At 36.6% G+C, this 72,089-nt stretch overlaps 1 pseudogene; it reads right to left on the bottom strand.

Moving 5' to 3' along the window:
* Positions 1-44,731: 44,731 nt before the first annotated feature.
* On the bottom strand, positions 44,732-44,904 carry LOC129082239 (uncharacterized; annotated as a pseudogene).
* Positions 44,905-72,089: the final 27,185 nt, after the last annotated feature.

Here is a 72,089-nt window from a genome sequence, read left to right as displayed (position 1 = left end):
TTTTGTCTTTATCTGGTTTTGGGATTATGATGATGCTGGCCACACAAAACATGGGAGCCTTCTTTCTTCCTGAAATTTTTGGAATAATCTTAAAATGATAGGGGTTAGGTCTTCCTTAATTATTTTTTTAAAATTCTCCTGTGAAACCATCCATCCAGGGCTTTGTGTGCCAGGAGTTTTTTGTTTGTTTGTTTGTTTTGTTTTGTTTTGTTTGTTTTTTATTACTGCTTCAATTTTACTAGGTGTTATCAGTTCAAGCTTTCTTCTCAATTCAGTTTTGGAAGATTGTATATTTTCACCTATAAGTGTAACTTAACGAACAAAACAAACAAAGGAACAAAATAGAAGGAGAGACATGGATATAAGAACAAACTGATAGTAACCAAAGCGGGAAGGAGGATATTGGGAAGAAAGAAGGGGAAAGGCCAAGTCAAGGAACACCTGTAAAGGATTCATGGACGGACAAGAATGTGGTGATAGACTGTGGGAGTGTGTGCAGGAAGGAGACTGGGGAGATAAATGGGGGAAAATTGGGACAACTGTGATAGAACAATAATAAAAATGTTAGTCTATTGTTTTTGATACATTATTTTTCTTTTGAAAATCTGGTTAGGGTTGAATTTGTTTCTGTGTGAATTAATTATTATTTTTCATAGTTTCAAATAAAGTATAAATAAAAAGAGAATGGACTGTATGAGGGAACATATTTGCCAATGAAATTTCAATTTCATACTTCTTTTTCTGATGGAGACTTCCAGTACATTAAGCTCTCCAGTTTCTCCTTATTCCCACTCTCTTTTCTTCACCTTGATTCATTTGCTCAATCTTCCCTCTCACAGACACTCAGCTGATGACTGATACTTCATACTTTATTGAATAAAGAGGCCTCTCACGTTACCACTACTGTTCCATATCACCCCATTAATTGTTGCCTCTTTCTCCTCCTGTATCATCAGTTTATCTCTTTTTACTGCATCATCTCATCAGCATACAAACATGCTCTGGTATTTCCTGTCTTCAAACAAACAACAAAAACAATTCTGATCGTATACCCCCTTCAAGTTACTGCCTTATTTCTTTAAAAAAATAATCTTGTGAGGATATGTTTATTGATTTTTAAGAGAGAGGAAGAGAGTAAGAGTGAGAGAGAGGTGTGTGTATGTGCGTGTGTGTGTATGTGTGTGTGTGTGAGAGAGAGAGAGAGAGAGAGAGAGAGAGAGAGAGATCAATGTGAGAGAGAAACTGAGATAATTGGTTATCTCCCATGTGTGCCCTGACTGGATATTGAACTTGAAACCTAGGTAGGTGCCCTGACCAAGGATCTAACCCACAGTCTTTTGGTGTACAGGACAATGCTCCAACCAACTGAGCCAACAGGCCAGGACTGCTACCGCTCCATTTCTAGGCTCTACTTTACATTAAAATGTCTTGAAAGAAAAGTGTAACTTCTGGAACACAGCTTCCTCATCTCACATTCACTCCTCAAGTCATCATGAACTGAATTCTGTGAAAATATATACTCTTGTCAAGGTCAATATTCATGACACCAATGTGACATTAATACTTTTCTCATTAAATTGAGTGAATTTGTGCATGCATGTGTGTGTGTACGTGTAATGGATGTCCAGTATCTCCACTTAGATGTTTACAGGGTATCTCTGTCTTAATGTACAAAATGGAACTTCAACCCTTAACGCCAAACCTGTTATTTCTCCAGTCTTTAATCTTCAAATCTTATTTCATGATCAAATTCATCACAAAATTACATATGAAAATATCTCCAATCTAATATATTTGTTTCTATATGAATCATCTTTAGTAGTGTCCTGCTTGCTCTCCCTACTGCCACTCTTGCCCTGCTATTATTCATTCTCCATCAAGGTGATAGAGGGGTTTGAAAATCATTCATACTCTCCCACCTTTTTTTTATTTGGTATAGACCAGAGGTTGCTAACTAATCTTCCTACCAGGGTCAAGAAGAAAAATGAGTGAAGAAAACCAGGTATAATTTTTTTCTGTAAGAAAAAAATAACCCTACCAGACAGAAGACTAAGTTAAAGTTTTTTTTAAACTTTTACTAAATTGTAAACTTTTTTTTACTTTTATTAAAGTATAAACATGTAATAACATGTGTGATATTGTAGATTTTATTTTAAAATTAAATAGTAAAAAGAGACAAAACGGTCAAGATTTAATTATTCAGCTTTGGTTTTCTCATCTTTTCTAGAATTGCCCATAGATTATTATCTCTACTATAAGAAAAACAGGGCAACAATGATGATAAATGGTGGTAAACATGCCTTTGGATTTAGGGCCCATTCATCTCCTGAAGGACATATTTGTTCCTTCCAAGTTTCGGCAGTTATGAACAAAATTGCTAGAAGCATCCATGTGCAGGTTTTCGTGTGGACATAAATTTCCAACTCACTTGGGTAAATACCCAGGGAGCATGATTGATGGATTATATTGTAGAAGTGTGTTTAGTTGTGTAAGAAATTATAAAACGGACTTCGAAAGTGACTGTAACATTTTGTATTCTCCCCAACAATGAAAGTGTCTCTTTGTTGATCCACATCCTCACTGGTGTTTGATTTTGGCACTGTTTGGGGTTTTAGACATTATAGTGGTATCTTATTTTTTCATTTAAATTCCATAATAGCTTCCATTTATTTGTGTCTTCCTTAATTTCCTTTTTCTTTCTTTTTTTTAAATTTATTTACTTTTTAAATACATTTGTCTCCGCCTCCCCCCCCCCCCACCTCTTTCCCTTGCCCAATCCTTCCTTCCCTCCCGCAGCTCTTCCCCTTTGGTTTTGTCCATGAGTCGTTGCTATATGTTCCTTGACTTTCCCCTTCCCTTCCCTTTCCCTGTCCCCCCTTCGCTCTTGTCTCTGTTGATTTCTTTTGCTTTCAGTGTTGCTGGTCATATTTTCCTTGCATTTTTGCATTCTTGGTTAGGTTCCGCTTATAGGTGAGATCATATGGTATTTGTCTCTCGCCCCCTGGTTTATTTCGCTTATCATGATGCTCTCCAGTTCCATCCATGCTGTCGCGAAGTTCAGTAGTCCTTTTTTTCTTTCTGCTGCTTAGTATTCCATTGTGTACATGTACCATTACTTTTTGATCCAATCATCTACTGATGGGCATTTAGGTTGCTTCCAACACTTGGCTATTGTCAATTGTGCTGCTATGAACATTGGGGTGCATAGGTTCTTTTGTATTGGCGTTTTGGTGTTCTAAGGGTATAGTCCCAGCAGGGGAATCACTGGATCAAAAGGCAGTTCCATTTTCAGTTTTCTGAGGAAATTCCACACTGCTTTCCATAGTGGCTGCACCAGTCTGCATTCCCACCAACAGTGGACTAGGGTTCCCTTTTGTCCACAGCCTCGCCAGCACCTGTTGTTTGTGGATCTGTTTATGATGGCCATTCTGACGGGTGTGATGTGGTACCTCGTGGTGGTTTTGATCTGCATTTCTCTGATGGCTAGTGATGCTGAGCATCCTTCCAAATGCCTCTGGACCCTCTGTATCTCCTCCTTAGAAAAGCATCTGCCCAGGTCTTTTGCCCATTTTTTGATTGGATCGTTTGTCTTCTTAGAGTAGAGTCGAGTGAGTTCTTTCTATATCTTAGAGATCAAACCCCTATCTGATGTATCATTAGCAAATATATTTTCCCATACGGTTGGCTCCCTTTTCATTTTGCTGATGTTTTCTTTAGCCATGCAGAAGCTTCTTATTTTGATGAGGTCCCACTTGTTTATTCTTTCCTTTATGTCCCTTGCTTTAGGAGACATATCAGTGAAAAAATTGCTGTGTGGGATATCTGAGAGTTTCCTGCCAATGTTCTCCTCGAGGACTTTGATGGTGTTGCGACTTATATTTAAGTGTTTTATCCATCTTGAGTTTATTTTTGTGTATGGTGTCAGTTGATGATCCAATTTCAATGTTTTGCATGTAGCCGTCCAGCTCTCCCAACACCATTTGTTGAAGAGGCTGTTATTGCTCCATTTTATGCTTCTGCCCTCTTTGTCGAATATTAGATGTCCATAGAGACCTGGGCTTCTTTCTGGGCTTTCTATTCTGTTCCACTGGTCTATGGGTCTGTTCTTGTGCCAGTACCAGATTGTTTTGAGTATGGTGGCTTTGTAGTAGAGTTTGATGTCCGGTATTGTGATCCCTCCTACTTTGTGTTTCTTTCTCAAAATTGCTGCGGCTATTCGGGGTCGTTTATGGTTCCATATAAATTTTTGAAATGTCTGTTCTATTTCTGTGAAATACGTCATTGGTATCTTAATAGGGATTGCGTTGAATCTATAAATTGTTTTGGGTAGTATGGACATTTTGAGGATATTAATTCTTCCAATCCATGAGCATGGTATATGCTTCCATTTATTTGTGTCTTCCTTAATTTCTTTTTTCAATGTTATATAGTTTTCTGCATACAGGTCTTTTGTGTCTTTGGTTAAATTTACCTCTAGGTACTTTATCATTTTTCATGCTATATCGAATGGTGTATTTTTTCTGATTTCTTCTACTTCTATTGCATTGCTGGTGTACAAAAACGCCTTTGGTTTCTGAATGTTGACTTTGTATCCTGGTGTTTTGCCAAATTCACTTATTAGGTTGAGGAGTTTTTTGGTAGAGTCTACAGGGTTCTCTATGTACACTATCATCTCATCTGCAAAAAATGATAATTTTATTCCCCCCTTTCCTATTTGGATGCCTTTTATCTCTTTCTCTTGTCTGACCGCTGTGGCTAGGACTTCCAATACGATGTTGAAAAGAAGCGGTGAAAGCGGACATCCTTGTCGTTTTCCCAATCTTAGTGGGAAAGCTTTCAGTTTTTGCCTGTTCAGTATGATATTAGCTGTAGATTTTTCATATATGGCCTTTATTACGTTGAGGATTGCCCCATTTATTCCCATTTTGCTGAGTGTTTTGATCATAAATGGGTGCTGTACCTTGTCAAATGCTTTTTCTACATCTATCGAGATGATCATGTGGTTTTTGTCTTTTCTTTTATTTATGTGATGTATCACGTTTACTGATTTGCATATATTGAACCATCCCTGCATCCCTGGGATGAATCCCACTTGATCGTGGTGGATAATCTTTTTAATGTATTGCTGGATGTGGTTTGCCAATATTTTGTTGAGGATTTTAGCATCTATGTTCATCAGCTAAATTGGCCTGTAGTTTTCTTTCTTTGTAGGGTCTTTATCTGGTTTTGGGATCAGGGTGATGCTGGCCTCATAGAAGGAGTCTGGGAGTCTTCCCTCCTCTTGGATTTTTTGGAATAGTCTGAGAAGGACAGGGGTTAGCTCTTCCTTAAATGTTTTGTAAAATTCTGCTGGGAAACTGTCCGGCCCTGGGCTTTTGTGTGCCGGGAGTTTCTTGATGAGGGCTGCAAATTCCCCAGCTGTTATCGATCTGTTCCAGCTTTTTCTTTCTTCCTCCTTCATTGTTGCAAGATTATACTTCTCTAAAACTTTGTCCATTTCATCAAGATTTTCAAATTTCTTGGCATATAATTGTTCATAATAGTTTCTGATGATCATTTCTATGTCTGTGGTATCCGTTGTTATTTCTCCTCTTCCATTTCTGATATTATTAATTTGGGTCCTCTCCCTTTTTTCTTGATGAGTCTCCTTAAAGGCTTGTCAATTTTATTTATGTTTTCAAAGAACCAGCTTCTGGATTGGCTGATCCTCTGAATTGTTCTTTTTGTCTCTATGTCATTCAGTTCTACTCTCATCTTGATTATTTCCTTCCTTCTACTTGCTCTGGGATTTATTTGTTGTTTCCGCAGTTCTTGAAGTTGTAGTGTTAAGTCTTTTATTTGAAATGTTTCTATCTTTTTTAGGTAAGCCTGTATTGCTATGAACTTCCCTCTCAGGACCGCCTTTGCTGTGTCCCATAAGTTTTGGACAGTTGTATGTACATTTTCATTTGTTTCCAGAAATTTTTTGATTTCTTCTCTTATCTCATTATTGACCCATTCATTGTTTAATAGTGTTCTGTTCAGTCTCCATGAGTTTGCAAGTTTTTGAAGTTTCTCTTTGAGGTTGATTTCGAGTTTCAAGGCCTTGTGGTCTGAGAAAAAGTTTGGTATTATTTCAGTTTTCCTGAATTTGCTGAGGCTTGCTTTGTGTCCTATCATGTGGTCTATCTTTGAAAAACTGCCATGAGCATTTGAAAAGAATGTGTATTTTACTTCTTTGGGATGTAAGGTTCTATATATGTCAGTTAAGTCTCTTTGATTCAGTGTGTCATTCAGTGCCACGATATGTTTATTGATGTTTTGATTGGAAGATCTGTCCATTTTTGAGAGTGGAGTGTTGAAATCCCCTACTATCAGTGTGTTGCTGTCTGTATCTTTTTTGAAGTCATCCAACCATTTCCTTATAAACTTGGGGGCTCCTATATTGGGAGCATATAAGTTTACAATGTTGATGTCTTCTTGATAGATTCTTCCTTTAAGTATGATAAAGTGCCCCTCTGGGTCTCTCTATATGGCTTTTGTTTTGAAATCTACTTTGTCTGATACAAGTATGGCAACGCCAGCCTTTTTCTCATGCCCATTTGCTTGGAACATATTTTTCCATTCCTTTACTTTCAACCTGTGTAGATCTTTTACTCTGAGATGGGTCTCCTGTAGGCAGCATATGTGTGGGTCATGTTTTCTTATCCATTCAGCTACCCTGTGTCTTTTGATTGGGGCATTTAGTCCATTCATATTGAGAGATATTACTGATAGAAACTTACTCATCTTTTCTCTTTGTACTTGTGTTCCTCTCTGTCTCATTCTTTTCCTTCATCTGCTTAAACCAGTCCCCTTAGCATATCTTGGAGTGCTGATTTGGTAGAGATGTATTCTTTTAGCCTTCTTTTGTCTGGGAAACTCTGTATTTCTCCTTCTATTTTAATGCAGAGCCTAGCTGGGTAGAGTAGCCTTGGCTGTAGGCCCTTGCTTTTCATGGCTTGGAATATTTGTTGCCATTCCCTTCTGGCTTGTAGTGTTTCTGTTGAGAAGTCAGCTCCTAGACGTATCGGGGCCCCCTTGTATGTGACTTTCTCCTTCTCCCTTGCTGCCTTGAGAATTCTCTCTTTGCCATTGACATTTGCCATTTTAATGATGATGTGTCTTGGAGTGGAACTCCTTGAGTCCTTCATGAGTGCGGTCCTCTGCGCCTCCTGGATCCATGAGAGCCTTTCTCTCCTCAAATTAGGGAAATTTTCCATCATTACTTTTTCGATGAGGTTCTCTATTCCTTCCTCCTCTTCTTCTCCTTCTGGTATCCCTATTATACTGATATTATTGCATTTCAGGTTGTCCTGCATTTCCCTAAATGCCTCTTCATTCTTTTTGAGCCGTTTTTCCATTTCTTGTTCTTTCTGGGAGTTTGTTTCTACCTTGTCCTCCATCACACTGATTCGATCCTCAGCTTCATCCAGCCTGCTTTGGATTCCTTCTACTGTGTTCTTCAGTTCAGAAATGGTATTCTTCATATCCTCTTGTGTCTTCTTGATCGTTTCTATGTCCTTTTCCAGGCTGATATGGTTTGCTATAAGATCCTGATAGTTTCTCTGCAGTTTCTGATAGTTATCTTTGAGCTGACTGAGCTCATTGAGCTTCCTTAGAACCATTGTTTTGCATTCAACATCTGATAGTTCCCTTGCCTCTATTTCATTTAACTCTCTCTGTGGGGAGTCCCCTTTTCCACTCATTTGAGGGGAACTTCTTTTTCTTCCCATTTTCGTGAGAGTCTGTTAAGTATTTTTGTCCTTTACTTTTCTTTCTGGGCTTGCCTCTGATGACGTCAGTTGCTGACCCTATAGGGCTTTGGGTTTTTTGTTTGAGCCTTTCAGTAATCTAATGCCTGTGTCTGACTCCTGCTTAGAGCATCTCTGTGGCCCCTTCGGTCAGGGCTGGGCTATTTTTTGGGATCTCTCTGAACTCTCACTTGGGCTCCTTGAGCGCATTCCCAGCGTGGCAGGTTCCCCACCTTCCTGGGCTCGCATGTCCTTGCCCCAGACCAGGGGGCTTATTTGAGACCTCGCGTACTCATCTGCCCCCCCCGTCACGCGAGCTTCGTGGCACTGGTCAGTTTAGGGTCTTCTATTGTGTATTTTCCCAGCTTTTGGCTCTTTGGGTGCGTTGCTTGTCCTCGCGAAATGGGGACTACGGAAATGGGAGGAAATCAGCTCTAGGACTCTCCGGTTAATCCTGTTTCTGGTCTCTCCTCCAGGGACTCTGGGCAGCTTTACTTATTTTGTGGGCCGCTCCGCAATCGCGGCTGGCAGGAAAGTGGGGGGGGGGGGTAGGCAGAGACAAATGTATTTGAAAAAATAAATTAAAATAAAATTTAAGAAAAAGAAAATTAAATTAAAATGTAATTTAAAAAATTAATAAATTCCATAATAGCATATGATGTTGAACTCATTTTACTATGCTTATTTTCCATTGTTCTTTGGTGAGGTGTGTGTTCAGATATTTTGCTTATTTTTTAGTTAATTATTCATTTTCTTATTCTTGAAGTTTTATTTTTTGGGGTGATAGGGATACTTGTTCTTTATCAAATATGTGTTTTCATAAGATTTTTCTCTCAGTCTGTGGCTTATCATTTCATTCTCTTACTAGTGTCTTTAGACAAACAGAAGTTTTTAATGAAGTCCAACTTACCAATTTTCTTTTATGGATTGTGCTTCTGATATTATCTACAATGTTATCACCAAATCCAAGATCACCTAGATTTTTTATATTGTTACTATTTCAAACTTTCTTAATGGCTTACATATTTCTTTTTTTAAGACTTTATTTATTTATTTTTAGAGAGGGGAAGAGAAGGAGAAAGAGAGGGAGAGAAACATCAATGTGTGGATGCATTTCACGCGGCCCCTGCTGGGGACCTGGTCTGCAACCCAGGCAAGTGCTCCACTCTGGGAACTGAGCCAGTAATCTTTTGGTTCGCAGGCCGGTGCTCAGTCCACTGAGCCACACCAACTAAAGCTCACCTAGATTTTTTTTTCTATGTGATCTTTTAGGAGTTTTATAGTTTTGCTTTTCATGCTTAGATCTATAGATTCACCTTGAGTTAATTTTTCCAAAAGGTGTAAGGCCTGTGTCTAAATTCTTTTTTTCTGAGGGGGGGGTGTGGATACCCATTTCTTCCAGCACCATTTGTTGTAAAGACTATCTTTTCTCAATTGAATTGTTTTTGTGCTTTTGTCAAAGCTCAACTGACTATATCTGGGTGGACCCATTTATGGGTTCTCTATTTTGTTCCATTTATCTATGTGTCTACTCTTGTACAAATATCACCATATCTTGTTTACTCTAGCTCTATAGTAAGTCTTGAAGCCAGATAGTGTCAATTGTCCAACATTGTTCTCCTTCTTCAGTATTGTGTTGGTTATTCTGAGTCTCTCGCCCTTCCAAATTAACCTTAGAATCAGTTTCTCATTATCCACAGAATAACTTGCTGGGATTTGGATTGGAAATGCATAAATGTATAGATCCATTTGGGGAAACCCTGACACCTTAGAAGTAGTGTCTTCCTATCTATGAATGTGGATTATTCTACATTTTTTTAATTTTCTTTATCAGAGTTTTGCAGTTTCTCCATTATATTTCTTGGATATATTTTTTGAGGTGTATTTAATTATTTTTTTGTGTCAATATTGGTTTAATATTTGTAGAAAATGTATCACACTAAGTAAGTTAAGATATTAGTGATACAGATAACTGTGTAGAGGATGAGTTGGTTTAGAGGGAGAAATAATGGGAATAATGAGTGCATTTAAAGCTTACATTTTATAGGGATATTTTTAAAGATTAAGACCCCAATAACATACAATTTGCTATATGGTAAATAAATAATTATATGAATTTTTATGATTGCCTTGTAAGATCAGCATTACTCTCTGTATTTATAGAAGAGGAAACTTAATGGACTATGATTTATACTTGTGTAATTAATAGGTTTAGGAGTGCTACCTATTTTGTGAAGGAGCACATGAACAGGTTGTCACTTACAGTGGCTCATAAAAAAAAAAAAAACTCAAAGAAGGAATCAATACTGTAGTCTCGCTGACAGGCAAGAGGGCCCTGAGGCTGGAGCTGAACAAGGAGAACTTGGGAAAATAGGCCACTGAGGAGACAAAACCTGTCCCCCCGGCAAGAGCACAGCCCCTGCCTACCGCATATCACCCTGCCTGGACCCAGAGGATGGCTGGTTAGTCAATGATGGGTAAGATCCCTCAATGTTAGGGACAATCTAAGACAGGCACAGTCTCATGGGGACCATGAGGGAAGTAATCGGGGGGCACAGAGTAGGGGCAAAATGCCCTCATCCTCCAGCTTTGTCATGGCCGGAATCCTCATTCTATCTGAAAGAAATGTCCTCATCTCTAGCCTGCTCTTCCAGCAAGCTTGAAACAATGCTAGAGGCAGGTACCACCCTAAACTGGATCAGGCAGTTCCTGGGGGCAGATAGGCCTTTAAAAGGAATGCATTAAATCTTATGAAACCTGCTTTTCTAAAAATGCCCTAGAGTTAATGAGTACTGGTATTTGAGGTCCAACCTTAGGATGAGTTTATTTTCCCAGGTTTTAGGGATGAATGAGGGTCACTCTGTCTACCAGACCATGACTCAGAAAGACTCTTATAATCCCTTTACTGTTATCCTTAAACCATATTTTCTTTCTTTAACCATTACTGTTTAACATTGATTGATGAGCTTTACACACATGCTGTGTATCCTTCTAGGAGCTAAACTCAATAAAGGTGCTTGGGGCTCTTCTTCCCTGAGAGATTAGCCAGCATTTCCTCTCCAAGCAGATCTTGCATTGGGAATTTTCATTTCATCCACAATGCTGGGGGACACTGTGGGACAGAGCTCCCCTTCACAGCACTATGAAAAAAGTACTCATTTTAAGGTGGCCAAGCAGGATGACATTATGCTGAAACTTAGTATTTTAAAATTTTCAACATTATTTTTAAGTTAATGATCACTTACTGTGAATGGAAGGATTTGCTACTGTGTCAGATCAGATTCCTGTTTGATGAATAAACAACACATGAAACAGATAAGTTTAACCCACTAGAAATGGTAGATAACAATAATTTTTTTTCTTGTTGAAGGTTGGCAGTGTCTACTGAAGGGGGATGGTCTACTTTACATGAGAACTCTGTCCTTCTATTCCGTACTCTGTTCCTAAAGACAAGGACACAGTCTTGATTAAAAAACTACAATTTGCTTTCTGTACATTTTGACTACTGAATTAGTATTTTCTCTATTATTTTATTTTTCTATGTTTATCATCAAAGGTATGTATGTGAAATATGTTCACAAATACCATGTGTGTATAATATATACTGTATATTATATATTATATACTATTTTTACACAACTTTGTTTTATCAACCAAAGCATACCATTATCATTATACATTTGGTTGATGGAATAAGTGATTTTGTTTTTGCTTGTTAACAACAGCAACAACAAATTTTTTTTATACCTTATTTTCTTGAAGAATTTTAAAGTGTTTATTTTACCATCATAGAATTTAAGAAAATTTTATAAATTTTTATATGTAAGTGTTACATGTAGGAAATACATCTTTAATTCAGATAACTTTAAAATTAACAGTAAGTGGTTTTCTCTTAATGACAACTATCATAATTTAAATAAGCATCATAGTTAAAATAAAAATACCTATGTAGTAAACAGCAATACTTGAACTTAACATGGCTTGACACATCAATCATCATGCTATAGAATCTTAGAACTGACAGCAACATCAGGGATGGCCTAGTTTACCTGTTTTATTTTACATTACTGGAAAGGGAACGTTACAGGTAATAAGTGGCTTAAGGGTCCCAACATCCAGTTAGTGCCATAATCAAGACCAAAAGTCAGGATCTATTGGTCCAGAAGGAGTTTAGTCCATAAGATCTTAGTTTTTGAAGTCAGATAGGCACATCTTTTTTTTTTTTTTTTTTTTGGTTTGTTCGTTTTATATTGTGAAAACTTTTATTTATTTTTATTGTTGTTCCATTACAGTGGTCCCCATTTTTCCGTGTTGCTCTCCCCCACCCCGCCCACCCCCAATCCCACAGTCAATTCCCACCCTGTTGTTCATGTCCATGGGTCTTTTATACATGTTCTTTGACTATATCCTTTCCCCTTTTTGCCCCCATTATCACTCCCTGCCCTCTTGCCACTCTCAGTTTGTGCCTTATTTCCATATCTCTGGTTCTATTTTCCACATTTGTTTGTTTCGTTCATTAGGTTCCTCTTATAGGTGAGATCATATGGTACTTGCCTTTCACCACCTGGCTTATTTTTCTTAGCATAATACTCTCCAGTTCCATCCATGCTGTCGTGATGGAAAGGAGCTCCTTCTTTCTTTCTGCTACATAGAACTCCATTGTGTAAGTGTACCACAGTTTTTTGATCCACTCATTTACTTATGGGCACTTAGGCTGTTTACAGGACTTGGCTACTGTAAATAACGCTACTATGAACATTGGGGTGAATAGGTTCTTTTGCATTGCTGTTCAGGAATCATAGTGTATAATCCTAGCAGTAGAATCACTGGATCAATAGACAGTTCTGTTTTTAGTTTTTTGAGGTAATTCCCTACTGTTTTCTACAGTGGCTGCATCAGTCTGCATTCTAGACTGGTACTAGAATGCAGACTGGTGCATTCCAGTACCAAAAATGTACTAGAGTTCCCTTTTCTCCACATCCTCACCAGCACTTGTTGTTTGTTGATTTGTTAATTATGGCCATTCTGATAGGTGTGAGGAGAATCTTATTGTGGTTTTAATCTGTATCTCTCTGATGGCTAGTGATGTTGAGCTTTCATGCATAAGAAAGGAAAAAAAAATTCTTTTATTTCCTAAGTAGGAAAATCTCTTAACCTACTTGGACATCATTTTCCTCAGCTGTAAATTAAGTTATTCATTCTTTATAGTATATTTTATGTCCCAGAAATAGCAAGAACAGAACTGTTGTTAAGATCTGAAAATTTGTAGTTGTCTACATGGGCTATTAATGCTCACTTACTATTAATGCTCCTTTTTTTTATTTCTTACTTCACATGAGATAGTTTCATATAATCCCAATAGACTTGAGAAAAGTAGGACAAGGTATACATTATCCTCATTTTGTGGAGAGGAAATTTATCAAAAATCAAAAAACTCATCTATGATCAGGGCAAATGAAAAACAAAAACAGTCTTTAGTAATGTTTCAAAACCCTAGCTGCACATGAATCAACAGAGAAGCTTTTCTATTTTTCTTTAAAAACTTAAAAAATGGTTAATAAAATTTATAGGTTTCAAATATACAGTTATATAATACATTATCTGTATATTGCATTGTGTGTTTTTCTGTTTCCTTTCATTTTTAAAAGTATGGATGCCTAAACCTCATAACTGGAGGTTCTAACTTAACTGTTGGTAGTGTGTGGGCAGGGAAAGGACATCAAATTTATGAAAAGCTTGCAGATGCTTCTAATGGACAAATGAGATGGAGATCCTGTGGGCCAGACAGAGCAGCCTGGATTTTCAGCAGGTAGCATCAGTTGACTTAGTTTTCTGTGGGTTACATGTCTGTGTAATGTGAATAGGCTGAAGCCTTCAGCAGGGAAGCTCCCCTGCAGCCCGTGCAGTTCCATTAATATTTTCCCAAGCTCATCTGTGATCTTAATGAGTTTTAGCTGAATCTATTCATTTTTACTTCATTTTATTCTATGCATGATAGCAGTTACAGTTGGGTGGAGGTGGCATGAAATTCAGAAAAAAAGGTACTTGTCAAACTGAATATGGTGTCTTCCAATTCCCAGAATGTTTTGAGTTTGCTTTTGGGAATGACACCCACCTTGGGATATCTGAAGAACACTATGATGAGTTGAAGTCTGAGTGTGTTAGAGCTTTGTATCTTTTTTCTTCAAATATTTTCTTGGAAATGATTTAACCTAGGATTATCTCTTTTTTTTTCCCCCTTAATTAATGTGCGAGGTAGATGGGACTCTGATAGGTTCATCAGAAACCTACTCTGGCTCCTTTTGCTATGTTTTCACTATGTTATGCCCAGGGGATATCTAATAGGAATATTAATGTAAATATTGGTCAGACAGTTCTGAGTACTGGGGGAGAGGCGATAGAAAGTAGAACAAGCAGAACAAAGAGGGTGGTGTATCAGGATACGTTATTGCAGTTGTGGAGTTGTCAACCTGGCTTTGTTTCTTTGTATTTACCAGGTACCTCACCACCAGCAATAGTGCGTGCGTGCACGCGTGCCCGCGCGCGCGCACGCACACACACACACACGCACACACTCGCACACTCATTCCCTGGTTTCCCCAGTATTCTTAGACCCATCACAGGTCTTATAAAGTTCTGATAATAAATGAGTTTATAAATCTTAGCCTTCATCTCCCCATTTGCTCTATCCACAAACTGTTGGAATAAAGATGGTTTCCCAAAAATATGGTTAAGTATCCAAACAGCAGTGGATTCTTGTCTTCTCTCCCACCTCCTTGTATTACCCATTGAATCCAAGGAAATTTGGGCCAGGGGAAGCAACCAAGCTATGCACCCTGTCCTCCATGGCTTTGTCCTATTAGGAATTGATCTGGTTTTTGACACTCCCTTTCCTCAAAAACAGATCCTGCCTTCCACACTCTGGCCTTTTGGCTGATATACTGCTGTATGTAAACAGGTCTCTAGATAATACTGCCCCTGCATTGTGGGATGTCTGCACATAAACTGCTTTATGAATCCTTTGCTTTTTTATCCCCACTGCTCTACCTGAATGCAAACTGCAGAATTGGCTAATGACTGTTAAAACAGCAGTTTTGACACAGTTTGGTGCAATCTAATCAAACAGAGGAGCCAGCCCCTGGCTTCTTTTTGTCTCACTTATCTCTACCTCTATTTCTGCCTGTTATCTGCCTTTCCTGACTTTTCCAGCTGTATTGGTGCCATTAAACATGAGTCTTTTTTAGCTCTCTACATGATACCAGGGAAGGACTACATGGCTTGATTTACTTGGGATAAACTCTGTTACTCAGCACTCCACAAGCTTACCAGTCTGGAGCTCACAACACTCATTTGGACTTCAGGAAAACTTGTGTTACAAGGTTTGACATTTTAGACCTTTGGTTTTCTATTTAGTTTTGATCCTTTGAATTACCAATCTCTCCAGTACTTGCAGAACTGGACACTGAAGAGGAAGCTTATTATCTTACAGACAAAATGGAACCTGTGTCTCTTTGTTACCAGCCACTATCAATGACCACCAAATCAATGTGATTTTTTTCCTGGGTCTTGAATATAGAAATGTTGACATTAATATATGAATATATAAATCTATCCTCAGTTATTTTCCCCTTGATCCATGTAGTTTTTAATCTTAAACCATTTTCCTCATAAGACCCATAGATTGTAATATGTTTTTATGTCCATTTATATTTTAGCAAAACACTAAAATACATTTAGCTTCTGGGTGCTATATAAGGAAAACATAATATTATGGCTGCTTAATTTTTATTTTCTTCTTGCTAAAGCGATTTTTTCCTTTAGAGACTGACAGCAAGGGTAAGCAGCTAGAGAAGGAGGAAATCTGCTGCTGGTAAAGAATATTCTCAAGACTTTTCTAATGCTATATATTTTATTTAAAATAAATCTGCAATTAAAAAAAGATAAAATAAAATACATCTACAAATCAGTTGTATTTAAATAATGGACAAAGGATAGAAATCCATCTGCTATCCACTGAACCTGTTATTTTTCCAAATTCATAAAAATAGTTAGGAGTGAGCCTAAGATGACACCTAAAGGAGGAGAGTACTTTATCAAAGAAGTTGGTATGTAAAAGTTAATTCTGAACCATGAGAGATTTAAGAACAAAGAAAAAAAAAACAGAGAGAAAAGTAAATGAGAAGTGAAACCTTAATGTAGTATTTGTGTAATTATGTTAACTCCAGAGGAAAGAGTTGAGTCAGTGCTATCCAATGCAAATTTCTGCAGTTGTGTGAATGTTTTATGTCTGTGCTGTGCAGTATGGTAGCTACTGGCTGCATGTGGCTACTGAGCACTTGAACCCTGGCTGCTGTGACTGAGGGACTAATTTTTATTGTAATTTATATAGCTACATGTGACTAGTGTCTGTGGTATTGGTCAGCTAAGAATTCAAGAATAAGACTTTAAAGTGAGCAGCTCATTGATTGCAATGTTGAGCTGCTCACAGTCTTTTCATACACACACTTCAAGGCTGGAGATTTTCTTCACAACCAACCTCTCCTATTGCTACTGCCTCTGGGTTTATTAGTTTATTTCCTTTACCTCTCATAGATTCCTATTTACCATATTTGTTCAACAAATATGTCCCAATGCATAAAGTGTTGTAACATCTGTTGTTTTTAAAGAAATGGAACTTTTCATTCAGAATGATATTTACATAGAATTTTTTTCTTTTTTTATTGTTCAATTACAGTTGTCCCTATTATCCCCTAATTACATAGATTTGATTAAATACCCTTAACTTCCTCCTACTAAGTAATTTGTCTAGTGTGAGCAAATAATTATCATGTCACTGAGAATACAGACTTGAAGAAGAGATGTAAACAGAGGGAGGAGATAGTTTTAGTTTACCAAGTTCTGACAAACAGTGTTTCATTTATTACTTTTTAAAAAAAAAATGACTACTCAGGTAAGAAAGATTTAAAAAATCTGAGGTCTTCAATAGGTGATGGAGACATCTAGTACATCCTCCAATCGAATTATTTTCTCTTTTCCATCACCTTAATCACTTTTTACCCTGCTATTGTATACTCAGCCTCTTCTGGAAGTATCAGTGACAGGAACTACTTCTTACTTCCTGAGGGTATATATTCCACTGTTGGGAGAAGAAGAGAGTTTCTTCTCTTGGTGTGACAAAATTGATTTTCAGCTATGGTTTTTCACTTGATGGATAACACAAGTACATGTAATTCTATTTCCATATATCAATGCCAAGTCTTTGAAAATAAAACTCTTTTTACATAGAATTTTCTGGATGAATTTCTAGTTAATTTATACATAGAAGACTTTCAAATCTCTTTTATGTCCTGTCCTGGTTATTTTGATCTAGAAATATGCCAGTTTGTCAATAATCCACTCGAGGTAACCTAAACTGAAATTGACACTTCAGGTTTGATTTTTTCAGTAACCAAGTTGAGCAGGAAGTTCACTCCCTAGTTCTGGATGTTACATCTTTATGATAGATCCTAAAATTACTTTATCTCTTTTTATTTTTCTTTTTTAAAGCTGAGACACACCGATACTTATATTAATCTTACAGTTAGATAAAGCACTATTTTTTTTCACAAGTTTTCCTTTCATGTCTCCCCTGTATGGTCCAGTTGTATTTGGGTGATGAAGTTCAGTACTTTATATTAACCCTTGATAACTTTGGTGCATATGGTGGACACTGATGCATTGCTAGATCTTTCTTCAGAAATGAAGAACTTAATTATTCTGCTCTTGGGAATGCTGTTGTCAGTAACTCTCAGTTTTCAGCAATTTTTGGACCTTGCCTCAGTGAAGGAAAACTCCCTCGCCACCAAGGTCACACTAACTTTTGGGGGCATCCTATATCTCTGACTGATCAACTCAGGGGTATAAAGCTCCTCCCACATTTTAGTACAGCTTTTCAGGGCAACATCAGGTTTAGTGTGGAGTAAGCTGGGCCTTAATTGGGACTGCATATTAAATCAATCTCTTCCTCTACTTCTTTCAGCTTTTTTTCCCCTTCCTTTAACAGGTGTTGACTCTAAGAGCCCTCCCTGTATGCTAATTTCGAGCCCAAAGTCTTCTTCACAGAGAACCTCATTTGTACTAAAGTATTAATCCAGTCTGGGCAGCAAGTTCATCTTGAATACTGTATCTGTCATCAAAGTCATCAGCTCTGTTAATTTTTATACATGATTCTTTTCCTTAAATACACAACCATACTTTAAACTTTTTACTGGATATTTCTACTTCAGTGTGTCATAGGCATTTCAAATTCAACACATATACAACTGCACTCAGTCCCACTATATTCCCCCCTAAACCCACTCTTCTTACTATATCAACTCAGTTATACATACTTGAAATCTTATTCTCCTCTCCCTCAGCCTAAACATTCAAAGCTTTCCTCTCTCCTTTCTACTGGCATTCCCCTAATTAAAGCCCTTACCATGTAACATTTACATTATTGTTATACCCTTCTCCCTGACCTTCTATACCGTCAGTCTTTCCTTATGGCATTCCACCTTTCCTCATATGACCACCGGAGAATCTTTCCAAAACATAGGTTTGATTATATTATCTTCTGATTTAAAAACATCAATGTCCTTCTATCTACCCCATTGCTTAAAGGATCAAGTTAACACTTCCTAGGCTGGGCTTAATGCCTTTCACCCAACTGTTCTCTTTCCTGTTTTATCTGCTATTTCTCTTTCCATACTGTACTCTATAGCAATACTAATCTTCAAACATAAACACTCTCTGATATGCATGCCTCTGAAGAACTTTTCTCTTCACCCTCTTTCATGCCTGAAGAGTTGTCCCTGTCTCCCAGTAGATTATGAGTTTCTTGGAGTCAGGGAGTGTATACTTGCTTTCAGGATTGCTCTCCAACACATAATGCAGTGCCTAACACAGTATAATCTTACTGCATCTCCAGTATGGTACACATACTAGAGTGTATGTCTCTTCAATAGAGTTGAACATGAGATTCAAAGTTAGAAGCTGAAAAAAATGAAATAAAAGTATTGAAAATTTATGACCAGGTAAGACACAAGTATGGGTTTATAGCCTTACTTTTAAAATGGTTTGATGTTATACTTCTTTTCTTATAATTAGTGAATCTGAGAAGTTTGAAATTTTTATGTATTTTTAGTGATTAAACTGGTGTGCTCCAAACTAAGACCTCATAGTATATTAAAAGTGAGTTTCTGTATAGAATGTGGTTTTAGGATTCTTAGAATTGATGAGGGAAAAAAAGTAACAATAAACAATTTGCACAGATTGTTTAATGAAATGTTAAACATATTTTCCTTACAAAAAGACACATTTATCCAAATTTTTCTCTGAGAAGGCAAATGTCAGGTTTAGACAATGTTTGTGTGTGTGTGTGTGTGTGTGTGTGTGTGTGTGTGTGTGTTGGATTTAGCATCAGGTATGAGTTAAAAGATAGTGAAAAGTCAAAACCCTCTAATATGACCCAAATGGGAAGGCTGGGCTGAAATCAGCAAGAAAAAACTTCTAAAAAATAATTGTTTCATACTGAATTTAATTTTTAAAATGTTATCACAAGATAAAGGAGACCTGGCCTAATAATACTTTATGTAAAAAAGAATTGTATGTTTTTGTAAGCCAACAGTTTGATGTGACTGTTAAAAAGGGATGTAATACCAGTAATACAATGTTTGCACCACAGAATAAATAGGTAATCAATGTTGTATTAATTCAGACATGTCAGGAATATCATATTCAAATGTAAAGAGAACAGTGGCAGCCCTGGCTGGTGTGGTTCAGTGGATTGAGTGCCATCCTGTGGATCAAAAGGTTGCCAGTTGGATTCCCAGTCTAGGACACAAGCCTGGGTTTCAGGCTGGGTCCCTAGTTGGAGGCATGCAAGAGACAGCCATGCATTGATGTTTCTCTCTCTCTTTCTCCCCCCATTCCACTCTCCAAACATAAAAAAATAAATAAAATCTTTTAAAAAATAAAGAGAACAGTGTTAAATTAGGGTGCCTCCAAAGGAGGGAAAGCTGGAATGGGGAAGGTACTGCTTTCAGCTAGGAAAGGTTGAAACAACAAAATACTACACTGGAAAAAAGGTGACTAATAGGTGAGGAGGGCTATTGCATTTGAAGCATAGTCATGCAGAAGGGTCAAGTATTGCATAATATCAATTAGCAATATCAATGTGTAAAAGTTAAAAGAATGACAATTTTGGTTCACTATAAGACTTTATGTTTTAATGCATCTAAAGATACCTAAAAGTAAAATGTCCTGCTTTTGGTAGTAATGAATTTCATGTATTTAGGAGCAAGCAAATTAAGGCTTTATGGCATTTAAGAAGACTATTGAAAATATCATATAGCAGGTGAGACCAGATGTCTACCAAGGGCCATTTTGGGTTTCAGTTTAAGGTGGATATGAACTCAACTCGTATCAAAATGTATCATTATGTACTGATACATTTTTGATGAAGGCCAATTTGGATTTTCAGCTTTTCTTTTTTAAACCAGGGACTACTAAATTATGTTATGCGGTATCTCTTTTCATTTTTAAACATTTAGAGTTATATTTTAAAAAGCAGAAAGATTGTGTATAGTATGGCATAGAAGTTAAGAGTAGGATATTTGTTCTTGTCTTAGTTCCACCACTTGTTAGCGATGTGACCTTGGGTAAGTCACTTTGTTTCTCAGAACATTTGTTGTGGTTGTTGTTTTGTTTTTTTAATATCCCTTCATTGTTATATATGACTAATAATAGTACCTAAGTTTTGGGTAGTTGTAAAGATAAAATTAAACATGTAAAGCCTCAGGTCAGTGCCTCACATATAGTAAGTATTCAGTAAGTGGTTGTTATTATTATTACTTGCTTCTCTGTATTTTTGAAGGTTAAACTGAAAGTGTTCCCTCACTACAGAAATAATGCAGACATTTCTGTGCTCACAAAATAGCAAGGCTCCTCTTGTGATTACATTCTGTAATTATCTGATGTTATCCTTCTTAAATCTATGGGCAGTTTCAAACATTAATACTTTCACTTTTATTTACAAAATATAGAAACAACACAATTTATGAGGCAAAAGATAAAAATTATCAATTTTTGAATAATAACATCAATTGAAAATTGATTTAAGATATAATTTCTTCTGGAAATGACGTTATGAGCAATGACAGAATTTAGTGGAAGAATGGAAAATAAAGTAACTGCACAAAGCATTTGATTTCTTACCATGACTTCAAGTGAAAGAGTCAGATATTAACCTTTTTTGCAGAATGTGGTCACTGATATTTGTAAAGAGCAATGTTCTATCTGTAGTCATATATTTAAAGTATGGTTAGAGCATGTTCATGTTGGTGGAGTTAGGAGTCAAATGCAAATTACACTTTTCTCAAATGAAAACATAACCTAATATGATAATTGTTCTTATTTGCTTAAACCAATCTTACTAATTGTGAAAATATTATCATCTATAAAGTCATGATACTTACTTCATGTGATAATAGTGATATAAAGACAGTGTATGTGACATAAAAAGCTTTATACACTAAGAAACTTTAAACATATTTTTTTAAAAATTATGTTTATTCTATTTCAGTTGTCTCAATTTTTCCCCCTTTGCATGCCTCCACCCATTCCACCCTCAAACCTCCACTTCCAAAGGCAATTCCCACTCTGTTGTCCATGTCCATGGGTCATTCATTCATGTTCTTTGAATAGTCCCATACCATTTTCTCCACCATTGTGCTATTCCCCCCTCTGCTCTGGTCACTGTCAGGCTGCTCCATGTTTCCATGCTTGTGATTGATTTTCTTTGTTAGTTTATTTTGTTGAATAGAGTCCACTTATAGGTGAGATCATATGGTACCTGCCTTTCATTAAATGGCTCATTTCACTTAGTTTAATATTCTCCAATTCCATCCATGTTATCACAAAAGGTAGGAGTTCCATCTCTCTCTCTTTTTCTTTCTTAACTACAGATTGATTTTATCTATTTTTAAATGTCAAAATTAATTATAAAATATTAAAAAAATTTAAAACCATTAAAAAGTCTCAGCAATTAAACCAACATGACACCATAACAGAAATAATCAAGTAGATCAATGAAATATGCTGAGGATTCTAGAGACAAACGTATATATCTAACAATGTGATATATGATTAAGTTGATACTTCAAATCAATGGTTAAAATAAGGCTTATTCAACAAATAAAGGGCATCGACCACTATTACTTGAAATAAAATAAATATAGAGCCCTATTTCATACATTATACAAGAAATACTCAGGTGATTTTAAAATCAATTTGTAGATCTAAGGAGTTTTCGGTAGAAAATACAAAATTATATTTTTCTTACTCTGAAGTAAAATATTCAAACCCGAAAGCTATAAAGTAAAATTTGACAATATGACCACATTAAACATTTAAGATTGTACAGTAATATATGTATAAAAAACTTAAAGGACAAGTAATAGAATAGGAAAGTATTTGCAACACAACTAAAAAAGGTTAATGGTTTGTGTGTTTTTATTTGGGAAAAAATTCCACAAACATTTAAACAAAAAATGGATAAAGAATACTGAATATACAATTAAAGCTTCTTAAAAATAATAGAAATAGGCAATAAATACACAAAAACAGGTTTAGTTTCAACAAATAATAAAGGAACAATTAAAAGAACATATCATTGTCACAATCAGATTAATATGTATTAAAATATTGGTAATATTAAGTATTGGCAACTGTGAAAGGAACTGGGTATTCATAGACTCTTTTTCTTCATCTTCTTTAAAGAGTCTTTTTAGCATATTTTGCAGTGCTGGTTTGGTGGAGATGTAGTCTTTAAGCCTTTCTTTGTCTGGGAAACTCCTTATTTCACCTTCTATTTTAACTGAGAGCCTTGCATGGTAGAGCAGTCTTGGTTGCAGGCCTTTGCTTTTCATGACTTGGAATACTTCTTGCCATTCCCTTCTGGCTTTTAGTGTTTCTGTTGAGAAGTCAGCACTAGCCATATGGGGGCTCCCTTATATGCTACTATTTATTTCACCCTTGCTTCTGTTTTTCTTTGATATTTGCATCTTTCATTATGATGTGTCATGGAGTGGGTCTCATTGGGTTTCTCTTGAATAAGACCCTCTGTGCTTCCTGGACTTTTGTGGCTTTTTATCTCCTCCAATTAGGGAAGTTTTTTATCATGACTTTTTCAAACAGGTTCTCTATCGCTTTCTCATCCTCCACTCTTTCTGATATACCTATTATATGGTTATTATTTTGTTTCAGGTTGTACTGCATTTCCCTCAACACCTCTCCATTCTTTCTGGATCCTTTTTCATTTTCTTGCTCTTTCTCAGAGTTTTTTCTACCTTGTCCTCCAGCTCGCTGATTCGATCCTCGGCTTCATCTAGCCTGCTTGTGATTCCTTCTACTGTGTTCTTCAACTCAGAAATGGTATTCTTCATTTCCTCTTGTCTCTTACTGATAGTTTCTATGTGCTTTTTCATGCAGATATATTTTGCAGTAAGATCCTTGTACTTTTCCTGTAGATTTTGGTAATTCTCTCTGACCTCACTAAGCTCAATAAGCTTCCTTAGAACCATTGTTTGTCACTCAATATCTGAGAGTTTACTTGCCTCTATTTCATTTAGTTGTCTTTCTGGGGATTGCTCCTTTCCCTTCAAGTGGGGCATATTTCTTTGTTTTCCCATTATTTGTAAGATCCTTCTCTTTTGCTTCTGCTTCTGAAGTTGATCTGTCTTGCTTTCCTGACTTTGTGGTGTGGACTTCTATGGTAGGAGACCACCGTTTTTACTTTCTGGATCTGCTTCTGCTGATGTCAGATGTCGTCCGTGTCTGACCTTAGGCAGTCTGTTTGAGACTTCCAGGAATCTACTCTCTGTGGATGTCTCTTTCAGTTGTTAGTCTATTCACTCTGCACTCAGCAGGCCAGCTTAGAAAACTCAGGATGGGGCCGAGTCCTTCCTTGGGGTCGGGTTGTTTTGTTTTCTGAAGGTGCTGTTGCTCTGGGGGAGTGGTCTCTGCCCCAGCATGTTGGCTGCTACCATATGAGGAAATAGTCAGCACTGAGATCCGGCCAGCTACTCTGTCAGCTCTGTCCCCAAAGCCTTCTTCTCCAGCCTCTTCTCAGGTGTCGCCAGCCCACACTGTCCCCACCTTTATGCTGGAGACCCTACACTGGAGATCAGAGTAAGTGGCTGCAAATAAATATTTATTTGTTTACTTTGTAAACGATTCTATGTGTCTTCAGTCTCCTGTCTGTGGCAGAGAACAACACTGCCACTATTTGCAGCTGGCTGTTTTTTGTGTACTTTTTGGGCTCTGGTGCTATAGGCTGGAGATTCCCACTTTTGCTTTAGACCCCACTCTTCTCAGGGGGATCCAACTGGCCCTTACAATATCCTTCTGGCGCTGCCACCTGTGGGTGCCCCGCTTGCCTTCTTGAGTCTCTACCAATATCCTTATCACTGAGGTTGCATTAAAGCAGATTCTTCTGTCTCTGAGGTTATAGGGCTCCTCTCTCGCTATTGTTCAGTTGTTTGTTCCAGGGGATTTTTCTGCAACTTAGTTTTAATTCCAGATTGGTCCTGGGAGGAGGTCAGTGAGACTCTTCAGCGATCTTGATTCCCCATTCTCTTTAAATAGTTTTAAACATGTATTTACTTCAGGACTAGTTGAATCATCAAATACAATAACATATACTGGGAAACTCTAAGAGAAGAATTGTGTTTGGCATTTTCCAAACTCTCTTGATCATGGTGCCATTTGTAAAAAAAAGAATATCTTAGTTATCTATTTTTGGAGAGTGGGGAAGGAGGGACAAAGAAAGAGAGAGAAACATTGAGGTGTGATGAGGTGCTGATGGATCAGTTGTCTTTCATGCACCCCAATTGGGACCTGGCCTGCAACCTAAGCATGTGCCTTGACTAGAAATCAGAGCTGTAATCTTTCGTTCTGTAGGAAGTGCTCAATCCACTGAGCTACATCAACCAGGGTGTTGCATTTTTTATTTTGGTTTCCTGAATCATCTAGTTCTGTGGATGGCTTGGTCCAAGACCCCAATTTTGTAGAAAGGGATGTACACTTTTCCAAGATTACATAGCAATTTAGTGGTAGAAATATAATTAGAATGCAAATATTTCCCATTCATAGTTCAGTGTTCTTTCCTCTCTAAAGTGTTAGATGCTTACTTTAACTATTTTGTTGGAAATGACTGGTTGCCAATGAATTCATCTTTATTTCTTTATTAAATGTATATCCGAATCTTAATCCATAAAACAAAGGCCAGGGCCTTCTTTGAGGCAAGAAGCATCAATGACTTAAACTTTGAGGTTTAACATGTCTCCTTTGTGAAGGTTTTACCTTCCTGAGCATTTCCTACAGTTGTCTTTGGCCTTACTTTGCTGACAAAACAATAACCTGGTTCATTTTGAAACAGATATTAGTAAATATAATTACATAAGTTAATATATGCATTTATGAAGCTGGATGTAATTTCACAAATTAAGATCATAATATACTGGGTGTTTTTAATAATATACATTAAATTGTTTTCCATTTGATTTAACAGAGAAAAAAGAAACAGCATAACTGAAAAAATCCTTAAACTTAAAAAAATATTGTTTTTCCAAGAGACATTAGATCATGCACTTCTAAAGATAATGAAAATATTATTAAAAACAATAAGGGATTAGCGTTCTGATTTATAAAACTACATTTGTTGGGGGGCTTCCCCTAAGATGGCCCCCAAGGTTTTATATTTACATTGTCAAAATTTTTATATTTTTACATTTTACATTTTTACATTTTTTATCATTTTAATTCTGTTCTGTAACAATTCCCTCAAATGTCTTGTACCAGAAGAGTTTTATTTGTTACTTTTTTATGCTTCTTTTGACCTGGTATCCTATTATTCCAGAGGGTACAGTAAGACCATACCTCTCAAAACCAAAACACATGTGGGATTGCTTACAGAGATAGAAAACAAAAATTATGTAATAGGGAAGACCCTAATCTTTTATTTAGCTGTCTTAGAGAACAGAAACACACAAAACCAGGTAAGTGAATGGTAACTCTGAATTGGAAGGGAGATCAATTAGAATACCTGACACTCCACAGTAAGGAAGTAGACATGGAAGTGACAGGTTGATGTGTTGCATAGCTAGTAGATGGTAGAATTGGGCTTAGAACCAAGGTAGTTTACACTTCATTTTAATTCTGTTACCTTAACCACCATTTTCTACTGCCTTGTGAGGGAATGAGAATGCTGCAAATGGCCATCGGCATTATGACTATTACTTTGGCTTTGCAATGCAAAAAGGGGAATTGGCTTGACTCAGGGTGAATGTTTAATAGTAGAGGAAATGTCTGCCCATTCCTTTCCATTTCAGGAAATATCAGAAGTGTAGCTTGGTAACTAGGTCTTGTTACAAAGTAGCAGTTGACAGAAGGGAAATAAGCTACTTGCTAAGAGTAAATTTACCAAGGACTCTCATTCTAAATAAAGCACTTTTCATGGTTCCTCTTCCTTTCACACTTGAAGTACTACCTAGTCTCACTGTGGGTACTAAAGATTTAATGTTTTAAGACATTTTAGAGGCTATATGGGTAGCTAATATGCACTGTTCTTTTCCTAGTTACTCTCTAAGCTTTGGTCCCCTTGATTTCTCATACTTAAGAAGCACAAATATCCTTTTGCACAAGCTAGATGTCTGTGCAGCATGTAGCTCCTGGGATCCAGGTAGATTGAGTACTGCTGAGGGTAGATTTACCTCCCTGCTGTCTCATGGACTTACCCATCACAAAGTAGATGTCTAACTTTAAGTCAAATTTAATTAATACCAATATAAGACTTTGGTTGGGCTTTTTGTATTTAATAAAATGGAGCCACCTTGAACTCAATTGAAATTAGACACTCAAGATGGAAAGAAACAAGCAACGTGTTGAAGATTTTAGTCACCTTAAGAATTAGAGAATCGGATCAAGATGGTGGAGGAGTGAGTAGAAGTTGCACTGACCTCCTCCCATGATCAATCTGGAATTAAAACTAAAGTGTGGAGAAATCACCTGGAACAAACAACAGAACAATAGTGAGAGAGAAGCCTTATAACCAAGGACAAACAGAAGAATCAGCTATAGCACAACCTAACTGGTAAGGAGTGTGGTAGAGAGTCAAGAATGTGGGCAGAGAACCCACAGGTGGCAGCACCAGAAGGATATTGTAAGGGCCAGTTGGATCCCCCTGAGAAGAGTGGGGTCTAAAGCAAAAGTGGGGATCTCCAGCCTATAGCACCAGAGCCCAAAAAGTACACAGATAACAACCAGTTGCGAAAAGCGGCAGGGGTGCTCTCTGGCAGAAATAGGTGGCTTGAGGCACAAAGAGCCATTTAAAGGGAAAATCCATATATTTTTAGTTGCAGCCACTTAACCTGGTCTTCGACAAAAATGAGGGCAGGGTGGGCTAGAGACACCTGAAGAGAGACTGAGGAAGGAGGTTTTGGGGAGAGAACTGAAAGAGTAGCCGGAGGGGAGAGAACTGAAAGAGTAGACAGAGGGATCTCGATGCTGACTTTATCCCCACACAGAGTGCTCAGGGAGACCACTCCCCTGAGAGGCAACAGCATGAAAGGACCCAATAAACCCACCCTCAGGAGGGTCTCGTCCATACCGAATACAGATTGAGAGCCACAGGTAGATATCCCTGGCTAAAAGAGGGACAGAGTGGTCTAGAGACCTTTGAGGAGAGACTGGAGACAGAGACATTGAGGGACAACTGAGGGAATAGCTGGGGGGAACTCAGAGCTGACTCCTCACCTTTATGACCACAGCCATCTGGCTCTGGCAGACATCTCCCCTGAGTGGCAGCAGTGTGAGAGGACCCAGTAACCCCACCACCAGGAGGGACTCTGCCCCTCCCTGAGCTGTCTAAGCTGACCTGCTGAGTGCACAGTGACTAGATTAATAACTGAAGGCGACAGCCACAGACAGTAAATTCCTGGAAGTCTCGAACAGACTGCCTAAGGTTAGATAGGGACAACATCTGACATCATCAGAGGCCAATTCAGAAATAAAAGAAAAAAGAAAACAGTGGTCTCCTACCATAGAAATTCATACCACGAAGTCAGGAAATCAAGACAGATCAATTTAAGAAGCAGAAGCAAAAAAGAAGTTGACTCACAAATTATGGGAAGACAAAGAAATACCCCCCCATTGGAAGGCAAAGAAGGATTCCTCAGAAAGAGAACTAAATGAAATAGTGCCAAGTAAACTATCAGATACTGAGTTCCAAAGAACAGTTGTAAGGAAGCTCAATGAGCTCAGTGGTCTCAGAGAGAACTACAAAAACTACAGGTAAACCTCAAGGAACTTGCAGCAAACCAGAACAACATGAAAAAGGACATGGAAACTATCAAAAAGAGACAAGAGAAAATTAAAAATACCATTTCTGAGTTGAAGAACACAGTAGAAGGAATCACAAGCAGGCTAGATGAAACCGAGGATCAAATCAGCGAGCTGAAGGACAACGTAGAACAAAGCTCTGAGAAAGAGCAAGAAAATGAAAAAAAGATTCACAAAGCTTGAAGAGATGTTGAGGGAAATGCTGCACAACCTGAAACATAATAATATCTGCATGATAGGGATACCATAAAGAGAATAAGAGGAGTAAGGGATAGAGAACTTGTTTGAAAAAGAAATGATCAGAAATTTCCTTAATTTGAGGAGAGAAAATGTCACATAAGTTCAGGAAGCACAGAGAATCCTATTCAAGAGGATCCCAATGAAGCCTACTCCAAGACACGTTTTAATTAAAATGGTAAATATCAAAGACAAACAGAGTCCTAAAAGCAGCAAGGGAGAAAGAGGAAGTCACATATAAGGGAGTCCCGTTACGGCTAGTAGCTGACTTCTCAATAGAAACACTACAAGCCAGAAAGGAATGGCAAGAAATATTCCAAGTCATAAAAAGCAAAGGCCTGCAACCAAGAGTGCTCTATCCAGCAAAGCTCTCAACTAAAATGGCAGGCCAAATAAGGAATCACCCAGACAAAAGAATAAAAGTGTACACTTCCACCAAACCATCACAAGATATGTTAAAGGGACTGCTTTAAGAAGATGAAGAAAATGAGTCTATGAATACCCAGTTCCTTTCACAGTCACCAATATTTGATATTACCAATATTTTTAATGCTTCCTACTCTGACTGTGACAATGATGTTATTTTAATTACTTTATTATTTGTTGAAACTAAACCTGTTTTTGTATATTTCTTGCCTATTTCTATTATTTTTAAAAAATGTTAAATGGCTTTTCGGTATTTTTTATCCATTTTTTTATTAAATATTTGTAGAACTTTTTCCTTAAAAAAGAAAACACTATTAACCCTTTTCTAGATGTGTTGCAATTACCCTCCTATTTTTCTTGTCCTTTTTTAAAAATATGTATATTACTACATAGTCTTAAATGTTTAATATGGTCATATTGTCAATATCTTACTCTAGAGCTTATCGGTTTGAGTATATTACTTCTGGGTAAGAAGACTATTATTTGTTTTTTTTTCCTAAAACTCCTTAGATTTTACATATTGATTTTTAACTCACCTGAATATTTTTTGTATAATATGTTAAATAGGGCTCTATATTTGTTTTATTTCGAGGAATAGTGGTCCATGAACCTTCTTTGGTCCATGCACCATGAATAAGCCTAATTTTCCCCATTGATTAGAAATATCAATTGAATCATATCTTACATTAGAAGATATATTCTTTTGTTTCTACAATGCTCATTTTATTTCATTGATCTACTTGATTATTTCTGTGCTGGTGTCATGTTGTTTTAATTGCTAAGACTTTATAATGGACTTAATTTTTTAATATTTTATAATGGATCTTGATATTTAAAAATAAATAAAATCAATCTAAACTTAAAGAAAAAAAGAAAGAAACAAAGAAGCAAAGAAAGAAACAAAGAATGAAAGAGAGAAAGAACTCCTAGCTTTTGTTACAACATGGATGGAACTGGTGAATGTTGTGCTATGTGAAGTAAGCCAGTTGGTGAAAGACAAATAGCATATGATCTCACCTATAAGTGGAATCTATTCAATGACATACACTAACAAACAAAATAAACCTCAGACAAGGAAACATGGAGCATACTGAAAGTGACCATACGGGATGGGAAAAGAGGACAATGGTGGAAAGAAGTGGAATAGAATAAACAGAGAACATGTATGAATGACCCATGGACATGGACAATAAAGTGGGAGTTGACTGTGGGAGAGTGGGGTGTGGTGGGATAGGTGGGGAGGGGAAAGTGGGAAAACTGGAGACAATTGAAATAGAATAAACATGAAAAAAATCTTGTGATGAAAACAAACAAACAAAAAAAAGAATTATAGAGTCCATCTGGCCATTAATGTACAGTAGGTAAAAGTGGCTTCATACAGTAATATAAACAGGATGGTTCTAAATGGAAGTATAGCTCTATTTTTAAAAATTCTGACACAGAAGCTTCTTCTCACATACATATATAAACTTTTTCTTAGATTTTGAAATTTTAAAGAAGATTATTTTATATATTTGAGTACTTGTTTTTTTCTATATCATAAATGAATTTTTGAATATGAATCATAACCTGTTTATTTATGATGTCATTTTGTGTTTGTTTCTTACTTTCAATGTTGCTTTGGAAACTACTGGAATTCAATGATTATAAGAAAAATTTTAGGTAGTGTGGCTTGAGTTACATGTCATTTCTTGGATCATAACCTGCTCTCAGGGAGAGACAGGATTGTGACTAAGCTGGCCTATGTTAGATAGGCACATATGTAGTCAAGGCACCAAACTCTGTAACTGGAAGCTGAACTACAGAGAAGAGAAAACTATAGCAACCCCAGAGGTTAAATAACAACTCAAAATATTCTAATTCTTGATACCATGCTTCTTCCCACTATGCCATATTGTTGTATGTTGCCTTTGTTCTCCAGAATGTTTTAACTTAGAAAGAATTCTGTTCAGAAGTACACAAAATTCCCATTAACTTAATTTTTTTAATTTTAATTTTGAAATGGCTATGGATTCTCAGGAAATTGTAAAAGTAATGCATATGAGTCCTATATATCTCCCATTCAACTTCTCCCAATGTTAACACCTTGCCATAATGATAGTATAATATCAAAACCAAGAAATTGACATTAATATATTCCAAAGAGCTTATTCATATTTTAAGTTTTATATGCATCCTCTTGTGTGTATGTAGTTTTATGCAATTATATCACATGTGTAGATTCATGCAACTACCACCACAGTCAAGATATAGAACCATAACATCATCACAAATATTTTCCCTATATTAACTCTTTATATTCACACCATATCCCTCCACCCCATCACTAATGATTGGTAAACCCTAATGTTTTCTCCATATCTATATTTTTGTCATTTTGAGAATGGAATATAAATGGAAATCATACAGTATATGGACTTTGAGAATGGCTTTGGCACCCTTTGAGGTGAATCCATGTTTTGAGTGCATCAATAATCTGTTACTTCTTGTGGCTCAGTAGTAATCTATGGTGTGGATGTACCACATTTTGTTTAACCATTCATCTACTGAAGGACATCTGAGCCTTGTTTCTAGTTTATAGTCCTTAAAAATATTTGCATATACATTTTTATGTAGGCATGAATTGTTACTTCTCTGGGGCAATTGCCCAGGACTGCAATTGCTGGATCAATTGGTAAGTACATGGTTAATTTTCTAAGAGACTGCTAAACTGTTTTCCAGAGTGACTGTGGCATTTTTCATTCTCACCAGCAATGGGTGAGTGATCTCATGTATTTATATCCTTGCCAGCATTTGTTGGTTGTTGTCACTATTTTTTTTTTAATTTTAATCATTCTGAAGCTGTGTAGTGACATCTCATTGTGGTTTTAATTTGCATTTTCCTGATGTTGAACATCTTTTAATGGGCTTATTTGTCATATCTATGTCCTCTTCAATGAAGTGTTGGTTCCTGTCTTGTGTCCATTTTCTACATCTTTTGTTGAGTTTTGAGTTCTTTATATACTCCAAAAAAAAATTACATCTAGGTATGCGATTTATAAATATTTTCCCAGTCTTTAACCTTGTATTTCATCTCTTTAACAATGTTTTCTATAGAGCAGAAAATTTTAACTTTGATGAAGTTTAATTTATCCATTTTTTTATTTTAGGTATCACGTCTTTGATGCCATATCTTAAAACTCTTTATGTAGCCATAAGTACTGAAAATTTTTTCTCCTATTGTGTTTTATTTTTTAAAATATTTTATTTATTTATTTTTAGAGAAAGGAGAAGCGAGAAAGAAAGAGGGGGAGGGGAACATCAATGTGTCGTTTCCTCTCAAGCACCCCCTACTGGGGACCTGGCCCACAACCCAGGCATATGTCCTGACTGGTAATTGAACTGGTGACGCTTTGCTTCGGAGGCCAGTGCTCAATCCACTGAACCACACCAGCCAGGACTCCTACTGTGTTTATCAGTGTTGTATAATTTTGCACCTTCATTTAGGTCTATGATCCATAGTGAGTTAATTTTGTGTAAAGTGTAATGTTGGGTAGAGGATTTATTCCTATGTATTTCTATTAACTTGTAATTCAAAAAGAATGATGTTCAGCCATAGTTTATAAATTTATACTATTGGCGATTTTTCAGAAATTATTTATACAAATATAATTTTTGATGATTTCAGTATCTTGGTGGTGCTCCAAACAGTGCTGGACTGAGGGTTGAAGCTCAGTAAATATTTGGTTAAGGAGACAGAAAGTTCTGGCTTCAAATTCCCCATTCACTTAAGGAACTTTGAACTAGTCACTTAGAGCTTCTACTTTCTCATATATAAAATCAGATAACAATACCTGAGTTATCTCTCTCGGTCAAGTGAAATGATGTGTGTAAAAGTTGCTTTAAACAATTAATATATTTTTAAATTGTGAAGTAGTTAAACATCTCTAAGATGAGAAGGGCCTAATTAGTAAGCATAATAGAATACTGATGTGAATTAGAAGTTTGTAGCTATCTTCCTAGCAGCCCCTTGTTTTCAAAGGGGCACCATTCCCTGGTCTACAGAAACAAACAGAAGGTTTGGTATTACTCTTTTGCTTGCCTACCTCTTGTGTCTTTCTGAGATGGCTGTTTGACAATCACCACCTGCAACTCTAACCTGCCATTCCCTTGTCCACTCAATACTGGGACCTGCCCCACTGCAACCTGAAAGTCGATTGTGTCGAACAGTCTCACTTTTCATTGTCCACACTATTCCTTTTATCTGACTTCAAAACTAATGTACAGGCTTATATACAGGTTTGGAAGTCCAGGATGCTACCACTGAAATTTTATTATTAATTGAGCAAGTTTTTCATAATGTCCAGCATTCCCTTTAATTTTCAATGCAGAGTCCATCTTAAATGAATATTTGAGAACTTACTTCCCCTTTCCCATGGTCCTCTTGTCTTTTTGTCACTCTCCCTTTTCCCATGAGTCTTCACTTTATCCAGAAGGAGAAAGCACCAAATCCTGGAAGTCCTCTGAGAACTGTCAATTACCAAATGAACCTTCTTGAACAGCCTATCCTTGAGCAATGCACTAAACACTTTCTATTCTTTCTTTTTTCCCCTAATCATTGGTCACTGTTTGAAGATACATACATACCTGTTCTCTGTCTGCTCTATTATAAGATCAGCATAGTGAAAAAGAATGACTTAATCAGCCTTTTTTCACAGCCAAATCCCCAGAACTTTGACTATAGAATATGCTAAACAAATATTTTTAATTCATAAATGAATTTTTCAGAGTGTACTCTCTAAGATAAATATTTGATCATCTTTTATAACATAATCATAGCTCGTGATTTAACTGGATTGGTTAATATGCTAACAAAGTTCCTGTCTCTTTTATTTACCTTAAATCCCCCTTTTCTTGCTAAGGGTGTGGGGAATAGAAAGGAACAGGTGAGGAGGAAGGAAAATCTTATCCTGCCAAAATACATTTTTGGAGGAAGTAAAATGGAAGGCAAGGGCACTGTGAACTGGAAACTGGAGAACTGTAATGAGATAATAAATTTCTACCCTTGCTAGGCAAGACAGCTATAGGCATAATAAAGAAATATAAGACTATTCAGCAGAAAATGATTATAAGTAATTAGTGGTGAATGGTCTATTAGAGAAAAGGACAAATGAAAATGAGGTTTCAGGCTATTGTCAGGGAAGATAAGATACCAGCTCTGCCTGGTGAGGCTCAGTGGATTGATCTCTGGCCTGCAAACCCAATGGCCCCTGGTTCAATTGCCAGTCAGAGCACATGCCTGGGTTGTGGACCAGGTCCCTGTTTGGGGGTATGCGAGAGGCAACCAATCACACACTGATGTTTCTCTCCTTCTCTTTCTCTCTCTATCCCTCCTCCCTTTCTAAAAATAAATAAATAAAATCTTTTAAAAAGATACCAAGTCTGTGGCTTTTGTGGTCAGGGTTTAGAACCTGTCATAGAGGAAGGGGCAGGTTTATGAAAGGAAAACTGAGCTCCCTTCATAAAAATGCATTACTGTTTCTCATAAATGCCTTCATTATATTACAATGCTACCAATAACAATAATGATCACAGAATCTCACTTTGACTGAGCATTTATTATGTGCCAGTCACTGTGTTATGTACTTCATGTACATTATCTGGTTTAATCCTCAAAACAAACCTATGAGGAAAGTGCTACTATAATTTCTATTTTACAGTTGAGTAAACTTAGGCAAAATGACTTGCAAGAGATAATAATAAGCCTCCTTCCAGCCAATTAGGTACATTGTACTTTATTTTAGTTAGAAGGATAGACTGTATTTTTGACATTTAGAAGGATATGATTATGACTTTAATGCATAAAATAAATTCTTCTAAGTCAACAGAGCTGCTATAACTGAAAGATAATAGGACACATTTTTTTTTCCCAGGGACCTAGGATCTCCAGTCATGAAGTAGGTATATCTGGATGGGCATCAAAATTTTAAGACCACTAAGGAGCTTTGTAGACACAGACTACTCCTTCTTATTTTTATAGTGAAACATCACAGCTTTAATTCTTGCCTTTTTATTTGTTGGCTACCTTGCCATTATCAACACAACACCCACTATTTATTTTAAAGTGGGGTCAGTAACAAAGCAAGCCCAACTAAGGTGTTATTGCAACAGTGATTGTGAGTCAAACCTTTGTGGAAAGGTTTTGTTTCTTTCATTCATGCAATAAATATTTACTGAGTAATTATTATGTGTTAGGCACTCTTATAGGTGTTAGGGATATATCAGTGAACCAGGTTGTCAAGGCTCCACCTCTCATCGAACTTAGGTTTTAATGAAGAGAGAGAAAAAGAAGACATTCTTTAGATAAAGTGTAAGAAATGCTTTTCCGAGTTAATTATATGTAAACTTAACTCCAAAGGATGAGAAAGCCGAAGAGTTGGAGAAAAAGTGTTCCAGGAAGGAGAATTATCTAACACAGCTGTTTGAAATATTGTTTTTTTTTTTATTTGTTTGCTTTGTTTTGTTGTTGTTTTTTGGGGAGGGGTTTGCAGTCTTTTATTTTTATTTATTTTTTAAATTAATTAATTAATTAATTTTTTCAAATACATTTTTCTCTGCCTAAACCCAACAATTTCCTTTGCCCCCTCCCTCTCTCCCTCCCTCCTTGAACTCTTCCCCTTTGGTTTTGTCCATGAGTCCTTGCTATATGTTCCTTGACTTTCCCCTTCCCTTCCCTTTCCCTGCCCGCCCCTCCCTCCTTCCCTCTTGTCTCTGTTGATTTCTTTTCCTTTCACTGTTGCTGGTCATATTTTCCTTGCATCTTTGCATTGTTGGTTAGGTTCCACTAATAGGTGAGATCATATGGTATTTGTCTTTCGCCCCCTGGCTTATTTCGCTTAGCATAATGCTCTCCAGTTCCATCCATGCTGTTGAGAAATTTAGTAGTTCTTTTTTCCTTTCTGCTGTGTAGTATTCCATTGTGTATATGTACTATAATTTTTTGATTCAATTATCTACTGATGGACACTTAGGTTTCTTCCAACATTTAGCTATTGTAAATTGTGCTGCTACGAACATTGAGGTGCATAGGTTATTTTATATTAGCGTTTTGGTGTTCTTAGGATATAGTCCCAGGAGGGGAATTACTGGAACAAAAGGCAGTTCCATTTTCAGCTTTTTGAGGAAACTCCACACCACCTTCCACAGTGGCTGCACCAGTCTGCATTCCCACCAACAGTGTATTAGGGTTCCCTTTTGTCCACAGCCTCGCCAGCACCTGTTGTTTGTGGATCTGTTTATGATGGCCATTCTGACCGGTGGGAGGTGGTACCTCATGGTGGTTTTGATCTGCATTTCTCTGATGGCTAGTGATGCTGAGCATCCTTTCAAATGCCTCTGGGCCCTCTGTATCTCCTCCTTAGAAAAGCATCTGCCCAGTTCCTTTGCCCATGTTTTGATTGGACATTTCTCTTTTTGGAGTGGAGTCGAGTGAGTTCTTTATATATCTTGGAGATCAAACCTCTATCTGATGTATCATTAGCGAATATATTTTCCCATATGGTTGGCTCCCTTTTCATTTTGGTGATGTTTTCTTTTGCCGTGCAGAAGCTTCTTATTTTGATAAGGTCCCACTTGTTTATTCTTTCCTTTATGTCCCTTGTTTTAGGAGACATATCAGTGAAAAAATTGCTGTGTGGGATATCTGAGAGTTTCCTGACAATGTTCTCCTCTAGGACTAGGATGGTGCTGTGACTTATATTTAAGTCTTTTATCCATCTTGAGTTTATTTTTGTGTATGGTGTCAGCTGATGATCCAATTTCAATGTTTTGCATGTAGCCGTCCAGCTCTCCCAACACCATTTGTTGAATAGGCTATTATGGCTCCATTTTATGCTTCTGCCCTCTTTGTCAAATATTAGATGTCCATAGAGACCTGGGCTTATTTCTGGGCTTTCTATTCTGTTCCACAGGTCTATGGGTCTGTTCTTGTGCCAGAACCAAATTGTTTTGAGTATAGTGGCTTTGTAGTAGAGTTTGATGTCCGGTATTGTGATCCCTCCTACTTTTTTTTCTTTCTCAAAATTGCTGTGGCTATTTAGGGTCATTTATGGTTCCATATAAATTTTTGAAATTGCTGTTCTATTTCTGTGAAATACGTCATTGGTATCTTACTAGGGATTGCGTTGAATCTATAAATTGCTTTGGGTAGTATGGACATTTTGATGATATTAATTCTTCCAATCCATGAGCACGGTATATGCTTCCATTGATTTGTGTCTTCCTTAATTTCTTTTTACAATGTTGTATAGTTTTCTGCATACAGGTCTTTTACATCTTTGGTTAAATTTATGCCTAGGTACTTTATTTTTCTTCTTGCTATATCGAATGGTATTTTTTCTCTGATTTCTTCTTCTTCTGTTGCATTGCTGGTGTACAAAAATGCCTTTGATTTCTGAATGTTGACTTTGTATCCTCCTGTTTTGTCAAATTCACTTATTAGGTTGAGGAGTTTTTTGGTAGAGTCTACAGGGTTCTCTATGTAGACTCTCATGTCATCTGCAAACAATGATAGCTTTACTTCCTCTTTTCCTATTTGGATGCTTTTTATCTCTTTCTCTTGTCTGACCGCTGTGGCTAGGACTTCCCATACGATGTTGAATAGAAGCGGTGAGAACCGACATCCTTGGCGTGTTCCCGATCTTAGTGGGAAAGCTTTCAGTTTTTGCCCGTTGAGTATGATATTGGCTGTAGGTTTTCCATATATAGCCTTTATTATGCTGAGGAATGCCCCATTTATTCCCATTTTGCTGAGTGTTTTGATCATAAATGGGTGCTGTACCTTATCAAATGCTTTTTCTGCATCTATCGAGATGATCATGTGGTTTTTGTCTTTTCTTTGATTTATGTGATGTATCACGTTTACTGATTTGCGTATATTGAACCATCTCTGCATCCCTGGGATGAATCCCACTTGATTGTGGTGGATAATCTTTTGAATGTATTACTGGATGCGGTTTGCCAATATTTTGTTGAGGATTTTAGCTTCTATGTTCATCAGCGAAATTGACCTGTAGTTTTCTTTCTTTGTAGGGTCTTTATCTGGTTTTGGGATCAGGGTGATGCTGGCTTCATAGAAAGAGTCTGGGAGTCTTCCCTCCTCTTTGATTTTTGGAATAGTCTGAGAAGGACAGGGGTTAGCTCTTCCTTAAATGTTTTGTAAGATTCTCCTCCGAAACTGTCTGGCCCTGGGCTTTCGTGTGCTGGGAGTTTCTTGATTAGTGCTTCAATTTCCCCAGCTGTTATCGGTTTGTTCAAGCTTTCTGTTTCTTCCTCCTTCAGGGTTGGAAGATTATACTTTTCTAAAAATTTGTCCATTTCATCAAGATTTTCAAATTTCTTGGCATATAATTGTTCATAATAGTTTCTGATGATCATTTGTATTTCTGTGGTATCAGTTGTTATTTCTCCTCTTCCATTTCTGATATTATTAATTTGGATCCTCTCCCTTTTTTTTGTGATGAGTCTCCTTAAAGGCTTGTCAATTTTATTTATCTTTCCAAAGAGCCAGCTTCTGGATTGGTTGATCCTCTGAATTGTTCTTTTTGTCTCTATGTCATTCAGTTCTGCTCTAATGTTGACTATTTCCTTCCTTCTACTTACTCTGGGATTTATTTGTTGTTGTTTATCCAGTTCTTGAAATTATAGTGTTAGGTCCTTTATTAGAAATGTTTCTATCTTTTTTATGTAATCCTGTATTGCTATGAACTTCCCTCTCAGGGCTGCCTTTGCTGTGTCCCATAGGTTTTGGACTGTTGTATTTTCATTTGTTTCCAGAATTTTTTTTTTATTTCTTCTCTTATCTTATCATTTACCCATTCATTGTTCAATAATGTGCTATTCTGTCTCCATGAGTCTGCAGGTTTTTGAAGTTTCTCTTTGAGGTTGATTTCCAGTTTCCAGCCCTTGTGGTCCAAGAAAATGTTTGGTATTATTTCAATTTTCCTGAATTTGCTGAGGTTTCCTTTGTGTCCTATCATGTGGTCTATCTTTGAAAAACTGTCATGATCATTTGAAAGAATGGGTATTTTTCTTCTTTGGGATGTAAGGTTCTGTATATGTCAGTTAAGTCTATTTCATTCAGTGCATCATTCAGCTCCACAATATCTTTATTAATGTTTTGTTTGGAAGATCTGTCCATTTTTGACTATGGGGTGTTGAAATCCTCTACTATCAGTCTGCTGCTGTCTATATCTTTTTTGAAGTTGTCCTACAATTTCCTTATATATTTGGGAGCTCCTATATTAGGCGCATAAAAGTTTACAATGTTCATATCTTCTTGATGGATTCACCTTTAATTATTATAAAGTGCCCCTCTGGGTCTCGTTTTATGGCCTTTGTTGTGAAATCTCCTTTTCTGATACAAGTGTGGCAACCCCAGCCTTTGCTTATGCCCATTTGCTTGGAACATTTTTTTCCATTCCTTTACTTTCAATCTGTGTAGATCTTTTACTCTGAGATGGGTCTCCTGTAGGCAACATATGTGTGGGTCATGTTTTCTTATCCATTCAGTTATCTTGTGTCTTTTGATTGTGGCATTTAGTCTATTTACATTGAGAGTTATTACTGATAGAAACTTGTTCATTTTTTCTCTTTGTACCTATGTTTTTCTCTTTCTCACTCTTTTCCTTCATCTTCTTAAACCAGTCCCTTTAGCATATCTTGGAGTGCTGGTTTGGTAGAGATGTATTCTTTTAGCCCTCTTTTTTCTGGGAAACCCCTTATTTCCCCTTCTGTTTTAATTGAGAGCCTTGCTGAGTAGCGCGGCCTTGGTTGTAGGCCCTTGCTTTTCATGACTTGGAATATTTGTTGCCATTCCCTTCTGGCTTGTAGTGTTTCTGTTGAGAAGTCAGCTCCTAGGCGTATCGGGGCCTCCTTGTATGTTTCTTTCTCCTCCCTTGCTGCCTTGAGGAGTCTCTCTTTGTCTTTGATAGTTGCCATTTTAATGATGATATGTCTTGTAGTGGACCTCTTTGAGTCCCTCTTGAGTAGGGTCCTCTGTGCTTCTTGGATACATGAGAGCCTTTCTCTCCTCAAATTAGGGAAATTTCCATCATTACTTTTTCGAGGAGGTTCTCTATGTCTTGCTCCTCTTCTTCTCCTTCTGGTTTCCCTAGTATGCGGATATTATTACGTTTCATGTTGTCCTACATTTCCCTAAATGCCTCTTCATTCTTTTTGAGCCGTTTTTCCATTTCCTGTTCTTTCTGGGAGCTTCTTTCTACCTTGTCCTCCATCTCACTGATTCGATCCTCGGCTTCATCCAGCCTGCTTTGGATTCCTTCTTCTGTGTTCTTCAAATCAGAAATGGTATTCTTCCTATCCTCTTGTGTCTTCTTGATAGTTTCTATGTCCTTTTCCAGGCTGATATAGTTTGCTGTAAGATCCTGATAGTTTCTCTGCAGTTTCTCATAGTTATCTTTGAGCTAGCTGAGCTCATTGAGCTTCCTTAGAACGATTGTTTTGCATTCAATATCTGATAGTTCCCTTGCCTCTATTTCACTTAGCTTTCTCGGTGGGGAGTCCCCTTTTCCACTCGTTGGGGGGAACTTCTTTTTCTTCCCATTTTTATGATAGTCGGCTAAGTTATTTATTTATTTATTTATTTATTTATTTATTTATTTATTTTTATTTATGCATTTCCTTTTATTGGGCCATCTTGATTTCCTGACTTTGTGGATTAAACTTCTATGGTAGTATGTGGGTCTTTTACTTATTTATTTATTTTTCCTTTACTTTTGTTTCTTGGCCTGCCTCTGTTGATGTCAGTTGTTGCCCTTATATGACATTGGGTCGTTTGAGTCTTCCATGAATCTACTGTTTTGTCTGACTCCTGCTTTGGGCAGCTCTGTGAACTCTTTGGCCAGGGATCCACTATTTCTGCTGACCGCTCTGCACTAGCGGGCTCACGAGGGTCAATTTACACCTGCCCTGGCCGATCTGCCCACTTCTTCGCAGGCCCCATTTGTGCCAATCTGTGGGAGGCCTCGCCAGCCTGCGCGGGTCCACACACACGCTTGTCAACCCTCGCCGGCCACTCGGCGCAAGTGTGTGAGCCTGCACTGGGTGGTTTTGGTCTGTCAATTGTGTGCTTTTCAGATTTTGGCTCTTTGGGCATGTGGCCTCTTCCAGCTCAGTGGAGACTACGGAACGGAGAAGGAGTCGGGACTTCCTGGTTCCTCTTCCCGTTCTTTCCCCAACATCTCTGTCTCCGGTCTTTCCTCAGGGGTCTCTGTGCAGTTCTTTGACCCCTTGTGCCAAGGATCGACTATTTGTGCAGACTGCATTTCAAGCACAGCAGTCTGATTCATGCGTGCCCAGCTTCTGCCTCTTTTGGCACACGTCTGCCTCCCAGAAATTGAGACTATGGAATGGGGAGTCGGGACACCCCGGTTCCTCCTCCCATTTATTCCCCAACACCTCTGTCTCCAGTCTCTCCTCAAGGCTCTCAATACAGCTGTGTGACATCTTTGGCCAGGGATCTTCTATTTCTTCCAGCCAGTCTGCACTTATCCCCCCAGCTGAAAAGTGCATAAGCTATGTGCGGAGCACACAAAAGGCAGGTTAATTGATTTCCTTATGCCTGAGCAAGATGGTAGCTGCAGAGTGGGAGGTGCGTCATTACCATTGCTCCACTGGCCGCCCTCTCAGTTCTCTTCACAAAGTTTCCTCACCAATCTTTTCTCAGGCACCAGCCCACTCTGCTGTTGCCTCTGCCCAGAGATCAAGGAGGGTGGCTGCCACTGCAATTTTTGCTTTGGCCCTTTAAATGTCTCTTTGCAACCCCAGCCGCCTTTCTCTGGCATAGAGTGCCCCTAAGCTTTTCGGGGTTGCGTTTTGTCTGTATTTTCCTGGTTTTACCTGCTGTAGTTTAGAGGTCCCTATTTATGATTCAGACCCTGTTCTCCTTGGGGGGGGGGAGCTAACTGGCCACTTCAATGTCCTTCTGGTGCTGGTGCCTATGGTCACCCAGCCCAACCTCTCGAGCCTCCACCACACTTCTTACCCTTTGGGATGTGTGAGAGTTGAATCCAGTGTCCGTCCACGTCTCCAAGGCTCCTCTTCCACTATCGTTCCATTGTTTTCCCGGTGATTACTCCACTATTTAGTTGCAATTCCAGTTTGGTGTTGGGAGGAGGAGGTCAGCGTGACTCACATTCACTCCTCCGCCATCTTTCCTCCTCTGTTTGAAACATTGTGATGGTGTCACCCCAATAGGATCAGTTTAAATTCCTTAAAGTGAAACACAAATGTCTTTATGATGAAACAAGGCTCCTACATGTACAGCCTAATCTCCAATCATCTGCATGATACTTTACACCTCCTTGCCATTGCACATGTTGTATCCACAGTCCTTAATTACTTTCCCAAATTTGTTTTCTGATAAACTACTATTGATTCCTCAAGATCTAGATCAAGCTTCAGCTTCTCTTACTTCCTCCATAGGACTGATCACATCTTGTTTTTTGACACCTATATTTAATAGCTAGAACTACTTTAGCACTTGGTACAGTGTAGTGAGTTTATCTATTATCATACCAGCTTTGTGTTCAAAACCTGGCTTTACCACTTGACCTTGGAGATCATCAACTTCCTCAGCCGTATACCTGAAATGGTAGTCATTACAATTACTAATATTGACAATCTGTTACAAGTCTCCAAACCTCTGCTTTATATACCCATGGAACGTAGGAGCTGAATTAGCTTAGATTTCTTCAATTATAAACCAGAATATAATTCTATAAAGCTGGAAGGAGCCTTGTTAATGGTTTTCAAACTGTACTTACAGAAGTTTTAGTAGTCTCTCAAATATATTTCTGGAGCTAAGTTGTTATCACTAAGATTCAGCTTATGTTCAAGGCATTATAAGTAAATGCAATTGTGATCTTCATTTCGCCCATCTCATCTGGATTGTATTCTTTCATGGCCCTGTGTTTAAACCATGATGTCTATGTCTACTGTCCTTAAAGTATTAAAGACCTATGTTAATATGCATACATATTATATATATATATATATATCATATATATCAAAATTATCATACTACTATGTCTACATTATTAGTTTTGCATATTTGGGTCATGTCATAAATAATTCATGGTATCATGATTCATTCATTTAATATTCCATTGTGAACCTTTTCCCATGTCATGTAATTTTATAATATAATTTAAGTGATTGTAGATTATTCCATCTTAATTTTTGTACCACATTTTATTCGACTTCTCCTTTATAACAACAGGACATGAAGACTGTTTTTAATTTGTAATTCTTATAAGTAATGTGAAGGAAAACCTAGTAAATATAGATGTTTGTATAACTAGATCTCCTATTTACTTAGCCTAGATTCTTGCAAATATAATTCCTGGGTGAAATGGCATGAACGTTTTTCAAGCTCTTGATATTAATTTATTCATTCATTTTTCAACACTTATTTATTGAGGATCTGTTATGTGCCAGGTTATTTTGAAGGCATTGGATATATAACAGTGGATAAAAGAAAACTCCCTGCCCTCATGAAGCTGACATTTATTGAGAGAAGACAAACAAGTAAAAAAAGAAAATATGTAATATGTCAGGTGCTTCTGTGTGATATAATGTAAAACGATGCAGGGTAATGGGATGAGGACTTATGGAGTTAAGCATAGGGTAGGACTGTTTCTGTGAAGTGGCCAGAGAATACCTCCCTACTAAGCTGATATGTGAAGGAAAACTTGAAAGAGGGGAAGGGAGAGAGGGAGTCAATTACAAATCCAGAAAAGAGTCTTCCAGACAGAGAGAATGCAAATGTGTAAAGTTACTGAGCCAAGTACACGTCTAAGGTATTGGGGGAATCTCATAGAAGTCTGTATGGCTGGAGCAGGGATAATGGTGAGAGAGCGGTAACCTATATGTCCAGAACAGTGAAGTGATAGGGAGATGACAAATTACGTAGAATCTTGTAGGCCTTTTTAGACTTTGGCTTGACTCTGATAGAGATAGGTTATTGGAAGGTCTTGAGCAGGGAAAATATCTGACTTATGCATTAAAACTTGGACACTTTTCCCTGGTTAGGTGGCTTAGGTGGTTTGAAGATTGTCTCATGCACCAAAAGATTATGGGTTTGATCCCTGGTCAGGGTATGTATGGGAAGAAACTGATCGCTGTATCTCTCTCTCTTTATCTCTCTCTAAAATCAATACACATATCCTCAGGTGACGATTGAAAAATTACAAAATAAAGAAAATAAATTAAATACGTACAATTTGTCCTCCAAAATGACAGTAATATATGAGGTTTTGATTAACATCAGATTTTTTTATAAAAATAATAAAACAAAGAAAATGGAACAGAAAAAACTTTCATCATTGATTATCTCTTTGACTAAAATTAATTAACTACTACTCTGTGCCAGACACAGTCATTGCATATTTTCTTTTCTATGTGAGATTTTGTGCTGAACAATAAGGACAGAAAGACCATGACATCAAGACTTAGTCCTTGCCCTTGAGGGAACAATAGTCTAAACAAGGAGAAATACAGGAGTCTCAGTTTTCTCAGAGGGGTTGACACATGGCTGTGTGAGTGACAAACACAAAAGGGCTGTTCATAACAAAACAGGGAGAAAATCACTCACCAAGTCAAACGCAAATGTGCCTTTCCCCAAGGCTCCTGACTGCAATTTTTCTCTATCTATAAAAATAACAAAGGATCTTCTCCACAATGTCTCTGATTTATATGCTTATGAAGTCATGGCTATTATTATTTATACAAATGAAATTAATTTCTAATTTCATCAGTTCTTAGTGATTTGGGAAATAGGATTCTGCACTAATACAGGGGCCTTTCATTTTCAGTAATGGTGAGGTCTAATTTCATTTTTTTTATTTGCAGTCCCCCATACCACAAATTGTGCAGTCACGTTTCCCACATTTGGGGAAATCGCAGGGGTCAGCACATCCAGAGAGTAGTGGATAAGGCTCTCCCCAAGAAAACCACCTTCGTGATCATGGTATCTTCCTTGCCAGGTAAGTATAAGGTCTAATATCAAATGCAGGAAGAGAGCTGTTATTTAAAGGAACCCTGCTCTGAGTTTTCTTTAAAAGCAAAGTCTTTTTAGTTCAAAGTAACAAATTTCCCCCAATGTATTTTCTTTGTACAATTTGAAAAAAATATGGTGCATGAATTTCCAGTAAATGGGAGTTTGAGTTTGTGTATGACTTGGTTGAAAGAATCCTGGATTAAGTCTTTGACCCAGCATCTCAATTGCTTGATTCTTGTAACCTTGGACAAGGTGCCTTTTTAAAAATAAAGTATACCTCAATTCCCCCCTTTAATAACAAAGGTCTGCACTTCCTGTCCCATGAGGACATTTGCCAGCCACTGACTCTGTGATTCTATTAATCTTTTAGTGTTCTTGCTTTTTCCAAAGACTTGATTGACTATTTCCTACATCCTTGGTGAAGAATGAATTCTCACTGTACTCCATGAGAACTGAGCCTAATTTCTGCCCTGTGGAAGCTACATACCTAATGTACAAGTAGAGGCAGATTTACTTCTATTTTTTTTGTTGCTTATCCCATGAGATTTTAGAATCTGCCCTTATGGATGTGATTTTATTATTCTTATTGTTATTTTTAAGGATATTTATCAGAAATATAAAAGAACAGTAATACACAATTTGACATGTAGACATACCTTGTTTTATTGAGCTTTGCTTTGTTGCATTTCACAAATACTGCATTTTTTACAGATTGAATGTTTATGGCAGTTCTTCATTGAACAAGTGTTATCAGTGCCATTTTTCCAGTAGTACTTTTCCAGTGACTCATTTTGTGTGTCTGTGTCATATTTTGGTAACTCCTGAAATACTTCAAACTTTTTCTTTGTTATTATATCAGTAACCTTTGATGTTACTCTTGTAATTGTTTGGGGGAGACACCAGCAGTGCCCATATACAACAGCGAATTTAATCAACTAACATGTGTGTGCTGACTGCTAAAATGACTGGCCTTTCCTTGATCTCTGTCCACCTCCTCAGGCCTTCTTATCCCTAAGACAAATTGATAATGAAATTAGGCCAAGAAATAACCCTACAATGATCTCTAGATGTTAAAGTGAAAGGAAGAGTTGTATATCTCTCACTTTAAATCAAAAGCTAAAAATGATTAAGCTTATTGAAGAAGCTGAGATAGGCCAAAAGCTCCTGTGCTAACCAGTTATCTAATTGTGAATGCAAAGGAAAAGTTATTGAGATAAATTAAAAGTGTCACATTCATGAGCGTATGAATGATAAGAAAGCAAAACAGCCCTTATCTCTGATATGGAGAAAGTTTTAATGATCTAGATAGAGGATCAAACCAGTCACAATATTCCCTAAAGACAAAGCTTAATCCAGAGCAAGGTACTAACTCTCTTCAATTTTGTGAAGGCTGAGGGAGGTGAGGAAGCTACAAAAGAACATTTTGAAGCTAGCAGAGGTTTGTTTATGAGGTTTAAGAAAAGAAGCCATCTTCATAACATACAACTGCAAGGTGAAGCAGCAAGTGCTGAAAGAAGCTGCAACAAGTTATCCAGAAGGTCTAGCTGAAGTAATTAATGAAGGTGACTACACTAAACAACAGATTTTCAATTTGGATGTAACAGCCTTATATTGGAAGAAGATGGGATCTATGACTTTTATAGATTGAGAAGATAAGTCAATGCCTGGCTTCAAAGCCTCAAAGGACAAACTGACTCTCTTGTTATGGGCTAATGCAGCTGGTGATTTTAAGTTGAAGCCAATGCTCATTTACCATTCCCAAAAACATAGGGCCCTTAAGATTATGCTAAATCTATGCTGCTTGTGTTCTAGAAATGTAATGATAGCACATCTATTTATAATATTGTTTACTGGATATTTTTAGCCCACCGTTGAGAACTACTGCTTAGAAAAAAATACATTTCTTTCAAAATATTAATGTGCGTTGACAATGCACTTGGTCACCCAAAAGCTCTGATGAGGATTTCCAACAAAATAATGTTTTCGTGCCTGCTAATACAACATACATCTGCAGTCCATGGATCAAGGATTTGACTTTCAAGTCCTATTATTTAAGAAATATATTTTTTAAGGTTATAGCAGCTATAACTAGAGATTACTCTAATGAATCTGCACAAAGTAAATTGAAAACCTTCTGGGTGCCATTAGAAACATTGGCAATTCATAGGAAGAGGTTGAAATATCAACAGTAACATAAATTTAAAGAAGTTGATTCCTACTACTCGGCCATAAAAGAAGAAGGAAATTTTACCCTTTGCGACAGTACAGATGGACCTGCAGAACATTATGCTAAGAGTGAAATAAGCCAGCCAGGGGAAGACAAGTGCCATATTATTTCACTCCCATGTGGAGTACAATGAACAAACTGAACTAGCAAACAAAATAGAGACAGAGTCATAAACAGCAGGCTGACAGCTGGGCGGTGGGTTGGGTTTGTTGGGGAGGTAGAGGGATTAAAACAAAAAGACAAGAAATAAAGAATTCATGGACATGGACAACAGTACAATGATTGCCAAGGAGAGGGAGTGTGGGGAGGTGGAGAAGGGTACAGGGGAGATAAATGGTGATGGACGGTGACTTAACTTGGGGTGATGAACTTACAATACAGTGTACAGATGATGTCTTTTAGAATTGTGCATCTGAAACCTGTATAAATTGTTACCCAGTGTTATCCCAATAAGTTCAATAAAAGTTGATTGCAGCTAGCATAGATGACTTTGAGGCGCCAAGACTTCAGTGGAGGAAGTAACTGTAGATGTAGTGGAAATAGCAAGATAACTAAAATTAGAAGTAGAGACTGAATTGCTGCAATCTCATGATAAAATTTTAATGGATGAGGAATTGCTTCTTATGGATGAGCAAAGAAAGTGGTTTCTTGAGATAGAAAATTCTGCTGGTGAAGATGCTGCAAAAAGTGTTGAAATGACAAGAAAGGATTTAGAATATTACATTTACTTAGTCAATACAGAAGCAGTAGGGTTTGAGAGGATTGACTCCAATTTTGAAAGGAGCTTTATTGTGGGAAAAATTCTATCAAAAACATTTCATTCTACCCCCCTCACTATGTTGTTCAGTTGGTTGAAATGCTGCAATGTGCACTAAAATGTTGCAGGTTCAATTCTCAGTCCAGGCACATACCTAGGTTGTGGACTGGATCTCCAGTTGGACCACATACAGGAGGCAACTGATCAGTTTCTCTCTCTCTCTCTCTCTCTCTCCCCCTTTACCACCACCCCCCGCCCTAGCCCTTCACCTCTCTGTAAAATCAATAAACATATCCTCGGGTGGAGATTGGGGGAAAAAAGAAAGAAAAACATTGCATTCACATGCTACAGGGAAATCATTCATTAAATCCATGGAAGGTAGATAGTATCTTGTTAAGGGGGAAGCTGTGAATTTAGAGAGGATTCTATTTTGATTCTCCAGGCACTTATAAAGCACTTCCTGTGCCCCAGCACAGTTCTGAGTATTTACAAATATTGGCTCAATCTTCATTTAACTTTATGAGGAAACTGAGGCATTCAGGATTTAAGCAACTTCCCCAAAGTCATAGAGCTCTTAACTGGGGAAGCTGACATTTGGACTTAGGCAGCCTGGCTAAGGATTTATACTCTTACTCTATACAGTAGGCTTAGGAAGGTGCCTAAGTTCAGACATTCACACCATTGAAAAGCCTGGATTTCTATCTTTCCTTCACCTAAGTTTCTGCTGATATGCATAAGTAAGTGTATCCATGCTTATATTTAGGTCCACAGACTCCATAGAGAGTATATATTTGTTTTTCTGTCTCATCAAATGACAATTACCTCTTTCCATTTGGTATTTACCAGTAGGAATGTAAATTGTCTGTATGTTTGTTTATTTATTTCTTATGTTTAGAAAAAAAGAGGGGGAAAGAGAGGGAGAGTAACATCAATGTATGATTGCCTCTTGTGCACCTACTGGGAACCTGGCCCACAACCCCGGCATGTGCCCTGACTGGGAATTGAACCAGCAACCCTTTGGTTTTCAGGCCAGTGCTCAGTCCACTGAGCTACACCAGTTAGGGTGGAATGTAAATTTTTTTTTAATGATAACCTTGTGTATTGATATTTTATTGGCTAATGTGTTATTATAACTCTGCTAGTTCTGATTGACATTCTTAGATTGTTTTCCTTGATTTTCTCATCTATATAATTGTGAGGTGTTGAGCAAAATCAATTGGCAAAGTCCTAATAAACTATGGGTGCTTTCAGGAACCCTTTGAGTTTCTATATAATTCTGCTTTGTAGATAAATAGGTGTCTATCATTGGGAAATTGATGGTAGATATATACCATAGAATACTTTGCAGTTGTTACAAGGAATGATATAGATATACATTTGGCAATATGGGTTGATTTAAAAAAAAACAGTATTAAATGGAAAATAGTAACAGTACATGATTCATAAAATAATTCATTTATGTAGATAAAACACATAAAAATATCAGAATGCATATTTACAAATATGCAAATATACAAATATAGTCGCTGTCTATGTGGATGAGAGTAGAACAAGTGAGTGAAGGGAAAAACTTGAAGTACCACAAAGGCTATGCCTTTGCAAGAACTTTTGACAGTGATCCAGGCAGCATGTTGTGATTTAAAGAATACTGGCTCCGGATCCTAGTTTTGCAATCATTCCTTTTATTTCATTAGGCAAGATTTTTAATACCTCTAAACCTTAATCTCATTACAGTGTGAAGGACTTCTTGTAAGGATTAAATAAGGAAGTAGATAGACAGAAACATAGAGTTATAGATACACTGATAGGAAGCATTTGTCCAGCCCCAGGCCATTATCTTGCCATTTAACTCATCATATTTTCAATATTTTATTTGCTGTAACCCATGTATACTTGTTTCTATGGGACCTAAAGTCTTTCTGCCTTTTGTCTGTTATTGACACCACCAACTGACCCACACACACTTCTGCTAGGTTGCTAGCTTTATAGTACTCCAATAATTTTGTTTATTTACAGACCATCGATTTTAAATTTAAATATTAATTATTAATTGAATAGTTTCTGACTTATAGATTGAGGAAAATAGACTAAATGCTCTTAAGGAACTTTCTGACTCTGATGAACTTTGCCTAGTCATATCCAGGAAAGTCACAAAAAGAAACAAATACAGGAGTTGTGAGCTGAAGGTATTGTTTTGCTATATTCCAAGGGAGTGATTATATGAAAGTAGAACTTGTTTTGGAATACTATATATTGGAATCACACTTAGAGTTAGCACAATCCCATTAAAAGCTGTTAATGGAATTATTCTGATAAGAAGCTGTTATTATATTCTTAGAATTGATGATATTTATTACAACACAGATTAATCTGGTGCTAATATTTAAGTTCTCATTCTGAGTATAAGAGCCATTTTCAATGCGGTAAATATGCAATGATTAAGACTAACATGCAGGAAAATATTTTTTTCTTGGAATGGAACAAAATATGACTGTGTATTTAAAAAATGAGAAAAAACAATTTAATTATCTGCTTTAATAAAAAAAAACTTTTAATAAGCAACTAAACTTGATCAATGAACTAGAATCTAGGCTTTTGTAATCAGTTATTTGGTTAACCCCATTATAATAAACTGTTACTATGATGTGTTTAAATTTTGTTGTCTTCTCTACTCATCACCATTTTATCTTTATCAGTCTACTTATCGAATTTGAAGTATAATATTCTTTTCTTAAAGCATTAATTTTCTGTTTTTATTAAAGCTTCAAATGTTTTGTAGCACTATAAGACATTGCTGCTCTGGCAGTTCTTGGCAAGCCCACTCAGTAATATGTAACTTTTACCGAAGTGCTTTTCCTGGAATGTGCCATTAATAACATTATATTTAGGGTGAATTTGGTAAGGTTAGGGGAGGTGAAGAGATTTTGTGGTGTTATACAAGCTCTAGGCATTGCTTTATCATTTCTTCGATTAGGATGAGAATGTTACATTTATTTTAGTGCCCAAAAATTATTTATTGAGGTTTAAAAACACCCATGTGCTTTCACAAAATTTTGTAATAATAATATCAACTAGCTATGAGATATTTTACATTTTATAAAGAAATGTCATATACTTTATCACATAGAATTTTTATACGAGTCCTACAAATTAAGAAGGGGATATACAATGCTTCATTTTACAGATGTAGAGTATAAGGTTCAGAATCAAGACATACTACTAGCAAGTGGAAGAATACTAGTTTGGTTACTGAAAGATGCATATTTCCAGTGAACTGCCTTGCCCCTCCTTTGGCAGAGGGCTGTGGTGAATTTTGGAAATGTCCATTCATTAAGCTCTTTCTTAGCAGTATTAAACTCAACTGACGCAAGAGTTTTGCAGATAGGTTCACTTTGCATATAGCTATCATTTAAAAAACCCCTCACAAGGATATTTAACTGTTTTAGGTTATATGGCATTTTTTAAGTTCATAGAAATGGCTTCAATCTCACTGAAAGATTCCTGAACCAGTTCATAGACTAATTACCAGTTGTGGATGTTCTGTCTGAGCTGAGAATGTTTCTATTATCTTGAATGCTCATCTCTACTAGACTGGATGGGTTCTAAATGAAGTGATTAATTTAAAAGATCAATTAGAGTGGATAGCAAATATTTCACTCACAACAGCTTCTAATTTAGAGCAGTCCACCTTGTATAGAGGTGGTTGGGTGGCAATCAAGGTGAGAAGGGAGAAATTAAGCCAGGGAAACAACCCCTGGGGCATACTAACTGTTCTTTGCCCAAGAGTGGGAAGGAATTTTCTCTGAGCTAATAACTTTTTCTTTCCCTTGTCCCAGTGAATAATGACCACCCTTGACTTGCTCCTTCAGTTTGTCAATGATTTGGTTCTGGGATGAAATGTGTATTACATCAAGTACTTTCCTCTCTTTTCTCTCATTCCATGTTAGAGAATTAGAAATTCATAGATCATAAATCAGTATAACCTATCTACACCAAAATTTGTCCAAATATCTGAACTTAAATTCTGTCAGCCTCAAGATATTTCAATAAATGATGTTGAGAAGATTGGACAGATACATGCAGAAAAATGAATCTAGACCACCTTCTTACACCACACACATGAATAAATTAAAAATGGACCAGAGACTTAAATGTTAAACCCAAAACAATAAAAATCTTAGAAGAAAAAATAGGCAGTAAAATATTGGACATTATTCATATAAATTTGTTATCAGATATACCTCCCCAGGCAAGGGAAACAAAAGGAAAAATAAACAAATGGGAGTACATAAAACTAAAAAGTATTTGTAAAGCAAAGGAAATCATCAACAAAATGAAAAATAAACAACCCAGAGAATGGGAGAACATATTAGTTGATACATCTGATAAGGGGTTAATATCCAAAATTTATAAAGAACTTATAAAACTCAACACCAAAAAACAAACAACCCATATGTCCTTTATACATGTCCCTTCACAACCCTTCCCTTCTCTCCTCACCCAGTTACCCCCTCTCCCTCCCCTCTGTACAAAGACAAAGGGGTGTAAGATGGAGGGTAGGAGGTGAGGATGGGTGGGGCAGGGGGAGTGGTGAAGGGGAAATGGAGACAACTGTACTTGAACAACAATTAAAAACAATGTTAAAAAATAAAAGAAAATATGTACTTGAGTCTGAAATATGATATTGGAACATGTAGGGGCACTCTGACTAGGAATAGAAAATTTCATTTTTCTAACAAGTTTAAAAATACCATAAAAAACATTTGCCAAAACTCTGGTCAGCTTGGTCACATCCATTAATGTGTCAGTTTCCATTAACACATGAGTGTGAACTTGTGTTTCAGATGGATTCTCCTGACCTGGCTAAGCTGTAAGCTTTGACTTTGAGAAGAGAGGGAAGGAGTGGTAAAACTGCTGGTCTCTGGGAGGGAGATGGAATGTGGGTCTCATTTACCCTAGGTCATCACGCCTCCCACAGTGTCTGCAGGGCAGCCGCAGCCAGTCTGGCTTTTACCAGCACTGGGACCGGGGAAGGAGGTCTTTGGAGGACAGAAATGGTTTCTCCAAAAGAGGGAGCAAGACTTTCTGCCTCACTGTGTGGTGGGGATGTGGGGCCAAAGAGGAGTGTGTCTGCTGGGCCAGAGCTGGAAGGGAGTGCTGACTTGACCTTGGCCCTTCTGGGGTGCCCTTCTGCTTGCTCTTTCCCTTCAAGGGTGGCAGAGGGCACTGGGGGTGGAAAGAAAATAAATTATACACACACACACATGTATGTATATATGTGTATATATATATATTAATTAGTATTTTCTACAATTTTAATATTCTTAAGAGGGCTGGGACTCAGGCACACAGAGTAGAAAAAGCTAATTTTTTTATAGTTAATACTATAATAATATGTAGTATTATAATACTATAATTAATAATACTATACAAAATGTTGCACATTTGAAAGTGGCTCAGGAAGAAGTAAATCTTAATGCTCATCACAGGAAAAAATCTGGAACTATGTAAAGTAATAGATGCTAACTAAACATATAGTGGTAATCATTTTCAAATATATACAAAAATAATTACATTGCACACTTGAAACTAATAAAATGTTGTCTGTCAATTATTTTAAAAAACAAGAATAAACAACCAAATTAAAAAAGGGGAAATGACCTGAATTGATACTTCTCCAAAGAGGATATGCATATGGTCAATAGACAAATGAAAAGATACTCAATGCCACTAATCAACAGAGAAATGCAAATTAAAACCACAATGAGATAACATCTCTCACCTGTCAGAATGCCTATCAGCAATAAATCAACAAACAACAAGTACTGATTAGGATGTGGAGAAAAGGGAACCTTTTGCACTGTTGGTGGGGAATGCAGAATGGTTCAGCACTGTGGAAAGCAGTATGGAGATACCTCAAAAAATTTAAAATGGATCTGCCTTGTGACCCAGTGATCCCACTTCTGAGAATATATCAAAGGAACCCAGATCACTAATTTGAAAGAACATAAGCATTCCTTTATCCACTGTAGTGTTATTTACAATTGCCAAGATATGGAAGCAGCCCAAGTGTCCATCAATAGTTAAGTGTATAAAACAACTACAGGACATTTACACATTGGAATTCTACTCAGCTGTAAAAAAGAAGAAAATTTTACCCTTTGCAATAGTATGGATGGACATGGAGAATAATACACTGAGTGAAATAAGTGAGTCAGAGAAAGACAAATACCATATCATTTCACTTATATGTAGAATCGAATAAATAAACTGAACGAGCCAAACAGAGACAGGCTCTTATATGGAGAGCAGATGACAGTTAGTGGGGGGAGGGGCGGTTATGGAGTGGAGGATTTGAGGGAAAAAGACACATGGACAACAGTGTGGTGATTGCTGGGGGAGGTGGGCATAATGGGGCTAAATGGTAATAAAGATTAAATTAAAAAAAATAAAATAAAATTTTTGAAGTAGATTAATTATTCTTCTTAAAAAAGACAATTCTCATTCACTTTCTATGTGTGTTTAATTGGTTAATGGCTCCATAACTGACATAGCAATATAAGACAACAATCTTAGCGTCATCTCTAAAACTTCCCTCTTTCTGTTCCCTCATATGAAATTCGTTACTGAGTCCTGATGAGTTTCTGTGCTAAAAGGTCTCAAACTGTCATCTCTCCTATCCATTCCCACATCTGACATAATTTAGGACTTTTTTCTCTTCCCTTGAATGACTGCCATAGCCACCTAATTGGTTTTACCTGCCTTTAGTCTCTTGCCTTTTTACTAAATCTTACAGAATTATTTCTATCAAATAAAGTGCTGATCATTGCCCAAAGTCCTGTTTGTATAGGGTTTATCCATAATAAGGTTTATGGAGTAATGGGATGGGGATGAGAACATTCACTTTGCTGAGTAGATTCTCCTAAAATGGATCTTTTTTTTTCACTAGTTGATAAGATTTTAAGGAAAATATTGTAGAGGTGGCCATATAAAACAAGGTGATAAGACACATAAGGAATTTTTCTTTTTCTATACAAGAAATGTAGTATCAGAGTCCAAAGCACACTTAATGGTTTTATAAAGAAAAACATATCTCTTGAAAAAATATTATTGTATAAGAATACACAATTGAGTAGTTATTTTTAAGTTACATAGTGCTTACAGATGGCTTTATATCTTTTTTATAACATTTTATTTATTATTTTTCCTACTGTATTAATTTTCCATATTTAAAAATCAAAATCCTTTTTTCTTGAATAACTTAATGAAAAATTAATATAAAATAACACAATAACTAAATTTATGAATAATATAGATTTAAGTTTTACCAGTTGGCACACATGAAGATATACATACATTTTCAAGTATTGTTAGACTTGCAATTTATTTTTTTACACTTTTGTCAATGGTATATATGTTTGTTTTTTAAAATCAAGTTTCTTTTTTTAAATATTTATTTATTTGTAAAGAGTGGGGAAAGGAAGGAGAAAGAGAGGGAGAGAAGCATCAATATGTGATTGCCTCTTGCACATCTCCTACTGGGGACCTGGCCTGCAACCCCGGTGTGTGCCCTGATTGGGAATCGAACTGGCAACTCTTTGGTTCGCAGGCCAACACTCAGTCCACTAAGCCACACCAACCAGGGCCTATTTAAACTTTTTTAAATTTTATTTTTAATTTTAAAAAATATTTTATTTTATAATTACTGTTTATATGCAGTATTATTTTGTATTAGTTTCAGGGATATGGGGTAGTGGCTAGACAAACATATACTTTATAAAGTTTTGCCACTGATATTTTCAGTATCCAACTGTTACCATACATAGCTATTACAATATTATTAACTATAATCCTTACATTTTACTTTACATCACCATCATTATCTTGTAACTACCAATCTGCACTTCTCAATCCCTTCACCTTTTTTACCCAGTTCCCCACCACTCCCCACCTTCCTGGCAATGATCTGTCTGTTCTCTGTATCTATGAGTTTGTTCCTATTTTTTTCATTTATATCATTCTTTAGATTCCACATGTAAGTGAAATCATATGATATTTGTCTTTCTCTGACTGACTTATTTTACTTAGCACAATATACTTTAGGTCCATCCACACTGTCACAAAGAGTAAGATTTCCTTCTTCTTATGGACGAGTAGTATTCTACTATATATATGTACCACCTCTTTTTTATCCACTAGTTTATTGATGGGCATCTGAGTTGCTTGGCTATTTTAAATAATGTTGCAATGAGCATAGGGGTGCATATATTCTTTCAAATCAGTGTTTTGGCTTTGTTTTTTCAGATATATACCCAATTTAAGAATTACTATGAGAAATGTCCAAGATTTTACTGCCTATATTTACTTCTAGGATTTTTATGGTTTCATGTCTAACCTTTAAGTCTTTAATCCATTTTGAGTTTATTCTTGTGTATTGTGTAAGAAAGTAGTATAGTTTCATTTTTTAATGTATCTGTTCAATTTTCCCAATGCCACTTATTGAATAGATTATCTTTACCTCACTGTATGTATTTGCCTCCTCTGTCAAATATTAATTGACGATAAAGTGTTGATTTTTTTCTGGGTCCTCCATTCTGTTTTATTGATCTATATATCTGTTTTTATGTCAGTACCATGCTGTTTTGATTACTTTGGTCTTGTATCATAGTTTGATATCAAAGAAATACAAACCATTAATTTGAAAGAATATATGAACCCGTATATTCATTGCAGTGCTACTGACAATAGTCAAGATTTAGAGATAGCCCAAGTGTCCATCAATAGATGAGTAGATTAAAAAAACCTGCAGTATGTTTACACAATGGAATACTACTCGGCCCAAAACAATGGAAATCTTATCCTTTGCAACAGTATGGATGGACCTGGAGAGTTTTATGCTAAGTAAAATAAGCCAGTTAGAGAAAGACAAATAACATATGATCTCACTTATATGTGGAATCTAAAGAACAAAATAAACTAACAAACAAAATAGAAACAGGCTCATAGATGCAAAGAACAAAGTATTACCTGTCAGACAGAACAGGAGTTGGGCATTGGTAAAAAAGGTGAAGGGATTAATAAAAAAGAATCATGACACAGACAAGAATATAGTGATTACCAGAGGGAAAGGGGTGTAGGGGGAAGTGGTAGAGAGTAAAGAGGAGATGAATGGAAATGGGAGGAGACTTAACTTTGGATGGTGAACATACAGTACAATATATGGATGATATATAACTGTACCCCTGGAACATATATAATATTTTAAAAGATTGTATTTAGTTACTTTTAGAGAGAGGGAGAGAAACATCAATGTGTGGTTTCCTTTCATGCACCCCTTACTGGGGACCTAGCCTGCAACCCAGGTATGTGTCCTGACTGGGAACCGAACTAGTGACCCTTTGGTTCAAAAGCCAGCACTCAGTCCACTGAGCCACACCAGCCAGAGCAGAAAATATATAATTTTATTAACCAGTGTCAACACAATAAGGCCAATTATAAGAAAAAAATAACACTACAGACCAATTACACTTAAATTTCAAAACAAACGCCCTAAACAAAATGTTATCATGTAGAATACATCAATATGCTAAAAGAAAAATACAAGACAACCAAGTCTGTATTAGGCAATTTATTAATAAAATTCATCACATTAATAGGTTGAAGAAGAATATCCATATGAGCATTTGCATAAATATTGAAAAACATCTTATAAACTTCAATATTTACTTATAAAAATCTTAATAAAATTGAGTTAGACAAGTACTTAAATTGCAAGAATCATACACGGTTCTCCACAAAATGCTCCTAAAATGCATCATGCTTAATAATAAAATGCTAAATACATTTGTATTTTAATTAACATCAGAATTAATATAAGGATGCCTAAAATCATTACTGATATTAAACAAATTTTGAAGACCCAGTCAGTATTATTAGGAAAAAGGTATAATAACTGTAAAACAAATGTGATAATTATCACAATTTTAAGATCTTATGGTTCTGTATTTGTAAGCAATAAGAGAATTGACTAAGAAATTGTTAGACAAAAAGAATTTTCAAGAAGAGATTGGTTACAATATTTTTAGAAACAATAGCTACCATTTATGTGCACAAAAATGCATTAGAAAAACAGTTAAAAATGTGTTCATTTTTTATTAAAAGGTAACATATATAAAGACAAACCTAAGCAGAAATGTATTGGAATGCAAAAGAAGAAAATATTAAACACTAAAAATCTATTAAGGCACATGATATAGGTATGAATAAGTGCAGAGTATCACGTTGGATAGGAAAGCTCAGTATTTTATTTGTTTATTTTTTAAAGTATATTTTTTGAGTATGCTATTACATTTGTCTCATTTCTTCTCCTCTTTATTACTCTCTGCCCTATACTCCCCTTCCACTGTCATTCCTTCCCCCTCAGTTCATGCTCATGGGTCGTACATATAAGTTCCTTGCCTTCTCTACTTCCTATACTATTCTTAATCTACCTCTGTCTATTTTGTATCTACCATTTACATTTCTTATTCCCTGTACATTTTTCCCCCCTCCTGCTGATAACCCTACATGTGATCTCCATTTCTGTGTTTCTGTCCCTGTTCTAGCTGTTTGCTTAGTTTATTTTTGTTTTTAGGTTCAGTTGTTGAAAGTTGTGTTTCTTGTCATTTTACTCTTCATAGTTTTGAACTTCCTCTTTTTCTTAGATAAGGCCTTTTAACATTTCATATAATAAGGGCTTGGTGATGATGAAGGAGAACTTCCCCAACCTGCCAAAAGAAGTAGACTTCCAGGAAGTCCAGGAAGCTCAGACCATCCCAAAGAAGTTGGACCCAAGGAAGCACACATCAACACATATAATAATTAAATCACCCAGGATTAAAGATAAGGAGAGAGTTTTAAAAGAAGTAAGAGAAAAAGAGAGAGTTACCACTAAGGAGTTCCCATAAGACTATCAGCTGATTTCTCAAAGGAAACTTTATAGGCAAGAAGGGGCTGGAAAGAAGTATTCAAATTCATGAAAGCCAAGAACCTACATCCAAGATTACTCCATACAGCAAACCTATCATTGAGAATGGAAAGGTGGAAAGCTCCATATTTTAAAAATGCAAATACTTTATATATTGATGTGTAAATATAATTTAATCTCAAATGGAAAAAGAATTTTTTTCTTAAACTAAATAAACTGATTTTAAATTTCATATGGATAATTATGCAATAATTATCCGAATAGGTACTCTTAACAATAAAATGTTGTGGCCAAAATGTGATACAAGCTGACAGAATTGAAGGGAAACATAGACAATTTAACAATAATAACTGGAGACTTCCATACCTTACTTTCAATGATGGATAAAACAACCAAACAAAAGTTAAATAAGGAAATAGACAATATGAACATCATTGTAAACAAAATAGACATAACAGATTTTTTTTTAATTTTCTTTTTATTGTTTATGGTGTCACAGTTGTTCCCATTTTTTCTCCATTTCCCCACCTCCACCCAGCTCCACCCTCTCCCCTCACAAAGCCAATCCCCATATTGTTGTCTGTGTCCATGGGTTATACATAAATGTTCTTTGGTTAATTCTTTCACCATCTTTTATTCCATGTCCCCCTTTCCAACAACTGTAAGTCAGTTTTATGTAACTAACCTGTTACTGTTTTGTTCATTAGTTTATTGTGTTCATTAGATTCCACATATAAGTGAGATCATGTGGTATTTTTCTTCCACTGACTGGCTTAATTCATTTAGGATAATTTCGTCAGGTCCCTCCGTGCTGTTGCAAAATATAAGAGTTTCTTATTTTTTATGGTGGCATAGTATTCCATTCTATAAATGTACCACACCATTTTAATCTACTCTATTCAATAAAGAAATAATTTTTTCTGATATATCTCCTAAAGCACTGGAAACAAAACTGAAAGTAAACAAATGGGGCTACATCAAATTAAAAAGCTTCTGTACAGCTAAAGAAACCATCAGCAAGATGAATAGAGAAGCCATTGTATGGGAGAATGTTTCTGCCTATGATACATTCGAAAAGGGTTTAATCTTCAAAATATACAAAGAACTAATACAACGCAGTACAGGAAGACAAACAACCCAATTAATAAATGAGTAAAAGACTAGAATAGACTTTCTCAAAAGAGGTGATACAGAGGGCCCATAGACATATGAAAAAATGCTCAACATCACTAATCACTAGAGAAATGCAAATTTAAACCTCGATGAGATATGACCTTACACCTATCAGAATGCCTATCATCAATAAATAAAAAAAAATAAGTGTTGGTGAGGATGCAGAGAAAAAGGAACCCTAGTACAGTGTTGGTGGGAATGCAGACTGGTACAGCCACTGCGGAAAAAAGCATGGAGTATCCTTTAAAAATTAAAAGTGAAACTCCTCTTTAACCCAGTGATTCTACTTCTGGGGATATACCCCAAGAATCATGAAACACCAATACAGCAAAATATATGCACCCCTGTTTATAGCAGCACTACTTACATCAGCCAAGATTTGGAAACAGCCTAAATGCCCATCTGCAGACATAACAGATTTTTGTAGAACTCTTCACTGAACAAATGCAGAATATACATTCTTCTCAAGTGCACATGAAAAACTGTTTAAAAATCTTCAATAAGTATGGAAATAATAAAATGTATGTTTTCCAATATGAGGGTAATAAAGGTAGAAATTAAAAAAATAAATTTGAGAAACCCACATATTTGTGAAAACTAAACAATGGACTATTAATAAACAAACGTTTCAAAGAAGAAATCCAAGGAAACAGAGAAAATACTTTGAGATAAATGAAACAAAAAACATATCATAAAATTTATGATGTGAAGCTAAAGCAATACTTAGATGGAAATTTACATTTGTAAATGTAGGCATTAAAAAAAAGAAAGATCTCTAATAACTTGATACTCTACCTTTATAAACTAGAAAAAGAGAAACAAACTATACCCCAAACAAGTAAAAGAGATAAAATGATAAAGATTTGGAATAAAGATTACAAAAGCAATAGAACAGTTAGATGAAACAAAAAACAGTTCTTTGAAAATATAATTAAAATGCACAAATATTTAGATAGACTGACCTAGAAATAAAGAGAAGACTAAAATTAGTCACAAAGTACGTGAAAAAGCAATTTACAGGGAGACAAGTTTATAAACTTGTGAAATGATACTAAACCTTTTGCATAATGAAATAAATGTAAATTAAAACAGGAGAACATTGCTACCTAGGAGAATGGAAGTGTACACAAAAAAGTTCAGCATTGCAGACTGTTGTTGGAAGTGTAGGAAAACAAGCATTTTTATCTCTTCCTGATGAAAATGTATATTGATACAACCACTTTGGTGTTGCACTGCGCAGCGGATGGACGGGGCGTGCCGCGGTTGGGGAGTGCCACTTGGGTAGTTGCTCCTACCATGTCTGGGCAGCAACTGCCACATTGGGGGGACAGAGTGCACTGCGGGAAGCGCGGTGCTCCTTGAATCTCAGGGAATCCATTGGGGGCCAGCTGAGGTGGGAGCAGGGCTCTGTCACGGATGAGAGGAATAAACATGAATCGTTGCAAACACTTCACTGTTTGCTGGGAGAGAGGACGTGGGCACTTCCCTCTTAGTGGAGAAGCCCCATGGAACATCCCTCTAGTGGGGAAGGCCCATGGCACATCCCTCTAGGGGGAAGGTTTGGAGTCCCTTTGTCCAAAAGGCTTTTATTGAAAAGGTTATCAGTGGGGCTAACAGGAATGCACAGGTTATCTCAATACATCAGTATGTTAATGTTCAGAGACTAGGTAACGATTTGAAGAAAATAAGTGGCAGGAGCATACCGATTTACAAGGGTCCAAGAGGAGACTAGTAAACAAGAGAGACAACTAAACATGAGAGCATAGTAAACAGAAGAGTGCCTAAGGGTGTAAGATTAGGGTCTGTGGATAATGTAAATTTCCTTCCCAGCATGAGCTGGCTAGAGCTTTTGAGGGAAGAACAAAACACACTTTAAAGAATTTACTTTTAGGTTTGATTTCCCCGGGGAACTGCCATATCTGGTTTAGGGTTGATTCCTGTATTGTTTCAAGGCTGATCCAAGTGGGGGGACGGAGCCACCAAGAGACAAGGAGACTGCTTTTGGATAGAATGAGGACTCTGGCCATTTCCAAGCCAAGCTGAGGGATGTGGGCCTTTTTGCCTTTTCTCTGTGTCCCCCAATTTCTTGTCTGCTGCCAAAATCCAATTGTCATCTGTCTTAGGTTGTATACCTCAGCTCGAGGTAACTTACCCGTCCTTGATTAACCAATCCTCCATGGCAAAACAGAGAGGCAGGAGCTATGCCCCTGCCACGGGGGACAGGTTTTGTCTCCTCAGGAGCCTGTTTTCCCAAGGCATCATGATTGTTTCCAGCCTTGGGGCCCTCCAGACTGTCGGCAGGGTTACAGTCTGAAACCATACAGGACATTTCCGAACACTTTGGGAGGCAATTTGTTAATACATATCAAAATTGTAGCACATATAAACTTGCCTATATGCACAAAGCAGTATGTGCAAGGTTATTCAGTAAAACAGTTCCTTACCAAATAAGGAGAGACAACAAGAGAATAACTTGTTGGTAGGGAATTTAAGAAGAATTAAAAATAACTAAGTGTTCTTTTGTTTTTTATTATCATCATGTGCAGCTACTTCTAAACTGTGTTAGGGTTAAAATCCTTCCTGCCAATATAGATTCTTCCTACTGTCTCCTATTCCATGCTTGGTATGCCACAGCGCTGTAGCATTGTTTATTTTATAGAAGTAACCTAAATGTCCATTTATAGGGCAGTTGTCAGACAGTAGATCCATATAATAGAATACTATGCAGCCATTAGAAAGAAAACAGGTACTTATTATATGGAATGATCTCTAAGATATATTTTTAAGGGAAAATAGTCAAGGTGAAAAATGTGTGTATAGTGTGCTTTAGTTTAGGCTTGTTTTGGGAAGAAAACTGCTGGAAAGTGGAGGAGAAACTTATCAGCTGCCTCCCTGAGATAGAAATTGGGGAGTTGAATTGTGGGGGTGGCACAAGAAGGAAAGTAGTTTTCACCATACATTTTTATCTTATTGTTTGGGTTTTATACTATGTTCACATATTATTAAACATACTTTGTATGTTTTTATCACATACATGTTTATATACTTTTCTTGGGGTGAAATGTGTTTTTGTCTTTGTGTGTGTGCTTTAGGACAATCCCTGCTGCCAGACATTTTATTGGACACCTTTGTATTGCTCAAGTGAATACCTAGCTTAATGCAAGAAATAAAAACAAATGTTACAGAACTTAAGGGTGTGGTTTCTTCATGTAATAAAGAATGTGGAGATAGGCACTCCAGGCCTGATGCAGTTGCTCCAGAAACCATGTTGCTTCTGTCTTTGTATTCTGTTCTCCCAGCACATGGACATGGGAATGATCCAAGAAGGAATAGTTTCTTGGATTTTAGAAAATATAAGATGATTTCATAGTTTACAATTCAAGGTGATTGATGGAGAGCATAAGGGGCTTAGTAAAATAGTGCTCCTATTGGGAGGAGCATAGTAAGCATCTTCAAATGAAAAAAAGCAAATTTTCAAAGCCCACTTTATATGAATTAAACTTGAGTGTGTTTAAACAAGCTTTTTTAGTGTTCTAGAATGAAAGTCAGGTTGAGAACACTCAGTTAACTTTTCAAGACCTATTTTCCTCCTAGATTTGAGAAATTTGATCAGCAGTAGTCAGGTAATAATCTCTATTGCATATCTTCTTTACAAAATGTTTCCCTGCGTGAAAGCATATATTGCTCAATACAGAGAGCAAAAGGATCCTTTCTCTTCAAAATTGTCTTTATAATATCATTACAGTTACACTTGTATAGATAGAACACTCATCATTTCCAGTAGCATTTCAGGAAAAATTAATTTTCTTCTTTTCTATGCCCTTGAAGAACAGTGTTTTCCTTGGTTTGCAAATACATTCTTAGGAAACCTAACGTTAAATGGATCTCAACTTAAAAAAAAAAGCATAATGTTTCTCTCCAATGTCCTGCTCAACATATTTGATTTTGGACCCCTGGCCAAACATTAGAGTAGAACGTAATTGTTATTCAAGCACTGACTCTCCTTCCTATCATCACAATCATTCAAATGTTAGTTATAATACATCCTGAACCATAAGGCAAGTAAGTATGACAACACTTCTAATGTTATAACAAGGAATAACACAAGAGATAGGGTAACACATTAGTATACACTTGAGGTCTCAATATCTCCTGGGAAAACTATTCAATATTACTTGCTGCTATTGGAGAAACCAGTGTTTACATTGGTTTTCAAGTGGAAATAAAGCACTATAGTTTACAGCATGGACTTTGGAATAGAATGTAAGCTAGAATCCTAACTTTTCAGAAACTAGCTGGACAACTTTGTACAAAATATATAAGCAGTTGTAACATTGGTTTCCTAATTTTAAAAAGTGGTCATAGTAATAGCTGCCTCAGAATTTGTTGTGGGTGCTAAATGAAGTGATGCATCTAAAACTCCAGGAAAGGTACCCATCTCTGTGGATTTTTCTATTTCAACATCCTTTTGGTTTTAAATGGTCACTCTTGTTCTTATAGAAAAGCTAGGCATTAGGTGTTTTGCTCCATTGTAGTTGTATGGTAAAAGTCTTCCATTCTGTTAATAAAACAATAGAACCATGATAAGTCAAGATGTATGTCACAAGGAAGTATTTTCATTGTTCTTCAGGGTCAATTAATTAATTTCATACTTTATTATAAAATACATCCATTATTCTGTAGAGATTTAATTTTCACAAATGAATCCAACATGCTGATGAAGGGATCATGTATAATGATGTGGGGAGCAGAGATTAAACAATTCCTTGTTTGATCTTCAGTTCAGATGAGGAGAAGTGTTGTGCCTTCTTTTTCCTGGTAGCCACCCTTTCAGGCTGCATAGTAAAAAAGCCTATGGTAAATTCATTACTGAAATGGTGGCTTGCAGAGACCTCAAGGTTGCACCTAAATCACCAGATAAAAGCCTGGCAAGTCATTGTCATGGTCTTTTCTTAGGCCACAATAATAAGTTACCAGAAGTCAAAAAAATATGGACCTATGAAATAGGCAGATTATGTGATTTTTCTCTCCTGCAATGGACATTTTATATTTCTACATGCCCAAAATTTTGTCTAACAAACAGCCAGATGCACTTCAACTAGCAACATTTACTGTATTTGGAAATTCACCCAAAATAAAATTGTATATTAAAATAACCATCACTGATTTTAATAGAAAAAGCAATTCCTGTGCTGAAAGTGCCGAATCTCATTTTAATCTTGATATTTTGGTTGAGTGCTTGAAGTCACTTGCAAATCTTCTTTAAACAAACATTTTGTTACAATAAATAATAGATATTAAGTAAATATTGAAAAATATTTCTCTTCCAGTAGCTATATAATTTAACATATTGACAAATATTAACAGTCTACACTGATATATATTTATCAAAATTAAACAAAAATACATAGTAGAAGGTACAACTGGAATAAGTAATCAGATTAGTTACTTGGGAAAATTAAATTCTGTAATGGCAGGTAATGAGTCTGTCATTTTCTCTTTTTTAAATCATTTTTATTGTTATTCTATTACATTTGTCCCAATTTTTCCCTCTTTGTCCTCCTAGGCCATCCCACCCCCCAAACTCACAGCCAATGCCAATACCGTTGTCCATGTCCATGGGTCGTTCACATATATTCTTTGTCTAGTCCCTTCTCCTTCATTTCACAATTCTCCTCTCCTCTCCCTCTGGTCACTTGCACTCTGTTCCATGTTTTCATGCCTCTGGTTCTATTTTGTTCACTTATTTCTCTTGTCAGTTAGGTTCATGTTATAGGTGGAATCACATGGTATTTGTCTTTCACCACCTATCTTCTTTCATTAATATTAATACACTCCAGTTCCATCTATGCTGGTGTGAAAAGTAGTAGCTCTTTCCTACTTTTTTTTTTATTTTTAAGATATCACTTATTTATTTTAGGAAAGAGGGAGAGAGAGAAATATTAATATGTGTAATAATTTTGCATGCCCCCTACTGGGGATCTGGCCCACAACCTAGGCATGTGCCCTGCACAGAGAATTGAACCAGAGATTCTTTGATTTGGAGGCTGGTGCTCAATTCACTGAGGCACACTAACCACGGCTCCTTTCCTTCTGTTGGCTATTACTCCATTGTGTAAATTTACCATAGTTTTCTCATCCACAGATTTATTGATGGCCACTTAGATTGTTCCCAACACTTGGCTATTGTAAATTGTGCAGCTATGAAAATTTGGGTGCATAGATTCTTTTGAACTTGTGTTTCAGGATTCTTCGGGTGTAAGTCAAGAGGTAGAATTGCTTGATAAAAAGACAGTTCCATTTTTAGCTTGTTGAGGAAATTCCAAACTGTTTTCCACAGTCGCTGCACCGGTCTGCATTCTCACCAACAGTGTACTAGGGTTCCTTTTTCTTCATAACTCCACCAGCACTTGATGTTTGTGGATTTGTTTATGATGGCCATTCTGACCAGTGTGAAGGGGTATTTCATTGCGTTTTAATTTGTGTTTGATGGTTAGTGATGTTGAGCATACTTTCTTATGTCTCTGGGCCCTGTGTATGTCCTCCTGGGAGAAATGTCTGTTCAGGTCTTTTGTCCATTTTTTTCCGGTGGATTGTTTGTCTTCCTGGAGCGGAGTCATGTAAGTTCTTCATATATTTTGGAGATCAAACCCTTGTCTAAGGTATCATTGGCATATATATATTCCCATATGGTTGGTTCTATTTTCATTTTGCTGATGTTTTCTTTAGCCATTAAGAGCTTCTTATTTTGGTGAAGTCCCATTTGTTTACTCTTTTCTTCATGTCCTTTGCTTTAGAGGACATATTGGTGAAAATATTGCTGGTGGAATATCTGAGATTCCTGTCTATGTTCTCCTCTAGGACTTTTATGGTGTCACAACTTATATTTAAGTCTTTTATCCATCTTGAGTTCATTTCCCTGTACAGTGTAAGTTGGTGGTCAAATCTCATTTTTTTGCATGTCACTGTCTGGATCTACCAATGCCATTTGTTGAAGAGGCTATTTTTAAACCATTTTATGCTTCTGCCCCCTTCATAGAATATCAGTCGACCATAAAGATTTGGGTTTATTTCTGGAATCTCTATTCTGTTCCATTGGTCTATGTGTCTGTTCTTATGTTAGTACCAGACTGTTTTGATTACAGTGGCCTTATAATATACTTTGATGTCTGGTATTTTGATCCCTTCTACTTTGTTCTTTTTTCTCAAAATTGCTGAGGCTATTTGAGGCTATTATTATTCCATATTAATTTTTGAAATGTTTGTTTTTGATCTTTGAAATATGTCATTGCTATTTTAATAATGAGTACATTGAGTGTATCATTTGTTTTGGTTAGTGTGGACATTTTGATGATGTTTACTCTTCCAAACCATGAACATGGTATATGCTTCCATTTATTTGTGCCTTCCTTAATTTCTTTGTGCAGTGTTGTGTAGTTTTCTGAGTACAGGTCTTTTACTTCCTTGGTTAAGTTTATTCCTATGTGCTTTATTTTTATTTTTGCTATACTAAATGGGATTTTTTTCCTGATTTTGGATTCTGATATTTCATTGTTGGTGTACAAAAATGCATTCGATTTCTGAATATTGACTTTGTATCCTGCTGTTTTGCCAAATTAATTTATTAGGTCAAGACTTTTTTTGTGGAGTCTATGAGGTTGTCTTTGCACACTATCATGTCATCTTCAAACAATGATAATTTACTTACTCCTTTCCAATTTGAATACCTTTTATTTCTTTTTCTCATCTGAGCAATGTGGCTAAGACTTCAATATTATGTGGAATAAAAGTGGTGAATGCTGACAACCTTGTCTTGTTTCCAATCTTCGTGGGAAAGATTTTACTTTTGACCGTTGAGTATGATGTTAGCTCTGGGTTTTTCATATATGACTTTTATTGTTTTGAGCTATGCTCCCTTTCCTCCGACTTTACTGACTGTTTTCTATCATAAATGAACACTGTACCTTATCAAATTACTTTTTGGCATCTATTGATATGATAATTTGATTTTTGTCTTTCCTTTTGTTAATATGATTTATTACATTTATTGATTTGTGAACTTTGAACCATCCCTGCATTCCTGGGATGGATCCCACTTGACCATGGTGGATGATCTTTTTAATGTATTGGTCGATATGGTTTGCCAATATTATGTTGAGAATTTTAGAGACAATGTTCATCAGTGATTTGGCCTGTAGTTTTCTGTGTGTGTTGTGTCTTTGTCTGGGTCTGGGATTAGGAGGGTGCTGGCTTCATAAAGAGCTTTGGAGTCTTCCCTTTTCCTGTATTTTTTGGAATAGTCTGAGAAGGACAGTGGTTAGCTCTTCCTTAAATGTTTTAAAAAATTCTCCTGTGAAATCTTCCAGTCCAGGACTTTCATGTGCTGAGAAGATTTTGAATAATGCTTCAATTTCACCAGCTGTTATTGGTCTGTTCAGGCATTCTGCTTCTTCTTCATTTAGTGTTGGAAGGTTATAATTTCCTAGAATTTTTTTTCCATTTCACCCAGTTTTTCAAATTTTTTGGCATATAATTATTCATAGTAATTTCTTCCAATCTTTTATATTTCTGTGGAATCAGTTGTAATTTCTACTCCTTCATTTCTGATATTATTAATTTGGGTCCTGTCCCTTATTTTCCTGAGGAGTCTGCTTAAAGGCTTGTCAATTTTATCTTTTCAAAGAGCCAGCTCCTGGCTTGGTTGATCCTTTGAAATGTTCTTTCTGTTGCTATATCATTCAATTCTGCTCTGATCTTGATTATTTCCTTCCTTCTACTTGCTCTGGGCTATGTTTGCTTTTGTTTCTCCAGATCTTAAAGATGTACAGTTAGGTCATTTATTTGAAACATTTCTATCTTTTCTAGGGGGTTCTGTATTGCTATGAACTTCTTTCTCAGGACTGCCTTCACTGTGTCCTATAGGTTTTGGACTGTTATGTGTTTATTTTCATATGTATCCAGAAACTTTTTGATTTTGTATTTAATATAATTATTTACCCATTCATTGGTTAATACCATGCTATTCAGTCTCAATGAGTATGAATGACTTGAGTTTTTTCCTTGATGTTGGTTTCTAGTTTCAAGCCCTTGTGGTCCAAGAAAATGCTTACTATCATTTCAAATTTCCTTAGTCTGCTGAGGCAGAGGCTTCTTTTGTGTCATATCATGCCATCTCTTTTTGAAAATCTCTCATGTGCATTTGAAAAGTATGTGTATTTTGCTTCTTTGGAATTAAAGTATCTATATATATAAAGACCTGAGTATATATATATGAAGTGTGTGTGTGTATATATATATATATATATATATATATATATATATATATATATATACACATATATATATTGTCTTATTTTATATATATAAAATATGGATAGATAGATAAATATAGATATAGATATAGATATAAAATCAGTTAAGTCCATTTGATCTAATGTGTCATTCAGTTCCACAATATCCGTTTTGCTAGTCTGTTTGGAAGATCTAGCCATTGTTGACACTGAGGTCTTAAAATCCCCTACTTTCTGTGTGTTGTTGTCTATATTTTTCTTGAAGTACTCCAAGATTTTCCTTACATATTTGTGTGCTCCTATGTTGGGTGCATATAAGTATACAACATTTATGTGTTTTTGATGGATATCTCTTTATATGTCCTTTGTTTTGAAATCTATTTTGTCTGATATAAGTATTGCTACCCCGGTTTTTTATCCTGTCCATTTGCTTATAATATATTTTTTTCATCCTTTTGATTTCAACTGTAGGTCCTTTTTTCTGAAGAGGGTCTCTTATAAGCACCATATGTGTGGGTCATGTTTCCTTGTTCATTCAGCTACCCTATGTCTTTTCATTAGGACCCTTAATCCATTTACATTTAACGTTATTATTGATGGGTACTTATTCATTTTTTCCCTTTCTACCTGTGTTTTTCTCTTTCTAACTCCATTTTTTGATCTTAAAACAGTCTCTTTACCATATCTTGCAGTGTTGGTTTGGTGCAGGCATGTTCCTTTAGCCTTCTTTTGTCTGGGAAACTCCTTATTTTGCCTTCCATTTTAATTGAGAGCCTTTCTGGGTAGAGTAGTCATTGTTACAGACCTTTGTTTTTCAGTACTTGGAATACTTCTTGTCATTCCCTCTGGCTGTAGTATTTCTGTTAAGAAGTCAGCTGATAGCCATATCAGTGCTCCCTTGTATGTTAATACCTGTTTCTCCTTTGCTGCCTTTCCGACTTCTTCTTTGTCTTTGATATTTGCCATTTTAATTATGATGTGTCTTGGAATGGGCCTCATTGGATTCCTCTTGAATGAGACCCTCTGTGCTTTCTCTGCTTTTGTGTTTTTTTCTCTCCTCCAGTTAGGGAAGTTTTCATCATTACTTTTTCAAAGAGGTTCTCTATTCCTTGCAATTATTCTTTTTTGGTATCCTTATTATGCTGATATTTTCACACTTCAAGCTTTCCTGCATTTCCCTAAAAGCCTCTTCATTCTTTTGAGTCTTTTTTTCATTTTCTTGCTCGTTCTAGTATCTTTTTTTCTACCTTGTCCTCCAGTTCACTGATTCAATCCTCTGCTTCATCTAGACTGCTATTGATTCCTTCTACAGTATTCTTCAATTTAGAAATTGTATTCTTGATTTTCTCTTCCTTTTCATTGATAGTTTCTATGTCCTTTTTCATGATGCTATAATTTACAGTAAGTTCCTCATAATTTCCCTGTAGTTTCTGGTAATTCTCTCTGAGATCAATGAGCTCATTTATCTTCCTTAGAACCATTATTTTTGGACTCATTATTTGATAGTTTATTGCCTCTATTTCATTTAGTTCTCTTTCTGATGTTTCCTCTTTTCCTTTTGATTGGGGGGTGTTTTTTTGTTTTCCCTTTATTCCTGAGACTCTTTGTTTTTGCTTCTTCTTCTTAAATTGATCTGTCTTGACTTCCTGTCTTTGTGGTGTGAACTTTTATGGTAGGTGAACTGTGAGATTCAGTACTGCAGTCTCCTTGATCTCCTTAACTTCTTGCTGTTTGAATGCATTTTATGTTGTTTATGTTGGCTCTCACCATTTTTTTTTCTTTCTGGATCTGTCTCTGATAATGTCACATATTGACACCATCTGAGCTTAGGCAGTTTATTAGAGACTTCCAGGAATCTACTGTCTGTGGCTGTCTTGTTAATTTGTTAATGTAGAACACAGCAATCAGGCATTGGCCAAGCAGGGTCTGGGTAGAGTCTCTATTAGTGGCAGTGCTATTGTTTCCTGTCATGCTCCTGCAGCTCAGGGGAGTTGTCTGCCTTAGCAAGATGGCTACTACTGTATTGGGGATGACTCAGCACTGGGTTCCTGCCGACTATTGCTTCAGTTCTCTCCCCAAAGCCTCCATCTCTGGTTTCTCCTTAAGTGTCTCTAGTTCACTCTGTGCTGCCTTTAGCCAGGGATCTACTACCTGTGGCTACCACGCTGCACTCCAGAATCAGGCTTCAGCACCAGAGGCTGGGGCAGAGTCCTTCCTTTGGGTAGGGATTTTGGATTCTCTAATGCTGCTGTTGTTCAGGGGAGTGGTCTCCCTGAGCAAGATGGCTGCTGCTGTATAGAAGATGATTCAGCACCAGGATCTTGCTGGCTATCCCTTCAGTTCTCTCCCCAAAGTTTCTTTCTCCAGTTTCTCCTCAAGCATTCATCACCCACTTTTCTGGGCCTTTGCCAGAGTCCAGGGTAAGTGGCTACAAAAAAAAAAAAAAAACCTTTATGTGTTGGCCCTTTAAATGGGTCTTAGCATCTCCAGCTGCATGTCTCTAGCAGAGAGCAATGCTCCTCCTTTTCACAGCTGGCTGTAACTTGTGTAATCTTTGGACTGTGGGGCTCCAAGCTGGAGATTCCCACCAATGGTTTAGACCCCATTCTTCTCAGGGGGATTCGACTGGTCCTTTCAATATCCCTTTGGCACTGTTACCCCTTGGCACCCAGTCTCCCTTCACGAGCCTCCACTGTAATCCTTGCCAGTCAGGTTGTACTAAAGCTGACTCTTCTGTCTGTCAAACGTTATAAGGCTTCCCTCCCT

This window comes from Pteronotus mesoamericanus, unplaced genomic scaffold (assembly GCF_021234165.1).
Source record: "Pteronotus mesoamericanus isolate MK-2021 breed Mesoamerican mustached bat unplaced genomic scaffold, CSHL_Meso_final scaffold_12, whole genome shotgun sequence".
NCBI classification, from domain to species: Eukaryota; Metazoa; Chordata; class Mammalia; order Chiroptera; family Mormoopidae; genus Pteronotus; species Pteronotus mesoamericanus.
This window is presented reverse-complemented; position numbering and strand designations above follow the sequence as displayed.